This window comes from Corylus avellana, chromosome ca8, assembly GCF_901000735.1.
Source record: "Corylus avellana chromosome ca8, CavTom2PMs-1.0".
NCBI classification, from domain to species: Eukaryota; Viridiplantae; Streptophyta; class Magnoliopsida; order Fagales; family Betulaceae; genus Corylus; species Corylus avellana.
In genome coordinates this window covers 25,694,715-25,752,334 of record NC_081548.1, presented here as the reverse complement: position 1 = coordinate 25,752,334, position 57,620 = coordinate 25,694,715, and the positions used below count along the sequence as shown (strand labels likewise).

General features: G+C 37.7%; 5 protein-coding genes across 5 annotated transcripts; 3 read left to right on the top strand and 2 right to left on the bottom strand.

The window, feature by feature from the left end:
* Positions 1-4,610: 4,610 nt before the first annotated feature.
* LOC132190562 (peroxisomal nicotinamide adenine dinucleotide carrier-like) lies at positions 4,611-12,894 on the bottom strand (the record flags this gene model as incomplete). Its single annotated transcript, XM_059605594.1, is given in 6 exon segments — positions 4,611-4,763; positions 5,740-5,794; positions 6,065-6,195; positions 12,401-12,475; positions 12,569-12,694; positions 12,782-12,894. Coding segments are annotated over 6 exon segments (621 nt in total), but the record flags the coding sequence as incomplete, so codon positions are not given.
* A 2,235-nt stretch (positions 12,895-15,129) lies between these two features.
* Positions 15,130-26,991, top strand: LOC132189004 (chaperone protein dnaJ 10). The gene is made up of 10 exons (XM_059603469.1): positions 15,130-15,497; positions 16,607-16,666; positions 18,946-19,028; positions 19,170-19,329; positions 23,901-24,030; positions 24,450-24,608; positions 25,093-25,271; positions 25,366-25,446; positions 25,540-25,698; positions 26,613-26,991. Exons 1-10 carry the CDS (start codon positions 15,411-15,413, stop codon positions 26,715-26,717), a joined length of 1,203 nt encoding a protein of 400 aa, XP_059459452.1. The 5' UTR covers positions 15,130-15,410; the 3' UTR covers positions 26,718-26,991.
* Positions 26,992-28,319: 1,328 nt separating this feature from the next.
* Positions 28,320-31,775, top strand: LOC132189005 (UDP-rhamnose/UDP-galactose transporter 2-like). The gene is made up of 5 exons (XM_059603470.1): positions 28,320-28,982; positions 29,391-29,575; positions 29,902-30,102; positions 30,817-30,978; positions 31,098-31,775. Exons 1-5 carry the CDS (start codon positions 28,853-28,855, stop codon positions 31,455-31,457), a joined length of 1,038 nt encoding a protein of 345 aa, XP_059459453.1. The 5' UTR covers positions 28,320-28,852; the 3' UTR covers positions 31,458-31,775.
* A 6,606-nt stretch (positions 31,776-38,381) lies between these two features.
* On the top strand, positions 38,382-42,545 carry LOC132189949 (uncharacterized). Its single transcript, XM_059604806.1, has 3 exons — positions 38,382-39,509; positions 40,248-40,934; positions 41,501-42,545. Exons 1-3 carry the CDS (start codon positions 38,427-38,429, stop codon positions 42,083-42,085), a joined length of 2,355 nt encoding a protein of 784 aa, XP_059460789.1. The 5' UTR covers positions 38,382-38,426; the 3' UTR covers positions 42,086-42,545.
* Positions 42,546-46,770: 4,225 nt separating this feature from the next.
* Positions 46,771-53,161, bottom strand: LOC132190416 (probable cellulose synthase A catalytic subunit 5 [UDP-forming]). Its single transcript, XM_059605406.1, has 14 exons — positions 52,476-53,161; positions 52,096-52,291; positions 51,806-52,011; positions 51,551-51,659; positions 51,235-51,409; positions 50,661-50,927; positions 50,224-50,569; positions 50,003-50,140; positions 49,797-49,922; positions 49,482-49,694; positions 49,069-49,360; positions 48,480-48,676; positions 48,032-48,382; positions 46,771-47,925 (listed from the first exon to the last, which is right to left on the bottom strand). Exons 1-14 carry the CDS (start codon positions 52,554-52,556, stop codon positions 47,341-47,343), a joined length of 3,282 nt encoding a protein of 1,093 aa, XP_059461389.1. The 5' UTR covers positions 52,557-53,161; the 3' UTR covers positions 46,771-47,340.
* Positions 53,162-57,620: the final 4,459 nt, after the last annotated feature.

Below are 57,620 nucleotides of genomic sequence, written 5' to 3'. Positions count from 1 at the left end.
TTTTTAAATAATTAATTTTTTTAAAAAAAAAATGGAACCCACGGCTTGGCCGTTGGTCAGTCTGGCAGCAAATTTTTTCTTTTTAATTTTTTTTTAAAATTTTAAACAAGGGGATTTTGGGTATTTTGGCTTTCTTCGTTAGGATTTAGCAAAAAATCTTAACAGATGAGTGACATTGCAAATCTTTAAAAGTTGGATACACTAAATAAAAGTTTTTAAACTTTAAAAAGGTGATTGCAAAGGCGATGAAAGTTCAGAAGGCGTTAAGTGAAGTTTTCTCAAAAATGTGGTAGAGTTTGTCAGGTTGATGTGATAATAAAACTTTTGAGTTTCCAGCCAAAATAAGTGGCACAGAGAGAGAGACGAGAATGCAAGAGATAGATTCCTCTAAAACTAGAAAGACAAACTTAAACAAAATATCCAACCAGTGCTTCATTTTGATCGTTATATTTCTCAAATTATAAAAGAAAAAAATTATCACTTAGCATTTACACATCAGAATTCATTATTTAAAATGCTCTCCAGAACAATTTCATGTCAAAGATATGGTCAATAGCAAGCTGACAACATTGTGGTTTATGAGGCAACTCTCTTGATTTGACACATCTCAAGCCAAGCCAACCTAAGTTCCAAAATATGGATCCCCAAGAAGTTTTCAACATCAACATGCTCCTTCTACTCCACTTGATATTGAAATCTGCATGCTTCAATGTTATTTTTACTGGGCAATCCACTTACTTCAACTTTGTTCAGCCTGTGTTCACCATGCATGCAATTCAATTAATCTACGGGGTAATTACCTTTTCCATCCATAAACTATCACCCTTCGTCAATATGGCCCTATGAACTGACACTCTCACCACCCAACTACCTCGAACTACTATTTACTTACAAAAACCTCCTTTCCATTAGTCAATCTCGTTAAATCAAATGGTCTGCCCATCACGTGCGCATGACATGCGTTTTTATTTGCACCTCCTAGTCAAGGGTTAAGAAGGAAAAAGCTAGAGTGTTTGGTTCCACATGTCATAAAGAGAAAGGATTTTGTGTTGGGCACCATGTGTGCGGTTCAACGTTTCCATAATCACGAAGCTCACCATAACTGGTTTTGTCCTTGCGATGCTGCAAGTCCTGAAGTGGAAGAGGCAACAAAAACAATTCTGAATAATTAGTCACATACAGATGTCCCAGTTCTTTCAACTTATTCCATATAGTTGTATTTGTGTCTATCTGACACTATCATCTCACGAACAGATCACGAAGGATGACAGCTTAAATTCAATTACCTTATCGTCTCCTCAGATCAGGAAGGATAACAACACAAGTTTAAAATCAAATTGTATAGCTAAAAATTAAAGTACTAAGATAATGCACACCTAATTATTTGTTGCAGAACCCTTCTCCTTCTACTTCTTCCCACCACACCTGAGACCCACATAATATTACTGCAGATGTCTATTATCGCAAAACCCATAATTCATCATCAAAGCCCCATACGACTTTCTGGGTCTTGAGAAAGCTTTGGAATCTCCATAACCCAAAACCCAGAACTTGCTGGGATCAACCGAGACAGATGGCTTGCTAGAGTGGGCATCGATCACAAAGACGGCTGGATAAGCACAGAACCCGCCGAAAAGCTACATCTGAGACCTCCATCGACTTTGTGCATTTGCTTGATTCTGACGTTGAAACTTCTTCAACCCACCAAAAGGTCAGAGAGAGAGTGAGGTGATAGATTAGAATAATTCAACAAACGACATGTGATGCATACATAATGGGTTGACTGTTTGATTTAACGAGTTTGACTAATGGGAGAGGTTTTTCGGTAAGTAAATAGTAGTTCAAGGTAGTCGCGTGGTGAGAGCGTCAATTCATTGGGAAAAAAGGCAATTACCCCTTATTCTAATCTACGTGTCAACATCAGTATCAGCTCGTGATTAACGATATCTTGATTTTCTTGCCGACTATGATAAGTTGTAATTGCTATAGTCACCCATACATATCTCACTTGAGAGAGACTATTAACTTGAATTTTTGGAAATTTTGGCCCTGGCCCAGGCCCACATTGATGTTCAATTAAATCCAAATGGAAGTTTTTTTTTTTTTTTTTTTTTTTTGATAAGTATTGAAAAGGTGTAAGGCGCCCCTAAGTACACATGCCGTATACACAGGGAGATCTCACAAACCCAAAACCCAAGCAACAACAAAAACACCCACAACCCAACCAACAACAAAAACACCCACAACCCAACCAACCCATCCCATCAAATCCCACAACCCCAAACCCACAAGAGAACAAAGCCCAAAATCCTCAAAAGCTAATAAGTGTGGGCCTTGCCTTCCCCACTCCTAGGTGATGCTCTCTTCGCATCATAGTTAATAGAACATTCCAAATTCATAAGCTCCCTACTTCCCGTACCCTCCGCGGAGTATCCTCTATTGCATCACAAAGCCAATCTAACATAGTGGCCGAGAAAAAATCACCCAAAGGGTACGTAAACTCTCCATCCTCCTCACCCCAAAAATCTCCATCCTCCCAATCACCACAATCTCCAAAGACGAACCAAATTCATATTTTAGGGTATGAGAATGAGACGAACTGATAGCATCGAGAGCTACTAGACGAGGACAGCCCCGGACCGCAGAAGAGCTCAGGTTGAGAAAACCCTTTCAAAGGAAGCCTAGATTAGCACTTGACGTCGGAACTTGACAACCTTCGACTTGGTGACTGTAATCTTACCAAACAACTCTGACACCATGACGACAGAAGGCAACATTAGAGGCGCAACGAACACCGACAGAGCCTCGGCAACCAGACTCTCCTCCATCTTCGAGAACTAGCTATCCTTGGTTTTACAGTTATGGCACTTCACCGGCATAGGCAAACATGGTTTAAGTGACAACAAGGAATCGACTACAATGCTCTCAGATTGCACCACCGTTGAAGGCTGGTCCACAGGCAAAGCACAGCCTGGGACAATAGCTGCTTCGACTGCTAACACGGGATCCAAAACAACCGGCGAGCACAACTTAGGCGGCTACACGGCAACACCCTCAAACATTGGGTTGTTCCCATCACCTAAGCCAGATTTGAAACAAACCCACCAGGAGAACCAGTCTTCCCCGAGGATGACAACGCCTGAGCCGCCATCAAGCTAGGCTGCATCCTCCGCTGAGTTGAAGAACTTGGGTGTCCACGACTCAATGAGGAGTCCAGACCTTCCTTCAGAGTCCTATTACATACGAGCTTCTTGCAAGCCTTAATGGTCTAGGGTAGAATAACAAAGCCGAAAGACTTATATTCAAATCCCGGCCCATGACCGCCCCAACCTGAAAGAGGCTTTGGAAGCTCCTCTTTGGGGCCTAGCCTTCTACCTTATAAGACCTCCCAACAAAAAAAGATTGCGGGATGGCACAAAACCCGAATAACAACTTAAATCCTTCAAGCCTTCTAGAACCATCCGCCATGCCTTATCCACCTCCTTCTTTGCCTTTTAAGAGGATCCCTCTCTGTCCACCCACTCCATAAACCGCCGCCTCTACATACTGGTCATCTTTATTACGATCTCTCCAAATGATTAAAACCTTTGCCCCCTCCCTAAAAGATTTAATGAACTCTTTATCAGCCGGTAACCCCACCAGAACCTCCATGGTTGACGCCAACAAAGACCAAAAGTACAAAAGATTTAGCCACCACAAAGAATCTCATTTCCATCTCTAAGTGCACCTGAAGGAACCTATATGTGTCACAAGCGCGACTCAATCACGTGCCACTAGAGGAGGAAGACGAAACGAAAACCAATGAAGAACCACCCAAAGGGAACTATACGCTCCAGTGAAGCTTAGAGAGAACCACCCCCGCAATAACACCAATCAGAAAAGACGAAAGGATACATTGTCAGCCAAGAGCCAACCAAGAGCCACCCAGAACGACGACAGGGTCTACATCTCGAGCCACTGTAACCTGACGCGCTGGATGGAGACAAAACGGAGCTGAAACCTAAGAGGACGCGCTAGCACAAGCCTACATTGGGGGAGAGAGAGGAGCAAAAGGAATAGGAGATGAGTGTTACAGCATGCGCCTCTATAGGAGTTTTGTAGTCTCCAAATGGAAGAGTTTTTTTTTTGATAAGTACTCCAAATGGAAGAGTTAACAGCATCTACAAAGTCATCTGAGTATAAATCTAAGATTTGTTTGACCATATCCTTATCCATCATTGATCTATTTAAGTGAACAAAGTTAGGATGCATAGATATCAGGCTGAGAGCTTGGAAGTGATTGTAGAACTTGCAAGAAAGAAAGATTGTGAGAGGAACTCCATTCCTAGTGGTGGTATTTAGCAAATAATACTTGAAGAAGCAAATACTCCTCCAGTTTCCTATATGACCATAACAAAATCTGCCTACTTAATACTGAAACTTTAGCCAATCCAAAATAAATTACTTCGGCACTAGCAAAGATAATATTAATTTCATTTGGCATATTTGAGTGCGTTCTTAAGGGTCAAATCACAATGAAACTCATGGAAAAAAAAAACAATAAATTCAAAAAGATAAGTCCACTTGCAACCAAAACCATAAAAAGAAGAAAATGTGAAGGAAGAACCAACCGCATGCAAAGTTCCATGAGGACGAGGTTTTTCTGAATCAAGTTCAGCCAATTTCTCTTGCAAAGTTGAATCTATCAAACTTCTTTCAGAAGCTTCCCTCAACAAAGCCTCCCTCCTTTCCTCCATAATCTTTCTTTCAGCTTGAGTGTGTGTCTAAATCCAATATTAAAGTAGGCAAAACAAGAGAAAGAGAGAGAGAGAGAAAGAGAGAATCATGCAGCAGTCTTTATCGCATTTCAAAGCATATATAAAGTGCTAATAATGAAAAGGAAACCATAATTTTTAATTAAAGCATTTGAAGGCCACCATGAATTGTAGAGAAGCACTCAATTTCAGCAAAATGCTCTATATATCCATCAATACATAATATGCATATACATACATATGTATGTCCACATAAATGTAGATCCATCAATACATATGTATGTCCACATATATGTAGATACAGACATTCATGTATCCATATTGTGTTCGTGTGTGTGTCTTTGTGTCTTGTGTGTTTAAGCAGTTACAAAGCAGGCCAACAATGAATTACACTAGACATTTAGAACCCCTTCACATGCAGGCCTGCTTAATAACCGTGAATCAAAGAAAGCAAAACAAAAGAAATCAGAAAATGTAGATTTCCATAATTCAAACAGAAGACCTATGGGTTGAACCAGGCTATGTGACACACAAAAGGACACCTGAATATATATTGAATCTCTGGTAGACACAACATATGTAGCAGGCTTGAATAGAGATATTGGATTTTGCATCAAAAAAGGTACTAATTAAATACCTTAATAACCCAATCACTGAAGTGAGAGAAAACATCAATAACCATTTGTTGAAATCATCAAGCAAAAGCTTTGAAGATGCAGACACATTTTGTTTCTTCCAGAAGTAAAGTTGAAACAAAGCAATGATAGATAAATGCAAATAGTTGTGAGCAGCATGACCATGGTTAAGCTATTAAATTGCTTGTCTAAATATTTGATTACTAAATGAGCCATGTAGTGAAATAGAGTTAAATTTTTGAATAACTAAATGCAACTCCCTATGATAAGGATTTAACTAAAAGCATTCAAAACAGAAATTGAAGTCATTAGAACCACTAGTATTTGTGCATTTGAAAAGGCAAATGCACCTGCATACGAGTCACAAGAACCCAAACAGGATTTGTGAACAACACGTTCAAGGAGCTGCAAGATGAGAGATTTCTAAAAGTTATTATTCAAAGTAAAACTGAGTCATAATAAATAAGAAAGCAAGACTACCTCTACCTCTTCACACCAAATCCTAACTTAAACTATCACTCATGTGGTAGCCAAACAGGCACTGATTAACCCCAAGTCATGTCTCAACAAAGTTCTCACATGAACCTCCAAACTCATTCAATACATAATTACTTTGAAAAGAAAGTAATGTTAAAGGCTATTTATGTGTTGATGGCATAAGAATGGATTCGTTACCCAGCAATAGCTGCTACAACAAGCCAAGAGAACATGCCAACAGTACCATCCCCACGCCCTTTGTCTCTAAGGGCAGCTGCAAAGGCCTCCGCCCTGTTTTTGAAAACCTGATAAAAATAGTAATAAATTCCCTGGCAGCACAAGAAGGAATTAGTTAGATCAAGGCAGAAGAATCAAGTATCAGAGACAAACTGATAAGTTAACAGACAGAGATGCCATTTAGAAGTGCTGATAAAGGTATGAGTAGGTCAACCACAATGCTTCTTTTGCATGGTCTGTGCCATGGTTAAAAATGAGGAAATATGAAGGAAGAACAGTGATTTTTATGTTTGCAGGTTAACACCATTCATATGGATGTAGAGATAGATGCAAGACACAAGTTTGTAATAACTTACCAACAACCAGACAAGAAACATGATTATACTAGCACAGTGGTAAAAGAGTTAGGATAAACTGTGAAAAAATTCAGCCATGCATACTAGAATATTCAAATGGGTTAAATACTAAAAACTCGCCTAGGGTTTCAAGTCTTTACTTTTTTCTCCCTAGGTTTTCATTTCTATCACAAGAGGTATCTGTGGTTTTCATAAAAACAGAAATGGTACCTCCGTTAAAATTTTGTCTAAAACTTAACGGAACGTCGCGCTAACACCAATCACATTGCGCCACGTGTCCTACAAAAATATTAAAAATTATTTTTAAAAAATTAAAAATTAAAAATTTTGTTTACAGCCACCCCCTTGGCCATTTGGGGGGTGGCTGGCCACCCCCTTTGGCCATTGAGGTGGCCGGGCCACCCCCATTTGGCCAGTTTGGAGGCCACCGAGGGCTTTGTTAGCTCCGAATGGACCAGCGCCGATGCGGCCGAGATCGAGTACCTCCGAACCATTGGAGCACCAGAATTGTGATCCTCCAACATCGTTTTCCTCGGCTCGAGCCCGCTCACCTCCCAGTTCCACCGGTTCCTCTACTCCCCCATTGATACCCACCCCCTAAGCTCTCTCTCTATTTCTCTCTCTCAGATTTCCTCTAAGTTTGAACCAAAGAGCTCCCAAAAGCCCCTTGCAAAGGCCAAAACCAATTGGTGTGAATTAGATCTCATTGTTAAGTCTTTAACTTTTAATTCTCTGAAAAAGGGGAAAAACAAATCCAGAGAATGTCAAACCTGACACAGAGGGATGGATGCAAGATACTCTGATACACAGAGGGATGGTTTTAATTCTCTCGTTCTCTTTCAGAGTATCAATGCAAGATACTATGATACCAAAATGGCGTTGGCCCATTCGGAGCTGACAAAGCCCTCGGCGGCCCCCAAACTGGCCACCCCCAAATGTAGCCACCCCCAAAATTTTTATTTCTTTTTTCTTTTTTCTTTTTTTTTTTGAAAAAAATAATTTTTTAATGTTTTAATTCTTTTTTAAAAAATAAAATAAAATAAAAAATTATTATAGGACACGTGGCTCAATGTGATTGGTGCTGACGTGGCGTTCTGTTAAGTTTTGGACGAAATTTTAACAAAGGTACCATTTTCGTCTTTATGAAAATCACAAGTACCTCCTGTGACAAATGAAAACCTAGGGGGCAAAAAATAAAGACTTCAAACCCTAGGGGGGTTTTTAGTATTTAACCCTATTCAAATTAGGGTGGCAATCCCCTAACCATCTTAGTTCCTTATTATATCTATATCATGTATGGGGCACATGGGAAGATTATAACTACTTTTAACAGCTTTCATGGCTTGAATTAATTCTATATTGTTTTTTCTTTGCTTGCGGGAGTTGCTCAAAGGAGCACGCATACTTAGGCACATCTTATTATGGGAGGGGCAAAGATGACTAAAGCTCCGTTTGTTTTAGCGTTAAATGGTTTCTAGAAAATGTTTTCCATATTTTCGGATGTTTGGCGCGATGAAAAATAATAGTCAACGAAAAATATTTTCGGTTTGACCGAAAAAATCTCATTAATTTACGGAAAATGGTTTCTCTTTTTGAAAATAGTAAACCATTTTCCGAGTTTAAGCATCTCATTCTCAAATCGAAATACTCGGTCAAGACGTTGTCGAGACCCCACCAAGACCCGACCGAGACACTTTCGAGACCCGGTCAGCTAGGACCCTGCCGAGACCCAACCAAGCCACTAGCATGACCCAACCGAGACCCGCCGAAACCTGACTAGGACAACATCGAGACCCGATTACGACACCGCCGAGACTTGGTCGGCACCCAATTGAGACACTGCTGGTACCCGGTTGGGAGCCCACCGGGACCAGGTTAGGACACTGCCAGGACTTGATCAAAACTTGTCGGGATGGTCGGGACCTGTCGGCAGGGGCGGAACTAGATAACATGAGGTTTTCCACACCCAACCCTCTCTAGGATGTGGGGATCAAACCGTCTTCCATTTCACAAGATGGAGCTTACGCTCTCCATCAAAACCATCCCAAAGAAAGTCCCTATGGATGCACTCCAATCTTCTAGCTATATCGGCTAGCAAGTGGAAAAGAGAGACTGATTCTAGCTTTCGAAGGCTGATCTTCAACCCCAAAATAGCCTCAAAACACAGGAGGATGTGATCCAGATTAAGAATTTGGTCTCGATCTGCATCACACATAATAAGAATGCCATCTGCAAAAAGAAGGTGAGAGATCTCCAAAGAGGCTGTATTATGGAGATTAACTAGAATCCAAATAAATATCCCCCACTCGTAGATCTAGATAGCATCCTACTAAAAGCCACCATGACAATCACAAATAGGAGAGGTGAGAGTGGATACCCTTGGCGAATACCTCTAGAGCTTAGCATTGAACAAAACAGAGAAGCGAACAGTGGAAATATAGGCGAATATCCAATTCCTCCATTCTGAACCAAAGCCAAGATGCCCTAGAAGATAGGAAAGGAACTCCTAGTTGACATGATCAGAGGCTTTTTCCAAATCAAGTTTGCAGAACACACCAGGAATTCCAGATTTCATCGGTTTGATAGCCTTTCTTCTAGCTCTTGTTGTTGTAGCTACTACTCCAACTTTTGGTTATGTAGCTCATACTGATTGTGCGCTTGTAGCTAGCATAAAACCCAAGGGCCTGGCCTAGTGGTTGAGGCTTGTGATCTTAGGGAGTATCACCCCATACATCCCAAGTTCAAGACTTGCTAGGTGCAAACTCCCCCCTTGGGGCCACACCCCCTAGTGTAAAAGCCAGGGATTTACCCTGATCCATGTAAGAAAACTTTCGAGAGTGCGGTACACGGCTCCGAGGTTTACTTTGCAGGGGTAGGTCCAAAGGGCCCTGCCTTGTAGAGGTTCCCTATCATCAAAAAAAAAAAAAAAAAAAAAAGCTAGCATAGTCTCAAGTTCTTGCTCTACTGTCCAGACATTTGTTGGCTATAAAAACTAAATCTAGAATTTGTCTCCCCCTATAAAAGCATTCTGATTATTAGAAATGAGCAAACCCAACACCTACCTCATTCCAATAGCCAGAACCTTGGCCACAATCTTATAAATACTCCCCGCCATGCTAATTGATCTGAAATCTCTTACTTCCAACTGCCCAATCTTTTCAAGGATTAGGGCAATGAAAGTAGCATTTAGGCTCTTCTTGAACAAACCACGATCATGAAAATTATCAAAAGCGTACATAAGATCATCCTTCACTATCTCTCAACAAGATTGGAAAAAGACAATAGTTAGTCCATCCAGCCCCGGTTCTTTGTCACCATCCATACTATGCAACACTTGAAGACTTCCTCCTCTTGAAACGGCACTTCCAGCCAATCCACTTCTCTCGCCTTTAACAAGGGAAACTTCAAACTATCTAATTTGGGCCTCCAAGGGGTTGTTTCTTCTATAAAGAGATTCTTGTAATACTGAGTGGTAGTATCATTAATCACCTCTTGATCAAAGGTATCTGAGCCATCAATGCTAGGACTAGAGATTAAGCTATTCCTCCTGTGGGAGTTGGCAAGGCGGTGGAAAAAAACCCATATTTTGATCCCCTTCTTTCAACCAAGTCACCCTTGGTTTCTGCCTCCAGATAACTTCTTGCATAAGTGTTGAAGATATATAACATTACAGCATATATGATTTGATTTCCTTTCCATACATGTTCTCATTTATTGTAATTCCATATTAGTGTGTGTTGCTTTTGTATATAAACAAGTGTAGATGTATCATTGAGGTATTAAGAAATAATAAGAATCCTTCCTTCTTATATTTCATCATGGTATTAGAGCCAAAGATCCCGAGTTCGAACCTTATCTCCATCATTCACTTCCAATTTCAATTAAATATTGTACGTGTTGGGTAAGTGAGTTTGAACCCACACATGTTGGGGGTTTAGAATATTAATTAAATTATTAAAATCAATAATTTCCTATCAGCTTAAGCTTTTGGGATAAGTGATGATTTAACATAGTACTAGAGCCTAGGGTTTAATCTTTTCCTGATATTGTTTCGTGTTTTTTCCCACATCCCTTTTTTTTCTTCCGGTCAATCTACTATTTTTGCTGACGGGCATTCGGAGCGATGGTGTCGAGACCACCATCATCAATGGTGTCATGTCACCGTCACCATCATGGTTGGTTTTGTCATCGACGGGTTTGATGTAGTCAGCAGAACCGCGATCGTGGCTGCTGGTTTTTGAGGTGTTTCCCCATTTTAGAAGAATAAATCAGGGTGGTCAGTTGAGGTCTTCAGTCATATATGTGGTAGTTGGAGACTTCTCCGGTGGCAGGAGTTGCGAGTAGTGGTGGTTTCGTAGTCTTAGTGACCGTTGTAGTGGAATTGTAGTCTCCCATGAAAGCTATGATACTCTCTGCTACTACCTCCATGAGCCCAACCACCTAAATGAAAGAAGATGAGAAACCAGCAATGGAATCTCGTAAGGATGGAAGAGAAGAAGAAAATCTATAGAAAGAAGCTCAATTAATTAGAACAATGTCTTTCTTTTTTAACACATTTTTACCATTCTGATATTGAGAAATATTCTCTCAGCAACCCTTTTGCAGTAATTATAATACTCCTGAGGTTTATACTATCAACCATACTTTGATGTGTGATACTAAGAAGACCCTTCTTTTTTTCTTTTTCTTTTTTGATATGTCCGCACAAGGGGGAGTAGAACTAGTGATCTCCGCTTCAGGAGGCATGGTCCCTAGGTATAATGCATAGATTTTTTTCTTCTTCTTCTTCTTTTCTCTTTGCTTTCCTGAAAGTTTATCACCCTTCAAAACCTATGGTTGTTAAGATAAAAACCCTAAATCAGATATCCATTAAATCAACTGTAAACCATCCTAGAATTCACATCTACTGCTCTGGGGCACCGTTCACAGCACCCAAAGCAGAAATTCAAAACTGAAGTTTTCCTCATCGTTTCACCTCCAAACCCTACCTATACCTTGCCCATTAAAAACCCTAATTTCCCTAACTTTTGCCTACTTTAAGACCACAAAACCAAAACCCTAATAGCCTCTGCTGCCAAATAAACCCCAGCTAGCCGAAAGATCCTTCATTGTTGCTGTCCTATGCCATGATACTTACAGCTTCTAGACAAATGATAATTATATTGTAGGTTTCTAGGGCTATAGCTTAGCAAGACTAGTTATTTGTAGTAATAACCCCCTGAGTTTCCAAATTATAACAATGAATAACCTTACTATTACCCATTCAACCCATGAAAAGCTATGCAACTTGTAATGACAGAAATGTATCCAGTAACTACTTTCTCTTGGAAGGTTAGACTAACTGGGCTGCATCACATCTTTATCCATACTTTCACCTCAAATCATAGCATTGGTTTCTCTCTGGGCTGTCCTAAATCAACTCAAAGATCAAGTCCAGCACCATTTTGACCAGCAGTACTGATTTCTATTTGGAGTTACAAATCTAAAAACCACTAACGTTACGTAAATAGCTCCCAGACTACCTTAAAGTCATCATGATTCGGGTCATATAATCACATGCCTGCCAGCTAGCAGCAACATTCTTAACAATATCCCAGATATGCGACTACTTGCCTCTCCCGCCCTTCTCTATTCCTAAAGATATGTCACCAATTATAACATTCTTCTGGAGAAGCATTTAGTTATCGCAATAGTACCAGCTGGAGATTTAAACCTGGCATGAAGGATGGAGACATTTTTCTATGATGGTATCGATTTGCCATTTAAACTAACTACAGAGGCGCACACGTAATTCTGGCAATATATCGTCTGCCCAACTAAACTTAAATTTTGAATTTGTCGTTTAGGCATTCATTTCTGGTATTCAGCAATACAGGAGTAGGAGGCAATCAAAAAGATAAGATACAGTAATTGATTCTAGAAGAAAAGAAAATGGGCCAACCTGTGAAGCAGCAGTTCCAAGCAGAGACGGCTTAAGGCCACTATAAAGTCCTCCCCAACCTTCGGTTCTTATGACCTGATATCATCCAAACAAACAAAAAAGGAAGAAAACGGTGAATTTTCATCCCTTTTCTCTCTGGAAGAAAAGAAAAGAAAATATAAAAGAAACCTGGAGAATTTGAAGAAGAGTGCCAGTGGCAGGAGCAGCTGCATGGCTTTTGGAAGTGAGCGAACTCCCATCGGAATTACGTGACCCTTTCTTGGACACTCTCTCGGTTTGTTGACGCGTATTCACCTGCAAACAGTATATCCAACAGACGAATTGGAAAGGAAAAGGCTATACTGCATAATATGTGAGAGCTGTGGGAGTGGGATTATGAACCGTTTGCAGGGGATAAGTGATGATCTGAGCAATGATACCACCTCCCGCTCCCGCCAGCCCGTTCGCAACGGCGTTCGACATGATATGTCTACTTCCTTCTAACCCGACCAGTATTCTTGTCCTTTAACATTCCAATATTTATGTTTTATAGGGCTTCGAAATATATATATATATGTTTTTTAAAATATAAACAATTTAAGATAAATTTCCAAGTCATTGCACCATTTTAAATAAAAAAATATTTCCACGAATACAAAATAATTGTAGATTGATTTTATGCAGTGTGGGAACATGACGTGCGTAAAAAGGGTGAAGCAAAAGAGCACGCAGTGTGCTCATGCAAAATTTTTTTTCTTTTTGCATTAAAATATTAAAAAAAAAATTTATGCACGGCGTGCTCAGCCCGCCGTGTACTCTGAATCACAACTCACATAAAAAAGACGACAAAAAAATAAATGCGACTACGAAACAATATTTTTAGCATATTTTGGTAGCATGGAGTATGGACCCAATTTTATAAAAAAATTTAAAAATAATTGTTACTTCAAGAAATTTTTTATATTTTTTTCAATAATATATATAAGAAAAATGCTAAAGGCACAACTATTTTATCCAAGAGTCTATTTGAGATTGCATTTGAGGGCCTAAAAGTACTTTTAACGCTCAAAAGGCCCGTTTGACGCAAAAAATACTCGTTTTGTAAAAAAATTAAAATCGCTTTTAAGAGTCCAAAAAACTTTAAAATAGCTGAAAATTCTAAAAATGACTCCAAATGACACATATTCAAATGTCTAGGTGTTTCACAAAAATTATGTGGAATAAGATCTAACATAATAGTTAATATTCAACCAAATACATATATGTAATGAACATTTAATAACACAGATATTTGGTTATGAAGAGGAAACCATTTAGAAAACTCTCTAAATGTAAAACCTCTCCGGGGCAGCCAAACCCAGGAAATCAATCCACTATAAGAAGAATAAGGAATACAAGAAGAATTACAAAACCTTTTGACTCTTCCTTGTACACGACAAACGACCCACTTGACTTCTACCGCAGTAGCCATTTCCAGAACATCTGGCACAATTATTCTATATGATTTCCTTTTACCGGAACTCCGATAGACTTCTCAATCGTAGATTTATCAAAGGGAATAACTAAAACTCTAAGAGATTCAATTTAACGCTCACCACATATGATCTCTCTTAGCACAGCCTCCAACGAACTCTCTGGGGGTGAAAAATTCGTGCCTCTCTCTTCTATAATGATGTATATATATCAGTACATCAAACCATAAACCTGGGCCCACTAAAAACATGTTTTTGAGCATAATAGGTACGGGGTGTCCGGACAGGTTAATGGGCTGTCCGGACACGGCCTTGCGGAGCAAAAATAAGATTTATAGAATTGATGTCCGGACATGGGGAATTGCGGTCCGGACCCGACCTGTCCAGTCTTGATCAACAGTTCCGATCGATGGGCGTTTGTGGTCCAATTGAGCTGAAATTTTGCAGGGACGTTCATAACACATGAATCTACATTATGAACGGTGGAGATTGGTTTCTGAGCATTTTATATTAGTGTTTGAGCCCGTGAAAAGTAGCTTCTGTATTTTTGAACTGAATTAAGCCAACACAAGAACTAACAATAGCAAAAAAAATACTTTTGGCAAAAATTTAAAAATGAAACTTTTGCTCAAAAGCTCTTTTTGACTTAAAAGCTATATTTCTCAAATGCAATTCCAAATATGCTTCAACTTTGAGCCAACTTTTGCCTTATTTTTTTAATTTAAAAAATAACAAAATAACAAAAAAAAAAAAGTTTTTAAAGCAATAATTTTTATTTTGGTTATTCTTTTTTTGGTATTTTTTTTTAAAATAAAAACTGTATTTTGCTTCAGAAATTTTTTCTTTATGTTTTAATTTTAAAAAATAACAAAATTGAAAATTGAAAACGTTTCTAAAGTAATAATTTTTTTTTTTTAAAAATACCGAATAAAAGAATGATCTAAATAAAAATTATTACTTCAGAAACGTTTTTAATTTTTAATTTTGTTATTTTTTTAAATTAAAAAAATAAGAAAAAGTTAGCCCAAAACTAACCCCAAATTGGAGGTGTATCATTCCTCTGTAACGACTCAACCAATGAAAAGACAAAACGTGGCAATTGTAGTTATTGCCAACTAATCCGAAGTCAAGAATATAAAGTTGCGCGTAACGCCGTCCATGACGGCCCACGCGTCTTTTTCGGAGCAGGAGAAGCTTTCTAGCTCCTTTCTTTTTTATTATCCGTATTCGAAGAAGACATTATTTAGCGTATTCAAATGTTATTGTTTGATTATAAGGTTTACAAAATATCAATTCCCTATATGAAAAAAATTTTCCACGAATACAAAATAATTATATATTGATTTTACGCAGTGTAGAAACATTACGGGAGTAATAAAGACGACAAAAAAAAAAAAAAATGCTATTCCATTTCTATCGCTCTCCATATAATTTATTCTCTGGCTACGCTTTCTTCTGGTCTGTGAATCTCATTGCCTTCCGCACCGTAAGTCGACTTGGGAATTTGACTTGAATTTTTAACTACATACAACTGATCGGATCGGAAGAGGAAATCTGAAATGGTAAAGGAGACGGAATACTATGACGTGCTTGGAGTCAGCCCTACGGCTACCGAGGCCGAAATCAAGAAAGCTTATTACATAAAGGTGAATGAAATCTTCTTTAGCGTTTGGCATTTCGTTTTATTATATGCACTAGATTTCCAGGTTGATTACATGTCTTTGAGGGATTCTAATCTAAAATTTGTGTTGATCTCTTCCGTTTAATACTATAAGGTCGATGCTTAAAGAGGGATCCCTCGGATTATAATGCCTTATTCGTTTGGTGTTCGAGGGGAAAACGTTCCCAATTGTAACATTTAACTACCGATGGACCTATTACACTTCCCTCACACCCAAGAGTTGACTTCGCCGCTACCGCCATCCCTTTTTTTTTTTTTTTTTTTTTTTTTTTTCCTTTCTTAATTTTCTTTTCCGGCTTTTTCGATTGCTTACTCCCACAATAGAAGCAGGTCAACTATCCGATAAGCTGCTAACGCTTATAAATTAAGTCCAATGACTCTTCACTTCTTTGAGGAACATTAAAATTTAATTTAATAGCCTATGACTTTTGTAGTTTACCCCTGTTCGCTGCCTTTCAATTTTATCCATCTTATTTATTGGCCTGAAGTTGATCCCTTCTACTTCAAAACGTCCATCCTTATGATTCCTTTGTTTTATTTGATCTTATTTACATCTCTTTTATTCAATGGTAAAGGAACTTCCATCTATTTTCTCAAAACTGTGAATGTATAGAGTTGCCAAAAAAATGTTGCTGTTTAAAGCTTACTTTGTCCAGAAGATTCTGTCATCATAAGCTTTCATATTCGCTTTTTCACACTTATGGCTTTTGTAGTTTGCCTTTGTTCGCTACCTTTCCATTTTATCCATTTTATTTATTGGCCTGAAGTTGTGCCCTGCTACTTCAAAACATCCATCCCTATTATTCCTTTGTTTTATTTCATCATATTTACATCTATTGTATTTCAATGGTAAAGGAACTTTCATCTATTTTGCCTAAACTGTGAATGTATAGAGTTGCCAAAAACTTCTTGTTGTTTATAGCTTATTTTGTCCGGAAGATCCTGTCATCATAAGCTTTCATATTCACCTTTCACTTCTAGACTATTCGATAACTGGGACATTGTAGAACACTAGCTAGAAATGGATGAATTCTGTACCATTTTATGGATCATTTATTTCTTTCTTGCTTGCAGGCACGGCAGGTTCATCCAGATAAAAACCCTAATGATCCTCTTGCAGCACATAATTTTCAGGCAAGAATTTCTTTCTTGGTTATTGAATACTGTATTCTACTGGAAATGCTTAAAGCAAGTTGTGTTACTCACGGCCCTGGAAAGCTTTTGTCCCAACAGACTAATGTCGCAGGAATTATATTCTAAAATTCTACAATCTGTTCCGAACCAAACATGCATCTTTTGATTCATTTGGCTCTCGTGTTCAATTTTTTCATTTACTTATAGGAAATTTCAAATATTATATTATTATTTTAACAATACATAAATAAGCTTATTTCTTCTTATTTTTATTGGCTAACCATTGGCTTAGATAGAAAGAAATGGGTGGGGGGAATTGATCTTGAAATTCTCATTTCTTTGGGTCCATATCATTTGACAACACGAATGTTCTAAGAGAGAAAATTTGTAACTATTCATTTAGAAGTCAATTTGCTATTGATATTAAAGAATTAACATTAGTGGAAAGACTACCATGTTGTGCAAATGTATGGTTTTGCCCAAGGTCATAGTTCCATCAACCAAATTAAGTTTATTGGCACCATCTTTATCTCTTTTCATTTAACAAATACAGTGACGTTTGAACATATTTTAGTATGTAAATAACTTGGTGGCACTGACCTAACTCTATTTATTCCAAGCTCTGCAGAATAAGCCGGGCCACTTTCTTTCTTTTTTGGTCCACTAGCTCCAATCTCCTCCTTTAAATGGAGATCATAATACTTGTTATATAATTTTACCCCACTAATTAGCATGTTTAGCCATCAAACAATCATAAGTCCAACCCTCATTGAACTATAAGTTAGATAACTATTGAAATCAAGAGCATAAACTAATATGAAGCAATTTTGGCATAAAGTATCGCACTGAAATAAAACATGAATGGTCCTGATTTCTTCCCCTACTTATGCAGATGGTAGTTAAGGACCTAAGTTTATGAGTCTTTTATTATCATCGTCATTATTTTATTGTCGTTGTTGTTTCAAGGAAAGAAAAGAAAGAAAGAAAAAAAAAAAAAAAAGTTTCCTAAACTGATTATGCCGGTCCCATGGCTTGTGTACCCCCTTACTCCTGTGTCTCTAAAGTAAGAAGTGGCAAGTTAGGCATATCTTCTGTATGATCCTTTTAGCTTTTTATGATCATTCTGACGCATGTAAACTTAAAATAAAACATAAATAATCAACAATGCTTAATTTTTAGTATAAAACATTTGGACTTTTTTCCGTATCATGTTAACTTCTCATATTTCTGAAATTATTTCTAAGATTATGCTTGGCATCAATAAGATGATTATCAATATTTCATACCTGAGTGATTAATAAGAAAATTGTAATAAACTATCCTCTGCGTTGTAAAATTTAAAGAATTAAATAAAAAATTGATCCAAGTAGGCTTACGCCTCACAAGCTAAAGCACATATTTGACTGCATTGGCTTGTGAATTGTATGGATAACAAATTTCCTTGGCTTATATGATGTATGCCAAACAAGACTGCATCATATTGCTTAGACATTAATGCTTCCAAGGATTTCAAATTACCTTCAGTTCAGCATTAGTACAGTCTTATAGAATTGTAGGAATTTTCTGTGTGGGGTTTTACTATAGTAGCAGGGGATTAGGATCCTCTACAATTTCTTTAAAATTGTAGATTCTCAAATTACGCAATTTTGGTTGGTTTTACGCATCGAAACGCTTGAAAATGTCATCTATTAAAAATGTGATATATTTCAGTTGAGAATTGAGTATATTTTCATCACGTTCTTGCTCTAAATCCAGAAGCAGGAAGCATAAGAAAATTTTGCATTTAGACCTTTTTTTTATGCTTATGTAAAGTTTAGGATGCTGCTACATGTGTGCTACAAGTAAAGGTATCCTTAACCACTAAAATTAACTTCAAATTTGTTTGCTGCTTGGAAATTGTCATTCAACTTCTTGGCATATGGGACCTTCAACACAAGATTTCCTTTTGGTTCCATGATCACATGTATTAAGAAAAAGTTCAGTGGATGCTTTGTTGGGTCCTGGGAATTTTGTTTAATCCAGTTGAAATTTTCTCATTCTATGTATGACTACAATAGTTACACCAATATTGTTATTTTCTACAATTTCTACAAATGTTGCTCTCAAAAGAGTAACAACTTTAAGTGCTCAATTGCATGGACAGAATTGTGGAAGTAACCAAGGGTACCAGTTTGGTTGTCGTAAGAGCATTAGGAAGTGGTATTTTTACAATTTGGGTGTGTGTTTGTTTATGATTTTGAACCATTAGTAACTTTTACAAATCATTCATTTCGCTTCAGGTTTTGGGTGAAGCTTACCAAGTATTGGGCGATCCAGCCCAACGGCAAGCATATGACAATTATGGGAAATCAGGAATCTCAACGTTAGTTTCTTGTTCTTAATTTATGAATACATGAATTTCGAGTTTGATAGGGTGTTTGACTCCTCATACTATATGTATGTATATTGTTGTCAAAATTTATTTTCTTTTTCTGATATATTGCATGCTTCCTTCCTATTGCAGTGAGGCAATTATCGATCCTGCAGCTATCTTTGCGATGCTTTTTGGCATTGAGCTTTTTGAGGAATACATAGGCCAGCTTGCGATGGCATCAATGGCTTCACTAGACATTTTCACGGAAGGGGAAGAGTTTGATGCTAAAAAGTTGCAAGAAAAAATGAGGGTATGAGTTCAACATGCCTCACCAATTGTATCTTTTTGTTATTAATTTATATTATCTTGTATCTTTTTTGTGCCTGTTACTAGGGTCTTGTTACTCCTTTAGGTGCATGAAGTTGGGTTTCTAATAGCTATGGAAGTAAAAATACTTTAACAAAAGAAGGGAAAGAGAGTTTGGACACTAGTAAAAGTGATATGATTTTTTCTTTTTCTCCTCTTTATCTTCATCACTTTTAAAACTGATGGTTCTTGGACAGAAATCTAGGCTCATGATCAACCTTAATAGTTATACACCATGAAGGTGATCTTGTTATGGCACTGAGATGGATGCTTTGGCACACCTACCTCAATTTATAGACCAATATCATCGTACCATGTAAGCATCTTATTATGAAAAACTGCTGAAATAAGCATCTTAACTATAAAGAATCACCAAAATCACCAGGCCAAAATTTAGATGTATTTTGACGTTCACCCTATGATACCATTTGACATTCTGACATTTTAGCGTTGTAAAAATCTGGGACCCACCTTTTGATTGGTAAGAGGGGATGTCACCATGGCTTTATAAAGGAACTCAAGCATAACTATAAATAATGACAAACTGAATGGTCAGGGTTCTTGAAAAGCAACTAAGGATGGGTACTGAACAAATGATGGACTCAAAATCTTTTAAAGAGAAACCAAGGATGAGTGCTGAATAAAGGTGAAACATTTAAACAGAGATCCATCATATGCGAATATGTTTATAATGATATGATAAGTTTTCTTGCATGTCTAAATGGAGATTGTGATTTACTTGTTGAGAAGTCTCGGTTTTCAGGGTATTCTTGTTAGGCACCAATGATCACTTTTTTGTGCCCTAGACTCTTGTGATATAATCATTGACATACATACGATCAATATTATTGGCCACTAGGAAGAGCATAGCATGTTTGCAACATGCCAATTGATGCTTTTAGCCAAAAGATATATCAAAGTAATAGCATGTCCTCACAATAGATATATCAAGCTCTTCAAGTCACTCAAGATGAAGTTCTTGAAGGATAAATGTTGCTTAAGATGAGGACGCATGTAGCTAGGGGCTATCATAACACACGCATGCCATGCAGCCGGGCAGATGGGAATTATCATGTAGCTAGGTGTTATCGCGTTACCTCTTGAGCTGTACCCCATTTGTTTAAGATGTAGTTATCATTTTATTACGTTATGGTTTATCTACTCTACGGTAATGTTTATTTAAAAACTAGGGGAAACTTCGCTTACCCTCCTCGAATTGTCATAGGTTTTGCAATGTTGGCCCAAATTATCAAAAGTTGCAATGTGGGTGTTCGATGTTTCAACCCCTTTCAATTGCCCCCTAACGTTTGGGTTTTTCGTTAATTCAAACAACTAACAAGTGAAATGTCTCTTATATCCATGTAAAATTTATAAAGCTACAAATATACCATTGACTAAAAAATTAAAATAAATAAATATATATATATATATATATATATATATATATATATATATATAATGTTAAAAAAAATAATAAAAAAAATAAAAATAAAAACAGAAAAATGAAAAAGAAAAGGATGAGCCATGGCGTGGCCGTGGGTCAGTCCAGATCCGCATTGTCCTTGCGAGCTTGGGTCTTCTCAATGCTAATGACGAAGAAAGAACCACTTCTCCTGAAGAACTCATTTCCATAAGGGTCTTTGATTTGAAGCCCAAGAGTACTGCAAAGAACTTTGCTTCTCTCTGCCTACCTTGGGGAATGCCAACTAAACGTCTATTGGAGAACTATGCTAACAATGGTAACTCCCAGGGGGAGGAGAAAAAGATAAATGATAAGGTTTATGGTAAAGATGGTGGTGGTGATGAGAATCCAAGAGATGATTATGCTAACAATTTCCATGTTCATCACAGAAGACACACGGTGTGGCCATGGGTTAGTGACGACCTATGATGTCGCCATGGGTCACAGTGAGTCTGGTAGGACCCACAGCCAGGACATGGATTAGTGCATTTTTTTTTCTTTGTTTTTTATTTTATAAATGGGGGTATTTTGGTAAGTTTTGTTTCTTTTGTTAGAATTTGAGAAAAAAATCATAACAGATGGGGGATACTGAAAGTAGTTGAAATATCAAACACCCACATTGTAACTTCTGATAATTTGGGGCCAATGCTGCAAAACTCAACAAACAGTTCGAGAGATGTAAGTGAAGTTTATGCTAAAAACTATTATTGATGAATAAAGGCATGCCAAGTATTTGAATTCCGAAGACTTGTTTGAAGGAGGCTCAGGTTCCCGCTAAGAACCTACACTAAATTTATCCTATTATGCGCTTGAAAATTGAGAACGTAACATTTGGTATCAGAGTCAGGCATGTCGGACTTCTGAATTGATAATTGGAGCTAAAGGTGATGTGTTTGGAGCTACAACTCTCCTTTCAAGGGCAAATCATGGAGCGAATGGAAGAAAAAATAACCAAAGAAATGGCTAGTGCACCCAACAAAATGTTGGTTGAAGAAAACCATGGGATCCAATCTTATGAGTAGCTAAAGACACCCACCGACTCTGGCCTCAACCTAGTCAAACCGCATGTCCACTCCGCCATATATTATTTTCCAACTGTGAAATGCCAACAACAGATGGTCACCACCACAGTAACATACTCACCATTGATGGTGAACAAGTGGCGAACATAGAGGCAACAAATGAGAACCAGATGTTGTGGACCAACTGCAGTGCGTCGCCACTACCGACAGAGCCGAAATGGACGGCGGCGCCACTGTATGAGGCCAACCCACCACCTTGCTTGGCCATAAATACATAAACCAATCGCACCATCATGCTAATGGCACATAACCAACATGTGTGGCCATGTACGCTCAAAACAATCTGCATCGTCATCACATTGCACTGCCAATCGTGAAGCAACTCAGTGTTCGAATGGGAGAAAAAAATTCAAGAAGAAATACGGGGATGTTCATTGCCGTGCGTAACCAAAACAGGGGCACAACGAGGCTTATTATCAGAGAAGACCCACAAGCTGCAATTTGTTCGGCATTAGTCCCTTTCACTTGTAGAAGAGGAAGAGAAGCCGCCTGAGAGTCGGCCGCAACAGAAACGTTTTAAGCGCCTGAAGAGGAGTCGATAGAGGTACAGCAGAAGAAGGAGAAAGAGCAATCTCAGGCTCATGATCTGCAACAAAATGTATCTTCTAGCGAAGCACCTTGTGCTTCCATGGTCGGTCCTAAAGTCACAAGTCGTTGTCAGAAAAGAGAAAGCCTAAGGAAGAAGGCCAAGATGGCGATGGTGAAACAGTGGTGCTCAAAGGTCCAATAGTGGGTACCCGAGGAGGCATGGAGAGGAGAGGGGTGGCCGGGTTAATGGTTATCGAGGGATTACATAAGGGCTAATGGCGGTTTTAGGGGTTAGAAAGTTGGAAATAATGGTAATGAAGAGAGTAATGGGAATGGGGGTTAGAAAGTTGGGAATAATGGTAATGAAGAGAGTAATGGGAATGGGGGAGGTGATTTGGAGGTGATTAATGAATCTGAGGGATGGCAGATTGTACGTAGTTGGAAAAGAAGCAATGGCCAAAGATGTGTATTCAATGAGAATGACAACAGGACTAGCTTGGCCAAAGAGACTCAAGTTGTAGTGCTTGTGGCCAATCAAGTATCTGCGAAGGAAGTTCAGAGTAATGGTGATGGCAGTGACTCTGAAAATAAGCCCACTGATGAGGAGCCCAGAGAGGAGAAGAAGAATTCTAATGAAGAAAAAAGGGCAGACGATGTTGTTATAGAAACTGTTCATACACAGCTACCTATTGAGTTGGATGTCAGAGAACAAGTTCAGCCCCAAGCAGTTTTAGATCATCGTCGCAGGAACAAAGGCATTGAAGTGCTCATACATTGGCAAGGAGACAGCCCTGCAAACACTACGTTGGAGAAGTTGGATGAGATGCAGCTTCAAGTTCCCCACTTTGCCCTTGAGGACAAAGGGCAACTTCGGCAGGGGAGGAATGTTACAACATAAAAGTGAGGCCAATGCAGAAGACCATAAGCTTACTTGGCCCATGCAGAAGACCACAAACTTACTTTGCTCAAGATGAAGTTGCCAAAGATAAGGACACATGTAGCTAGGTGTTATCATAACACTTGCATGCTTTTGAGCATGGCAGATGGGAATTATCATGTAGCTAGGTGTTATCGCGCTACCTGTTGAGCTCTATACCATTTGTTTAAGATGTAGTTATCATTTTATTACGTTATGGTTTATTCTTCTACTATAATTTTTTTTTTTTTTTTTTTTTTTTTTTATGAGTTATCATTGATGAATAAAGGCATGCTAAGTATTTGAATTCCAAACACTCGTTTGAAGGAGGCCTAGGTTCCGTCTAAGAACCTATTCTAAATTTATCCCATTACTTGCTTGAAAAATTGAGCATGTAACATTAAGTTACCTACTAATCCACACAATAAAAATGTGTATTTGAATGTTGTTTTCTTTCTCATTCTGCCTTAGACATGCAAATCCTTGTTTTCTTATGGATTCGTTTTCCAAATTCCTGGTTCCCACAGGTTGTTCAGAAGGAAAGAGAAGAAAAGCTTGCAGAAATATTGAAAGGTCGACTTAACCAATATGTGCAAGGAAACAAAGAGGAGTTTGTCAGACATGCTGAAGCTGAAGTAGCAAGGCTATCCAATGCAGGTAGTCTTTGCCTTTATTCTTTTGGTTGGTGCTTTGTTTTTGAAACTGCTGGCTTTTTATTTCTGATATCCTTAGCGTTATACTATTTGACAACTTGTAATTCAACTAGGTATATTGGGAAATTTTAGTCAGTAGGTGAAGTCAAATGCTCCTTTCTTGATGATTATATCTATTAATATAAATATTAGATTGTTGGCTGGTTGGTTATGTTTGAAAGGAAGTTTTTTGCAAGTTTTTAATATCAGTAAGCTATTCACGCCAGGACATAAAGTGTATGGAGAAGACCAATTTTAGGATATTTGATTGTGCAATTTGAGTCTTTTGGCCTACATCCTTGTTTAACGTACTGCATTTTTATATCTTTATTGATGCATTGCAAAGGTATTTTTCTTATTCATTTTATTTTCTTTTTTCTACAGCTTATGGTGTTGATATGTTGAATACAATTGGCTATATATATGCAAGGCAGGCCGCTAAAGAGCTAGGGAAAAAGGCAATATATTTGGGTGTGCCATTTATTGCTGAATGGTTTAGAAACAAAGGGCATTTTATTAAATCCCAAGTAACAGCAGCAACAGGTTAGTATATATTTCGGGCTTTGGCCAACAGCCATGTCTAGTTGTGGTGTGATTGTGTTTTGAATTCTACCCTTTTAGAAAATTGATCCATCAAATCTATTAAACTATGATTATAGTACTTTTTCTTATTCCTTATTCTTGCCATAAAAAGAGACTAGATTTTTCAGATCATATCATGGTAAAGGCTGAACCATTGGAGTTGCTTTGTGTTTATTTATGATTGTTATTTTGTGTATGATATCTCATTGCCCTTGAAACCCTAGATCTGGGCTTGCAACGCATTGGTAACTCTTTTAGTCCCATGTAGTCAAACCATTCATTGGTGCCTGGACCATTAATCAGGACAGGGTAGTTGGTGCAGTGGTAGTATTTATTTAGGCTGTGTGCCTGTGCTCTCCCAAGGTTGTGTGTAGGGTTGACTACCAACCTTGGGAAATATTTGTATATGGTGATGAATTGGTTTTTTTCTTGCTGGTGACTCCAGGCGCGATTGCTTTGATCCAGCTGCAGGAGGATATGAAAAAGCAACTCAGTGCAGAAGGAAACTATACTGAGGTAGAGCTCGAAGGATACCTGCAGTCACACAAAAAATTGATGGTCGATTCCCTGTGGAAGCTTAACGTAGCTGATATTGAGGCCACTCTATCCAGAGTTTGTCAGATGGTTGTTTTTCTTCTCTTGTTATTTTTGATAGTTGGCTGACACTGAAGTAGATACTGGGTTAATGTTTCATGTAATCTATACATTGTTTACTTAGGTTCTTCAAGACAACAGTGCCAAGAAAGAGGATGTCCGTGCTCGAGCAAAGGGGTTGAAAACTCTTGGTAAAATCTTCCAGGTATTTTTTTGGTGGCTTTTTCCACAATAGCCTGTGGTTTAATATCAACATTCTCACATTAGATGGCTAACAGAAACTTTGGTATAAATATAGAGAGTTAAATCATCCAATGGAAATGAGAGTGAAATTGTGGTAGATAACGCTGTGCATAAACTGAATGGAAGTGAATCAAGCTATGATGCTTGCCCTCCTAGTACGTCACCAAAATCTTCAAACCCTGAGGAGCCATCCTATTCCACATCTGCATTACAGGTACCTTTCTATCCCACTAATAAGTTCATTAATTTTTTGGATTAATGCAACATACCACAGGTTTAATCTCAAGTGGGCCTAATTTGTACTAATAAGAAAAAATTGTCTAGGGTTTTTCTCGTTGAATTTCACGAAATAACTTTCAACTTTCTAGTATCAGTGGTATCAGTGGATGTTTTGACACACAAGAAAGCAATGAATGAAAAGTTGTCATCGAAGTATAACTCATTCTTATGCAAAATAGATGAGAGGATAGAAGTTCAGGAAAACTTTAAAAGATTGCAAGATCTGGCCTAGCTCCTATCACGTGGGCAGGATCCTTCGTGCATAAACTTCAGATATTTTATAATGTAGTTCTTTTTTTTTTTCATAATGAGACTATTAAGTGGGAAAACAAAAAATAAAATAAAAAAAGGAACTTAGACAGTTCATAACCATTTTATCATAGAAAACTCTAGGGTTCGTTTGGTAATATTTCTTTGAGGGTTATTTTTGTTTTTTGGTTATGATGTGATATAAAGGTGAAAGTAGCTTCGAGTGTTTTGTGAATGTTTTATGTGTTGAGTTATTTGTTAATATTTTTGTTTTTTTACTAAAAAAACATAGGCAGTCTTAAAAAGCATTAGCAAACAAGCAGTAGAGTCTATGCTCTCATGGAGTGTGACAAGCTATAGAGAGCTCTTTGTCATGGAATCCTAATGATTGTCAAAGCCAAACAAATTGAAAATCAGGGAGAACTTTGGAAGATCATTACTGAATACACTAAGATAGATATAGCAACATTGACGCAGATATTGCCAATTGAAATATGCCTAGGATGAAAACTCTTTATTCATCTTCTTTTCTCATATCAGTATCACTTAATTCTCTTTTTCTTGTGATTTTCCCCCCACTGAAACAATTGGACGTGTCAGAGCCCCTATGTGGAGGCCCCCAACTTTGGCAGCCCCCACTGTAACTTCCCAATGCCGGCACCGCCACCTGGTGCACCAAGACATCCATCAACAGGCAGGGATTGAGGATGGAAAAGTTTGATATCTTGTGTGAAATGCTTGTCGTGTATAATATCCTATCATATGTATCAATGTTGTGGTTGTATGAATAGATGATTGTGCTGGAAAGCATATGCCAACTCTGGCTGAGCGGGCATGCTGTAATCTATGGAAGACAAATAATTGTATACATAGAGGAGGACATGGTTGTAGAAGGTAGTGTTTTTCATTATCACCAGCAAGCTGCGATTGGCTGCCACTTGACGTGAATGATGTTTTTCAATGGACTGTCATTCTTGTATTTTTTGGTTCTCAGGTTCAAATTAGTTTCGAGGATTTTGCTTTATACTTTGGCCATTTTGGGACACTCACCGATAATTTAGACACAGAAGTAAAAAACTATTATTTCCTCTGATAAATTAATATGCGGTGCTCGAAGTTGTGTCGTTTTGTCTGGAATCAAAGCCTAATAGAACGAGTCGTCTTGTCTGAACATGCAACTCTTTCATGCGTTATAGTATCTGAGTTTTTGACTAAAAGTCTACAAAGAACTATAACCAAGGAACTAATCTGATGTGGTTACCCTTTTCATTTGGTTGATCTGGTCAATGATGAACTCTCCTTCGGCTCTACTATCGGCTTTTCCTTTTGTTATATTCATCTTTTGCCCACCCTGGAAAAAGAAAATCATTAGCTAGCTTCTGTCGTTGATCGCAACCCCATATTGATTCCCTGCCTCAGGAATAAGTGACGGTTTCAGCAAGCGACGTATGAATGAGATGGCGTTAGTTTGTCGTATTTATATCCTGACAAAAAGTAAATATAAATTGATACATGTCATATTAAATCCAACATAAATATTGACAAATAAAATTGCAAAATAGAAGAATGGACAGCAATAATAAATGGAAACTCTACAGGAATCAAGCCTTTTAGGATAAAAAGTTATATATAGCATTACTCTATATAAAATTAGAAAGTCGAAATGTTTAAAAAACATTTAGGTCATATGAAAAAGACAAGAGAGTTTTATCATACCTATTATTAGTATATAACTGGCTAGTATACTAATTATTTATAAGGAAACAAGCTAAAGTTAAATTGATAAGTATGTTTTTGATGGCACTCAAATAACTCAATACATTCACCTTTATGTCCAAAATTCAAGTTTAATGGTGTTAAATCACAATTTGTCCTAAAAGAGTATTTTAATATATTTTTTTTTTTTTTCACATGTAGGCTCATAAGTGAGACTCAATATGTAAAATTTTAATTTATATAAGGTGAATGGACGGAATTAGGGTTTAAATTTTGATACCGTATTAAATCACCACTTATTTTAAAAATTAAAATTGATAAGAATATGTTAATTTAATCATTAAAAAGAAAGGATTGGAGTTTTAGACATTATTTTTCTTTTTAGTTGACCGATAATCAAAGCCTGACTTGGTGGGACGCCATTGTATTCAAAATTAATTTACATATGCAGCTTCTTTTCAAGAATTATAAACAATAAAAATAGAAAATTTGTGCATAGATGAAGGAAGGTTACACGTTTATTTTTTTATAGACAGAAGATATTGACGGATGGCGAGTGATACGACGCGAGGGGCATTCGAATTGGCATTGGCGAGAGAGAGATAGGGAAGGGAGCGCTGCCTGGCTAGTGCCTATTCCTGGGTTGGCTCATGGGTGTGAAGGCGTGAAAGTGAAAGTGAAACTGTGAAATAGCCCACGATTTCCACCACGAACCCCCTACCTCCCTTCCTCCCTTCTTTCTTCCTTCTTTCCTTTCGTTTCGTGGTACAGTATCTTCTTTTTTAGTTTAATTGATATTTATACAGAAGAAGATACCTTCTTTTTTGTTTTTTTTTTTTTATTATTTGTTTTTCTAGAATTTAAATTTAAAAAGTTAGATTATAAAGATAGAGGAAGAGGCAAATTTGGTATCATATCCTATCATATAATTCTCCCCCTCCTTCTCCTCCTCCCCCTCCTCCTCCCTCATTTTGGTGGTCTGTCTTGAGATCTGCTACCTATATAGCGGATCTTCCATTATTTGCTTTTCTCTCTCTCTCTCTCTCTCTCTCTCTCTGTGAATATATATAAAGTCGTAATTTGGGAGAAAGAGAAAGAGAAGAAAGAAGGGAAAGAAGGGAGAGATGGAGAGCGAGAAGAAGGTAGCTGCAGTGTCGGATGTGGGAGCTTGGGCCATGAACGTCATCAGTTCTGTCGGAATTATCATGGCCAACAAGCAGCTTATGTCCGCAAACGGTTATGCTTTCAGCTTCGGTTAGTCTTTCTCTCTATCCGTATTCTCGTTCTTTGCTCTTTTTCTTTTACTTCTAGATGTTTTAGATCTCAGATCTCCAACCCCTTACCTTACCCCCAGCGTTCTTCTTGATTTGCCCCTCTGTGTACATTTCTCTCCCTAGTTTCCGAAGAGAGGCAGAGGCTTGCGCTAGATCTCCTGTTTGTTTGTTAATTTCTTGTTTGTGATGGGCTTTTAATTGGATTTTGTTTTTAGTTCTTAAAACCATGATGGCTTCTTAGAAGGCCAGGTTCTTTTGTTTAACCCAGAAGAACGGGGCATGACGGCCCTTCCCACAAATGCTTTAGCATGAGTACCTTCTGAATTTTCACATCTCGCAATTCAAATTGCTTTCGGTTTGATATTGACCACGCGTTATGCTTTTTCAGCAACAACTTTAACTGGGTTCCACTTCGCCGTAACCGCACTGGTTGGGCTGGTCTCAAATGCTACTGGTTATTCTGCATCAAAGCATGTTCCTATGTGGGAGCTTTTCTGGTTCTCAATTGTTGCCAATATGTCTATTACAGGGATGAACTTAAGCCTTATGCTCAACTCTGTCGGATTCTACCAAGTATGAAATTCTAACTCATTTTCTTCAAGATTTTCATTTTCTAACAGAGTAACAGATGCCGTGGCTTTTTGCGTGCATCAGCTCTTTTTTCTTGTATGAGTAATTTTAATTATTTTTGGACTAACCCAAAAGAAAGTTTGTCATTTTTTATTTTCTTTTGAAGTCATGTTTCTTTATGTTTATTTGAAGTGCATTGAATGTATGAATATTAAATGCCTTTGGGGTACTAACTCTACCACATATTTTTATGTTTTTCTTGCCCTTACCCCTGTCCTGCCCATTTTTCGTCTTTTGCCCTCCAATATTTTATTGTGCCTGTAACGCAGATTTCAAAACTTAGCATGATTCCGGTGGTGTGCGTGATGGAGTGGATACTTCACAGCAAGCAGTACTCAAAGGAAGTCAAGATGTCTGTTGTGGTTGTCGTCATTGGTGTTGGTGTTTGCACTGTCACTGATGTGAAAGTTAATGCCAAAGGTTTCATATGTGCCTGTGTAGCGGTTGTGTCAACATCTTTGCAGCAAATTGTGAGTATATCTGTAATTTATCTCTCATTTTGCATTAGCTCTTTAGAATTTTATCCAATGCTGATTATTAAGTTAATAGCACTGAGGTAGAATGAGGTCTAGATCATATAAAACCTCTAGATCAAATGACAACCAAGAGTGTGTGTTTGTGGGTTCAAAACCCATTTGGTTTATGTTTTTATACTAAAATATCAACTAGGATAGGGTGTATATTGAATATGATCTTCTTCTTCATGTGTAATATGTATAAACCAATAGTTTGCTTTGGGAACTGGGTTTCTTTCCATTTTTGTTCGGGGCCAGTTTTTATTGGCTAATAGTTTTAGAGGAGGTTTCTACAATTAAAGATGGACAAGAGCATAGACACAGTTCTGGGACTTACTGCTTTAAAGTTTCAACCATGACATGTATATTTAGTGTGTAGTGACAATTCATTTTTTCATTTGGACAGAAATGTTTTTATAAATTCTAACGAAACAATTAGATCTAGAGTTGTTTGACCATGCCAAACCCAATGATTCTTTAAACAAACAATCAACAAGTAATTTGAGTCTGAAACCTTACCTTATTATATGTGGGACATGAGTGATGATAATGTTTTTCTTTTGGGCAATGATAGTAATCGAGAGGCACATCTATTGCTCAATACAAATATTCATACTCCAGAAAAGTAATTCTAATTGTGTTCTCTGATTTTGTTTCTTTGTGGAGCAGACAATAGGTTCCCTGCAGAAGAAGTACTCAATTGGATCTTTTGAATTGCTGAGTAAGACAGCCCCTATCCAAGCGCTCTCTCTCCTTCTTCTTGGCCCATTTGTTGATTATTACCTTAATGGAAAATTTATAACAAACTACAAGATGTCTTCGGGTGCCATTGTAAGAACTCATCCTTTTTCCAGCTACAGCTGTCCGATTTTTCCTGTATGCCTTCATGGATATGTTTACACAGCAAAGATTTTTCAGTGTATCTAATGGCATGCTGTGAATATGTGCAGTTATTTATTCTTCTTTCCTGCTCCCTAGCAGTATTCTGTAACGTGAGCCAGTACCTGTGCATTGGGCGCTTCTCAGCTGTTTCCTTCCAGGTTTTAGGTCACATGAAAACAGTGTGTGTCCTCACACTGGGGTGGCTACTGTTTGATTCAGAGCTGACATTTAAGAACATTATGGGGATGGTTCTTGCAGTCGTTGGCATGGTAATCTATAGTTGGGCTGTGGAGGTTGAAAAGCAGTCAAACACCAAGACACTTCACCACTTGAAAAACAGCCTGACAGAAGAGGAAATCAGGCTTTTGAAGGATGGGGTGGAAAATATTCCTTTGAAGGATGTTGAACTTGGTGAGTCTAAAGAATAGGTTGGCCCATTTTTGGCCAGCAAAGAGTCGATGAAAGGCTTTGTTTGTGGCTAGGGATTACAGGTATTTTTATGCGTTTCAATTCATTTTAGTTTGTATTTTATTATTATTATTATTTTTTGTTTTTTGGATCTGCCGACAATCATACAAATCCATCTTAGGAATTGCGTTATGTGCCCGTTATTTAATTTTCATGGTATTCTAAATTATTTCTTTTATTACTTGTATGTGCTAAGGTCGGGATAAAATGATTGGACAACTGAAATGTAAACTATATGTTAATTGAAAGCTCTTAATCTATCTATTTATTCATTATTATGTTTCTCTTTCCTGCGTTGAGTTTTGTACCATGTATCGTGGTGTGTGGCGAAGATGGGTTTTAGACCATGCTAACTGCCTAGAAGATTGGAATGGCGACAAGGGTGAGAGAGCATTCCCAATGGTTTATGCAAATTTATATGCAATATGGATAGTTAAAATTCACTTTATCTAGTTTAGTTAACCACTTTTCAATACTTTCTATACAACCGATTATCTAAATTTCTACATGCAAAATGTGGGAAGAATTTTGGAAAAAGAGAGCGGGGGAGATATATTAAAATAGTCATATCCATGTGTGAAACATGTAGCGGATATTGTTTATACATGTCCAAAAAAATGTATTTTACTGAAAGGGGCGAATACATAAGCTATTGTAAATGCTCGGCTTGCCCAAAAGAATTATTTCTGACTCTAGCCGATTTCTACGAAAGGAACTGAACCGAGTGGCCGCAACCTACAAGAAAGGTTCCTCTAGTTTGGGGACCTTTGGTTTCCTCCTGTTTCTAAAGAAGCCAAATCACCATCATTACACCGATTATTTCTAACGCTGGTGTCACTTTCTCTCTCTTGCTCTTTCTTGGTTTTATCCACAGCCCAGACGGTAAATTGTCTTATTCCTACAAAGACCATGAAGATCCCAACTCAGACCTCCAGACCAGATTCATACTCCGGCAGTAACCCACAGGTAAATATTGTTGCATTGCAGCCTGCAAAACTTCCGGATTCAAAGGACTCACTTTGTCAAAGATTCAATACAAATTGTTGTCCACTTGGCCAAAGAAAGAATGCAACTCATAACACTCATTGCGGTTGCGCCCATAAAGAAAATAATTCATAGTCAAAATCAAAGGCCTAAATCTATACGAATTTTCTTGGTAAAAGACTGAAATTCGAAAAGAAAAATTTACAAAGCCTGATTGAGTAGTCGAGATCTATATCTATCTCTGGGATAAATGGTGACTTAATTCACCATATTCGGAATTTTGATCAACCACTAAAGTGTATGATGTTTGATCACTATTCTCATCAAAAATTTTGCGAGGGAAACATGGGTGTATCCCTAAAAAAGTGTGTGCCACAAGCGTACAATTCAGGGGAAGCACTCACTACATTTGTATTATAACTAAAAAGGCTAGTTAAAATAACAATTTGAATTCCTTAGACTCACTTCTATAAACAAGTTGTACCTAGTATGTAACTAATGTGGGACTTGGAACATATATGTCTTCATAACCTGTTTGAAAATTTGACTTTCACAATTCAAGTATTACAATCTCTCCCACTATCCTCGTTAGGATCTATGTCATGCAACAGACGTGGCATTACTAGGTTGGCATTAATACCATCTATCACGACTAAAAGAAAAAATAAGCACATCCATGTTGTTGCCTCGTAAGGATTAATTGAAGTTACAATTGGAGTTTCACAAATTCACTTAAATAAGCCACACATTTATGTTGTCTTCATAAAGTCACTTATATAACTTAGTTTCGTATAGTATACAAACAATGTAAGACTTGACATATACATGCTTTTATAATCTACGTACTGAATATGAAACTTAACTTTACACCCTAAAATATCTTAGTGAGAATTTGCAAATGTGGTCAAGTTGAGGTTCATGGTCTTTGTAGGAATAAAAGATTTTGTAATTTGGACCTGGCTTCTACGCGGTACTCCCAACAACTGCATATCTATAGTAGTTTAGTTCGAGGGCCCAGATTTAAGGGGGGTTTAACACAAAAAACTAATAGTGTACTCCCAAAAAAATCACCAATTTCATCCGTTAACCCCAATCCAAAATAGACCTCTCGATGTGTTTATGAGAAGTCTATTTCGGGTAGAAAAAATATCTGTGAACCCTAATCCAAAACAGAGAGTTGAAGAATAAGCAAAAACGAAAACTAAAAGAGAAATAAGCTTGGGAGAGAAAGAGAGAAAGCCAGAGATAAGCCCTCAGAGAGATTCATAAATCTCCATACTTGAAGATTCTCAACTAATATCAACTGAGTCTTCTTTAGTTATTCAAAATAAACCAAAGCACATTAGGGAGAGGTACATGGATCTCCTTGATGTGCCGCTATTACTTCTACCAAGCGAGTATTGCTGAGTGAGTTAGAAAAAGAGAGAGTCTCAAATCTCATATGGGAACCCCACCAACATAGGAGCTTCTGAGGAAGATCCAAGAGCTTAAAGCCGGTCAAGCCGACCTCAGGCAAGAGATGTCAAAGCTCAAGCTCTCCAACGATGCCAAATCTGAGAAACAACATGCCCACAACACTCGACCTTGGCCGCCTCTAGTTCGCGAAGAAGAGGTGGCACCACTGGATTAGACCTACCATGAATTTTACTAATAAATAGTATTTGCATATTTTGTAGTCTATGGGATACCATTAGCTTTTGTGTTAAGAAATTGACGGCTTTTTTTTTTTTTTTTTTTTTTTTTTTTTTTTTTTGGGAGTATACCGTTAGTTTTTGGGTTAAAAGCCTCTTAAAAAATTTGGGTCCTCCAACCAAACTAAAAGAGAAATGTTTAGTTTTCATTTTTAGGCCATCTTTTGTCTATCTTTTTATAAGAGACTCACATTTTAAAAAAATAAAATAAAATAAACAAAAGATATGTAGAAAAATTACACTAAGCACATCTCTTACTCAAATGAACTCGTATAGGCTATTTGAGCCTTTGGGGGCATGACAATATATATATATATATATATTAAATTAGTCTTTTAACTTAAGGTTTAATTTAAATTTGTATCATATCGATTCGTGCAATTCCTTACATCAAATTAAAAAAACTAATTTAATTTAAATTTAAATTTATATAATTCTAAGTTCTAACCATAACTATAAAATTATAAAAAAACTAAAAAAGCCTCTAATATAAAATTACATCAAATTAAAAACAAATAAATAAATAACAAAATTAAAACAAAAAAGAGGGCATGAGGGGCGGCCGCCCTCTCAAATATATTTTTAACAGTCTGTTTTTCCCTAAACTAGAAACAGCTAGGAAACAGTTTCAAATTCAAATTTAATGGATCCATTGGAATATAGGACTTTTTCATATTGGATTTGATATGTTTTTGTTATTGAAGTATTTACCATAATTATGTGATGTAATCAAATTTCTAGCACTTGATTACATATCTTAATTGTATTCGTTACACTTACACCAACACCATTTCTTCTATAGATATATATGTAACTCAGAGACGGAGGGAGGGGAGGACTGGGGTAGGCCATGGTTCCCCCCAAAATAAGGAAAAAAAATATAAGTAAAAAAAAAATATATTGTAATGTTTTAATTTTAGTCATCCTCCCAAAAAAAATTTGGCCCTATTTTTAGATTTTTTGGCCATATCCAATAAAAACTTTTGGCCATATTCTTAATTTTTTGGGCCATGCCCATTAAGTTTTTTTATTTTTGGTCCTTACTTTTAAATGTCCATTTCTTTGCCCTTACTTTCAAATGCTCACTTTTTTTGACCCTTACGGTAATCTTTAGTTCATAAAAAATAACAAAAATAAATTTTGTTAATAAAAAAATTCTAAAGAACCGAAAAAAAAATTTTGGTTGGCCACCTCCCATAAGATTTCCTAGCTCCGTTCCTGTATATGTTCATTTGTAGCACCAATTTATTAAGTCAATATAAAAGTAAAATATAGTCCTAAAATAGATGTAGGAGGCGGAACCACCCAAAATTATTGTGTCCTTTCACTATTGATTCCACTGTTTTCTTCTATATTTTATAGTTTATTTCAAATTTCTATTTCTCCCTGCATCATTTGCACCTTTAATTAGCAATATCTCAGGCATCTTCAGCGTGTCTTAAGAGTACTTAAGTTAACGAAAAAGTAATATCTCAGGCATCTTCATCGATCCCTCATGAGGGATCGATGAAATATATATCCATGCCTTTCGATTCTTCATTTATCCATAATGCGAAAAGAGAAGCGAGCTTGTGTTTGTTTGCTCATAATTATCTTCCAAGTATTACATTACATGTCAAAGACCATAGCAAGAATGGAGGATGTTCAAGAAAGAATGCCATGGAAGCTACCTACAGAGTAGGAAAAAAAGGGAAAAGAAGAAACGAGAATGACAATGCATATGCATGGTGATTAAAAGAATTAAAGAAAAGGAGAAGAAAGAGAAAGAGAAAGCGAATATTTAATTAGTTATATAATGTAATTAAATGTGTGTAATCGGCAGGCGATAAATGTGTGGCGTTGGCACTATAGAAGTTGGAAACGAGATCGGGAAGTTGCATGTAATGGGCGGAGGGATTACAGATTACTAGTCTTGAGAAGTTGTAAAAGGTATTGGAAGAGATCGATCTCGCAGGCTATCCTCAGGGCTCCATCATAGGAATACCCGAACTCTTCCTCGGAGAGCCGAAGCAGGTTCTCAAACAGAGGGTGGTTGAGGTAATTGGCTTCCATCTCAAACTTGCAAACAATGTCGTCTTTACCAACAATATTCACGCGCACGAGACCTTCTGGGACAGCATCTGAGTCTGATGGGAAGCTTTTTCCTCCGCAGCACAACAGCTTCTTCACAATGCAACTCCTCATGTTTCTAATTCCTTTCTTATATATGCTTCTTGATCTTCTTCTTCAGCTATTAAATTGTACGTCTATTCGAATGAGAATTTCGTATCCTCTAGCTTGCTAATTAATTTCTCTCTAAGTGTGATGTACCTCGAGTCGATCGTGCTTCGCTTCGATATGCCTCTTATATATCTTTGCCAGATATATATATATATATAGAGAGAGAGAGAGAGAGAGAGAGAGAGAGAGGAACAGGCAATTAAGCCACGGACGGTTGGCTGGCTGGCTTGGCCTTTCGGGGAAATGGGGACGGGAGGAAGCTGCTTATTAATTAATTAATTAATTAGAAACAAAGGAAACAACTAAGACTGGAAATGGCAGGGGAAGGAGCCGAGCTGATGGAGCGGCTGAACAGGCTGCGGCCTCAAGTGATGGAGCTAATCATTGTTCGCATAAGGAAGCAGATCCATGCATGATAAAAAAAAAAAAATCAATTAACAAGTATTTTCGGGGAAGAAATGGGAAGGCCCAATGTGTGAACTCTTAAGTTCAGAGTTAGTTAAGGAACACAAGGTACAAGTCAATTAAGTCAGCTATAGAAACCGCGTGTTAAGGGCGAACCCCAATTATTATCACCGCAACCATCTCATCTTCACGCCACAAGGCGGTGAGAGCACATTGAGGCCCCGCAATCACCATTAGTATACTAATTAACAATATATACTACTACTAGAGAGTAGAGAGCAGAGAGCGTATTAACTAATTAATAATTCCCCATTTCCCTGACCTCTCCCATATTGAATAGAAAATTAAAAAAAATAAAAATAATAAAATACTAGAGCGCGTATTAATGGATCTAATATACGGACGCGCGTATGCATTCATGTTTATATTTAGAACCTGTTTAGGATTGCATTTGAGAACTAGAGCTTTTAAGTAAAAAAAATGCTTTTGGAAAAAACTTCATTTTTAAGCTTTTGCTAAAAGTGCGTTTTTACCATTTTTAAGCTTTTTTGGACCCTTAAAAGCACTTTTAATTTTTTTACCAAACGAATACTTTTTTTTTCAAACAAACTTTCTGAGTGTTAAAAGCATTTTTAGGCTCCTCAAATGCAATCTCAAACAGATCCTTAATTCAATAGTTAGAAAAGCCATTATGATGACATCATCATCACCCATGTGATGCAGAGTCCTGGAACCATTAGAGTCAAAGAAAATCATTTTTTTTTTTTATTCTCAAATCATTTGTTTGATCCGTTAAAGCTGTCTTATTAATTTGTACATATTTTGTGGGAATACCATGACCATTACTCAATAATGAAACAGTCTGTTGATCTGCATCTATCACGCATGTGTATAACATGCACAGGAATTATTTAAATAGCAAATGTATATGACTGACTACTTAATTGGTCTGTTGGTCATACAAAATTGAACACACTGCAAAGTAAGTTTTTAGCGAAAAGTCAATTTTCCCCACAAGCAAGAGTTATCAAAAATATCCCAGGAGAAAAAAAAACACTTCTTCTTTCTTTTCTTTTTAAAGTAAAGAAAAAACACTTCTTCATTTCCTTGATTTTTGTGAACAAGGGTTCTCTTAATTTCACTTCATAAACCATTTATGGAGTAGACTATAGAGCCACTTCACTGATAAGTGAAATAGAGAGAAGTTATTTTATAGTCAATATTTTATTTTATTGTATTTAACATCTAAATAATGCCAAATAATTTTAAAAAAATTAAATATCATCATCACATGGTAACACATGCCTCACTAAATATGTGGAAAGGTGATATTGATTATAAAATAGCTCTTTTCCAAAACGAAGGTCAATAGCCCATTACAGGATTTGTAGTTGGGCCTAGAAATGCGGGGAGCAGAGAGCTTTGGGTATTGATTGTTTTAAGCTAGAAATTCAAAGGTGGCTGGGGGAAACAGCCTTCCACAATTCGGCCCTATTGTTCATAGTGGATTCCGTAGAAGAAGCGAGTGCTTTGCTTAGAGTTAAAAAAAAAAAAACAAAACAAAACAAAACAAAAAAAAAAAAAAAAAAAAAAAAAAAAAGGCGATCTCTAACCCGAAATTCCAGAAAAATGGAGGAAAAGGGAAGAGATGTGGAGATGGATTCGCTGTTCGAGGGAATGGTACTCTTTGACCCTTCCCAATTGGCTGCAGACCAACAACACAAAGAAGAAGAAAAAGCGGGAGGAGGAGGAGAGGAAGAAGATGAAGAAAAAGAAGAAGAAGAAGAAGCAGAAGAAGAAGAAGAAGATCATCACGGTCCTCCGATTCCAATTGATGCTCCAAGTGCAGCATCGACGTCATCTTCATATTCGTCATCTCAGCCCCTTGATGAGAACCTCTTCTCTGACCTCACCATCGTTACTCCACTTGAAACCCAATCCCGATCCCATCCATCCCCGACTTCCTCTTCTTCTACTGCTATCGATGCTTCAATTCCAACAACAGCGTCGACGACACAAGTAATCCCCCTTCTCTCCCGACAGATTTCCAGAAAGAAAAAGCGAGCTGGCTTGAGAATCGGATATGCTAGGGATGCCCCTCCGCTTCCACTCTACAACGCTGTTGATGATCATATTCATACTAGTAATGGATCCCATGCCCATGATGCTTTGGTCGCTGAGGATGGAAAAACGTCAAAACACGATGATCATATTCAGCAACGACAACAACAGCAACAACAACAACAGCAACAACAACAACAACAACAAGAGCAAGAAGAAGAAGAGGAGCAAGTTGTTGCCGTTGATGACCAAAAGTCTAGCCCTTCCTCAGAGTTAAGTTTCGAGCATGTTAATGCCCAAATCTCGGAGAAGCTCAACCACGCTCGAGAGTTGGTGGCCTCTGTATCTACAGCCAGAAAGGACTCCATTAGGAGGAGAAGAAAAGCCGCTGAGAATGTAAATCTTGCATCTATCAAGCACCGGGAACTGGAGAAGGATTTAGAAGAAGCCTGTGAGGCCGAAGATTTTGAGAGGGCAGAGCGGGTTAGCGAGAGCCTTGCCGCTGCCGAGAGAGAGAAACAAGCTTTTCTCATTGCCTTGAGAGATGCAGAAGCCGACTCTAATGATATTGATTCCGAGATGCACGAGGCTCTGCAGGCCCAGATAGCTGCTGAGGAACAATGCGTCTCACTGCTCGACCATTTCGCGAAGGTGAGTACCCATTGCTTCTTTCTTTTTTAAAGAATTTAAGAAAAGTTTGTGCATCATCTTCTCCTCCATTGTGAAATTGCTTGTGCGTAAGGAATACTATTTTCAGTCGTGTTGGCTGTCTTGGGTTGTGCTAGATGAGTAGCAGACTTGCTTGTTGAAAGGGATTATTTGGTAGTGTGTGGAAGATTTCTTGCCTTTTGTAGTGTTTTTGGAGGGAAATAAATGATAGAAATTTTGAGGACCGCTAGAGGATAGAGGTGTAACGTTAATTATTTTTTCTTCAATACCTCTACCTTTGGACAGTTGCATTTGTCTTTCTTAATCTTAATGTGTTTAGTTTTCATGATTTTTTTTTTCTCCTTCTAGGTACATGTTTATCTGGTATGCTTCATGTGTTGCGCTTTTCGCTTTTTAATAATATTTTAATTCATTAATAAAAATAAAAAATAAAATAAAATAAAAAAAAGGAAAAGAAATTAAGAATGTCATGTTTGTAAAGCATTCTACTGCTCTCCTAAAGTGAATGAATCGCAGGCTACAATTAAAATTATCAAGCAAGTAATCTATTTATATCATAAATGATTTTGGTTAAACCTTGTGTCAGCTCTCACCATTATTTTGTATTTGCTTATCTGTACCAATATCCATCTGTAACAATTGGCCTTTATTTATATGAGATGCTTCATAAATTATCAAATCCTAATTCGTTAAAACCTTAGTTTAGTATCTTCTTTGCAGGATGCTGCAAATAATGCAGATTTAGTCTTGAAGACAGCCCAAGTATCATCGTCCAAAGGGATGGACAACTGGCTTTCATCAACTGAAGCCTTGGAGGTCAGGAAGATGGAGTTAGAAATTGAATCATACATAATAAATGAAGCTCGACAAGTATTGAATGGTTCAATTGAGCATTCAATTGAAGATGACAGAAGGAAGAAAGAACTTCTATGTAGGAAAAAGGATGTATTAACCGATGAACTGGAAAAACTACTTGAACTAGTGAAACAAAAGGAAAAAGAGATTGCTGAAAATGACTCTAACATCCAAGCAGTTGACAAAAGGATTTCTGATGTGGTCTCTGGTTTTCAGGAGATGCAATCAAATGTTGATGCAAAGTATGATAACTTGCAATCATGTCTTTCTCAGATGGACTTGGAAAGTGAAGCTCTATCAGTGAAAAAGAAGGAAATTGATGAGTTTAGTACTCAGGAAGAAGAAAAGGGTGCACGGCTGAGGGAACTTGCCAGGGTTTCTGCAGAGGAAGCAAAAGCATACCAGGAAGCTGTTGGGCTGAGGAAAAGTCTAATGTCCTCCATTTTGAGGTCCAGTGAAAACAAACTGACGCTTGTAAAGACTGAGGAGAAGCTTTCTGAGGATGTCCAAATGCTCCAACAGGAAGTTTCCGCTGCAAGAGCTTCCCTACAGGTTAAATTTGCTGGCTAACTCTCTAATGAGTTTACTTTTAGGTTACTATAAAACCCTAGAAGATGTGGTTTCCTATTGAAATATCAATGGAAGACTTCTCACCATAAGAAACCTACAAGTTAATTAAGGTCTTCATAGATCTATGTGTTTTTTTAGACCAGCTAACATGTAAAACTCTGATCCCATACTCATTATTTTGGAATATGCTTTTTCTTGAATATGCAGAGTATTGAGAAACAACGTCTAATGGTCCTATGTTGTTGATCAGATCCCTAATAAACCCTAGAATTATTACATTTTTGTCATTGGTGTTTGTTTTTATTTGTGTTCATCCTTTCTTGCCTTCTTTGTTCTTTTTCTCCGTCTTGTTTCGGCTGGAGATTGTGCTTGTGCATTTGCAAGAGCATCAGAAGCCATAGATATTCGTTTTCACTTGGTTATTAGCTTGCTGATATATGAACATATGCTAATCCCCTTAACCCTTATTCTTTCGTTCTCTTTCACTCCCCATTTTCCCCTACTCAGCACGTCATTTGTTGAACAGATCTCTTTTGCTCTGTCTTTAGGAACTATCATCAAGAAAGTCAAACATCAAGCAAGATATAACATCCTTCAAGCAGCGGATTCTTTTCATAGACAAAAGAGTCCCAGAACTGGAAGCAGAAAAGAAAGTTGCTGCTGCTGCAAGAAATTTTAAGGAAGCTGCACGAATAGCTGCTGAGGCAAAGTCATCTAGTGTTGAAAAGGAAGGGATACAGATTGAGATGGAAAGAGCTATCTCGGGGCTTGAGAAGCTGGAGGAAGAGATTAAAGACACTGTTAACAGGTTGCAGGAGACAGAGAGCCTGATTTTATCCAAGGAAAAGGAGGTAGCAATGTCTAGATTCCAGAGGTTGCTTCTGATAGCTGGTGCTGCTACAGCAGAAAGAATTGCTGCTCTAGAGTTGGGTGACCTTGAAGAAGCTAACCTTCTACTTGCTGAGGCTGAAGCAGCAGATTCTGAAGCTAAAAAACTTCAACCAATATATAATTTCAAGGTGGAAGAGTTTGGAAATCTACCAAAGCACTTCATCTCCATGGAACTTGTATCTAATCTTGGCAGGAAGCAGTTAGCAGAACTGGCAGCAGATGTTTCTCCTTCACTACCATGACGATTGGAAGGAAGATAGTTGGATGTTTTGTTGATAATCAATTGAAGAGTTACGATAGTGATTGCCATCTTTTTTTTTCTTCTTTTTTTTTAATGTCGGGAAACCTCTCAAAGGCAGGGCCCTTCGGACCCACCTCTGCAGAGTAAACCCTGGTCCCGTGCATCACACCCTCGGAAGTTTTTCTACACGGAACTGGTTAAATTGCTGGCTTTTCACTAGGGGGTGTGGCCCTAAATAATTGTTTGCATCCATGAGGTGTTGAACTTTGAACCTTGAAGGGAATGATATCTCAAGACCAAGGCCTCCACCACTTGGGCCAACCCCTTGGAGTTTTGTCATTTTTTTTTTTTTTTTTTTCTGTCATATATGATTTATCCAACCCTCAGATGCCTTGAAACGTGATATCTTGTGGATCGCTACAATTTTGATGATTACAGGTTTGGGATCTAGATCCTCTATATCCTCTATGTATTGTCATCTTTTGCTTCTTCTGTTTTTTTTTTTATTTTTCCTGGGCTATTGTCCTCTTTATTTTTGAATGATCTTGAGTTCTTACAATGTGATTTGTTCTTCATACAAAGTCATTTCTAACATGAAACATCTAAATTTATTTGGTGAATGCCATTGGCTAACCAGACAAGTTTGTGAATCTTAATTTATTCAAGTCAACTTGTATTTCCTTCTTTCTTTAATCTTTTCTAACAGTTCTTTTGCACACGTCTCACCTAATCCCTGGTTGAATTACTAGCTTTAAGGTGCATAAACGTGTTATCAAATTTTATAGCAATACCAGAATTTTAGTATTCTTTTGATTCAGCCAGAATTTTAATTTTGCAAGTGATGGTTCCTCAGGTCGGCTTCATCAGATCTGCATGAAATAGGAATCTCCACCCAGTAGTCTTGGTTAAGATATTAACTTATAATTAACCACTTCGTCAGATCTGCATGAACTAGGAATCTCCACCTTGTAGTCTTGGTTAAGATATTAACAAATAATTAACCACTCCTACAAGGTTTATTCCAATGTATTACCTATCCAGGAAAAAAAAAAAAGGTTTATTCCAATGTATTGTAAGCTTTAGAACACAAGCACTGTCTTCTCTTTTTGAGATTCTTTCAAGCTGGCTAGATGGTGGTTTGTTTTTGTGTGCATGTCACCGCATTTATACGTAACTAGCTTGTTATTTTTTTTATAAAAAAATCTTTTAAGAGCAATGCTATACTTTCACACTTTTATTCCTACTTTGCTAATGTGACACTCTTTGTAACCCTTGAATCTTTTTTTATTTTTTTGAAATAAGGGTTGATCCAAAAGCTGATTGGTAGTTTCACATTAGCAAGGTGAAATAAAAGTATAGTATTTCTCTTATTGTAATTTTTTGTTTCCTCGTATTATAATGTTATTAGGTGGGAGGAGAGCTGGACGATGTTGATGGTATTGAATCTTTTGAGACCAAGAGCTACTAGGGTCTATAGTGGTCAACAGTGACGATGGTGTTAAATTGTTAATAGCAACTACAACTATAATGGTCAGGGTTGGACGTGAACAAAGAGGAAAATGGGTGTGGTAAGTGATGAGAGAGTACATAATTCAGTGTTCTTGAAGATAATAACTTCAGTGTGGTCCTGCAAAACAGAAGGCTTTTTTGCTCACCATTCAAACCTTGCCACGTCAACTTGGAACAAAATAAACCTATACTAACAAAACACAGGATTATATGAGAAAACAAAACTTCAAAATTAATTAAAAAAAAAAAAATTAGAAGGGGTGGCTGCCAACCTACAACTACCACAAGTGGGGTGGGGGTGGGTGGCCACGTGCCACCCCTGAGCCCGAGGTGGCTCGCACAGCCATCCCAAATCTGGTCAGGGGTGGTCACGCGGCTGATATTGTTTTCAAGCGAAGAAAGTCCACCACAATTACAGGAAAAACCGGTTCTTGGATGCTGATAATGATGAAAAAGACATTAGCCCGAGAAAAAGATGTGGGTTTTGGTTGTTTCTCTACTTCTCTTCTTCTTCTTCCACTTCTTCATCTTCTTCAAAGCCCAGTGCTCCCAAGGCTATGGACAAGAGCTTCAGAGAAAACACCCATATCAGAACTTTGACAGTAAATGGTACAGTGGGGAAGCAGAAGGAAAAGTGTCTGGGGTCCTCTTTGGGAAAGAAAACTTAAATTTAGGAAGAAGATGAAGATAGTCGCAATAGCCAAGGTGTCACCGCTTCAACCTCGTCTTTCAAGCGGAAGGTTTCAAGATCCAAATCTGTTGGGTGTGGAAGCAAGCCACCCCCAGCCCAGGGGTGGCTCGTGCGAGCCACCCTTCTAATTTGTTTTTTTGAAAAATTAATTTTTTAAGTTATTTTTTTCCTCAAACCTGGTATAACTCAGTGTAGTTGTGTTTATTTCCTAAACTTAAGTCTAGTAAGATTGGCATAGGTGTCACTTTTTGATTGGTAGCACAAAACCCCCCCTTCATGCCACGACCAAACAGAAAATGCTCTCGTTCTTGAATCTCAAAACAATAACAAAAGTTGTTGCATGAGCAAGCGAAAGCAGTCTTAGGCCGAGCAATGTAGGCCTACAACCGAAATGCACGCTAAAGAAAAGCCACTTCAAATAAGTTGAATTTGGGCCACATGAAGAACTTGCTATTATGAAGACCCAAATGGTTATATTTTTTTTGATAAGTAATAATCAAGTTTTATTAAAAACATAAGGCGCCCTTACGTACACTGGAAGTATACTGACTGAAACACCTCACTAGAAAAAAGGAGCCGAACACCCAATTTAACCCAGACAAGAACCCCAACAAACCCACCCAAAGCCCTTGGTTATATTTACAAGGGCAAAATTGTCTTTTCATATTTTTTGGACAATTTACCTTTCAAATAAAATTAACTGGATTCCTTCCAGTTCATTTGAATTGAAGAGGATCCAAATTCCCTGGTGGGAGCTGGTGTTGAGGAGGGAATAAAAATACAGTTTCTTTATTGTCAGCTTTGTGATAAAAGGGATTGAGTTTCGATACAATAGTTTTTATTTATATAAACTGTTGACTTAATTTGACAATTTAGATCGCGATAACACAAAAAAAAAAAAAAAAAAAAAATGAGGCTGAAGCATCACCCTTGACCACAATGGTGGTTCCCTCTCCCTTTCCTAAAAAGCTGCTATGCCAACCAAATCCGTTATTGGGGTGGCTGAATTAATCCCTATGGCTAAATGGGTTGGTTATCCACCCTAACCGCCACCCCTTTTTTTTTTGATCGAAGAGTTATCGCAGTCAAGCAAGTAAAATGCAACTCAAATTTTTGCAATAGCAAAAATGGTTTTACCCCTTACCCTTATTACAGTTGGTTGGGGTAGAGTCTAAAAAAAAAAATAAAAAAAAAAACTTCAAAATCCAGAGAAGAACCAAATTGAGAAACCCGTAGCTACATACAACTTACAAGAGAAGCTTTTTTACAGACCAAGTAGTTGTTGAGTGGTTGAAATGCCACCACGGGGTGAGTTGACCCAAAAAAAAAATAATAAGTAAAGGAAAGTGGGTCTTGAGACGAGGGAGATCCTAGTCTAAGAGAAAAAAGAAAGTTCAAGAGAGGGAAAAGAAACAGTGGAGAAGTGAGAAAAAGAGAGAAATCACAAGGAAGGAGCACGAAAGAAAGAAGCTGAGCGAGATAGAGAAAGTGTTGTAAGCACATAGAGAAGAAGAGGAAGAAAGAAGAAGGAGAAGAAGGAAGAAAAAGAGGAGGGTCAAGGCATAAGAAAACTGAAAAAACTACGAGGTGTAATTTTTTTCTAAGATTTTTGCAGGGGTAGGCGCCCCTGCTCGCCTCTACCTATATCCACCACCGACTAAGAGGGACTAACTACACATGCCATTTGAAAAGAGAACACGCACTGACTAAAATGGACTAACTACACATGCCATTTGAAAAGAGAACACATGCTCACCACAGGCCGAACCTAAGAACACCGCTTTCAAACGAGTGCATCTACACTTTGTTGCCCTTTTAATTGGGCTTGGTAAGTTGGTCATTTCAGAGCGTTAATGCTCTTCTCAATAAATTTGCTCTCCATTTAAGCTAAAAAAAATTATCTTTGACTATTTTAGCTACTTATTTTTTTCAAAAAACTTACATTCCACTTTTTATTTTAATTATTCACTTTCATTACTACGTTTAAATACTTTCTCAAAAAAAAAAAAATTTATTCTTTATTACAACTAGAGAATATTAGAGATTAAAAATGCTTTGTTTTTACATTAGTGAGTAAAAAGTGCTCACCAAATTTGGTGAGCATTATAACAACTCATCAATTGTTTTTCTAAATTGCTGAACTAAATGCAACTCCTTTTGCTCCCATTTTAACAACTCGACTAACCAAACTTTGGCTAGCCATATGAAAATGCTACCAAATCTAAAGCTGATGTGCCAAGTGATCAAAGAAAAGAACTAGTTATAATTGATTGAGCTCGGTCAGACATTGGGATCTGATCCAATCAAATTCGATTACCATTTCAATCTATATCTACTATGGCTGGACCGAATTCAGAGTAAGATAGATTCATATAAAAAATCAGTAAATAAACATATTACTTTCTAGAGAATGGTGGTAATGGTCATGAACCTATTTGTGGTGAAATCTATGCCAGAAAACAAAACAAAATAAAACGGTATTTCAATTGAACCCAAATGAAATTTTTTCAGTTTTTCTTATACCCTTTCGTACAATAAGATAGCTACATTTAGTGGCAAAAGCAACATAAAGGGCAAACAATTAGCCCCAGCACTTGGTATGTCCCAGAAGTTTGCCTCTGCAGTTACAAGCAGCAGGACACAAGCCACTTTTATTGCGAATCAAATAGAGAGAGAGAGAGAGAGAGAGACCCGTGACAATAAATATTACACAGCAGCGGCAGTGTGAATTACCTACCTCCTCTTCCCCGTATGTATCATGCAGAAAAAGAATGAAAGAGAGCTCTGTTGCAGCTGCTCCCAACAGTCTCTCACCTCCGACAAAAGCTTACAAACAGCAGCCAGCTAGCTCATGTTTGAGACCCTTTGGAATTTCCCTCCACCAAAGCGACGAAACGAGGAGTCGAAAAGAGGTATCCACGCCCATCACACGCAATTAATCTACAGTTGGCAGACCCCATCACACCAAACATATTTCTTGGTTGTATCATCAATCAAAAGATAAATATTCTATAATCTATCACCCGCATCTACTAGCCCAAGGAGTGAATGCGCTGCTAGTTACAGTCCAACCCACATTCTTCTAGAACCGGACCATTTGACTTGGCCAAGAATGGATCAATTCGAACCCACAAAAGGGAGAAGATGGAAGCAAGCAAAATTGACCAAACAATAATAATTGTGGGAGTCCTGTTCTGCCTGCCCAGCAGACCCTTTAGGAAAGGATAGAGGTGAACAATCACCCAGAAGGCGAAGAAGAGTTTACCAAACAGAGGCCCCCAGGACTCGTACCCATTATTTATTGCGTTGGACACTCCGGCGACCACACCAATGAGGTTTATTATTAGCAGTGTTGTTGGTGGGATGAGCAAAGTGGTCCACTTAAATGCGTATAGCTCTGAGAATTCTGCGTCATCCCCTGCTTTTGATGTCACAGTGAAGTTCGTATCGACACCAGCTAAAACCTTTAACAACCCCTGGAATACAGCAAATAAATGTGCTGAAACCCCTCCAATCACCCAAAACTGCTCATTTCTCCACCACTCATCGATTCCGACTCCACTCCATCTCATTTCCAGTATACTTGTCGCAAAGATACAAATGAAAAGAGACAGAAACCACAAGCTAGCAACATTGCTGAGCTGCAATATGAACAAAACTCTATTAAATCTACTACACGTATTTCTCAAGTAACATTATAATAAAAGCAAAATGTCCTGTCAACAATCAAACATATAAAACTCATACCTCAGGAGTGATGAATTTTCCAGTGAGCAAGCACACAGCAGGTAGAGTACAATAGGCAAGCAGAGGAATTGAAGTCCATGGATATATAGTAGCATTTATATAAGACAAGCGCTCTAACCACTTCAGGCCTCCTCCATATCCATACCAGAGAGGGCAGTGCCTGCTCAAAAATATTTCAACAGAACCAAGGGCCCACCTAAGGACTTGATGCAGACGATCAGAGAGATTAATGGGAGCAGATCCTTTAAATGCAGGCCTGTCAGGGATACAATATATTGATCGCCATCCATGGCAATGCATTTTAAAACCTGTCAGTATATCTTCAGTAACCGACCCATAGATCCAGCCAACCTGGGTTGCAACAAAATTTCGGTTGAGACAAATTCAAAGGCCAAAAGGATAATGTCAAGTGAAGATGTGAGGACATGACTCCAAACTTCGCAGTTACCTCTTTTCCCCATTCAGTTTTATCTTCGTAGCCACAGCTAATGACATGGATGGCTTCTTTAAGCAGGGATGCTGGGCTAGCACTTTTCAGTGTCCCTCCGTCCTCTAGCAGAGTAGACGCAACAAACACAGAAGATTGTCCAAACTTCTTTTCTAACTTCTGCTCAGACATCAGAGTATAATTTTCACCTTCGAATCCTGCATACAAGCTCTTCCAAGTTATATAACAAGATAATTAAGCCGGATGGACGTGGTAATTAATCTTTGAAGAACTTAGCTTAATTCACCTATTACTTAAAGAAAATGATACAGAACGTTTCAGTAAGCCTTCTGTAATCTTACCCTAACACATAAAGTAGGAGCTCTCACATGTCACTTTTCCAATACATCTATCCAACACCTTAGTTTCCCAAAAAAAAAAAAAATGAAAATCCAAAAAGTTTTCTTTGCTTTGCACCTTGGAATCAGGTGAAGCATTTTTATAGAGCTTAAGCTAACCACTTGGTACTGTTCTTTATTGGGGTTCAAACTACACTATGCAGTAGGCACTGGGTGACAAAGTGAGACCTCATTTTAATAAGCTAAATTACCTTCAATCCCCTCTTCAATACCCTCCAAAGAGCACACAGGCGCAGATGCTCCCACGTCTCCTTTCCTAGAATTTCTCTTCTTTATCTCAGATTTAGGTTTGTTAGTCTTCTTCTTCCTCTTTCCAGAACAACAGCAGCCACAATAGCACCACTTCGGCAAACAGTTACACGTCCTGGTTGGTGGTTTCTTTGCTTTAGGAGCAGCATAACCGTAGAATGCCTGCCTTCTGAAGACACATCCAGTCCCAACATATATAGGTCCTTGGATGCCATCCAAACCTTTCATGTTAATCTGGAATGGAAAGCTTGCGTTTTAATTTTTGCATAAGTAGATGAACAAAGAATATGATGCATGTTTACATGTTAAACTGCATAAGAAATGCATTTGTATGAATGTTTATAAACATGCTTACATCAAAGAACACGGTGTTGCGGTTGGCGTATCGGTCATGCTTGTCAATACCATCAAACCTCTGCGGGAACTGGACATAGCACACCCTCTTTCCAAGCAGTGGATCCATCATGAAACACATTGCCTCTCTAAGAGCCTTACTATTATTGATGTAGTGATCACAATCCAAGTTCAACAGATAAGCAGCATTTGTCAGCACAGCGGAGACTCTAACCTGTTTCACAAAAATAAATATAGATCATGTTCAAGACACATAAGGTTTTGCCCAGAAAGTACATGGAGTAGAAAAAAAAAAGGCTTCTTTCAAATTACTTACCAAAGCATTCATAGCTCCAGCCTTTTTGTGGTGATTAAACCCAGGTCGCTTCTCTCTAGAAACATACACCAGGCGTGGTAATTCATTTCCATCCGTGTCATGCCCTCCACTTTGGCCAAGAAAAACCTATCAAGGATTGCACAAATGTCAGTCACAATGGGCCAATAATGAGAAATGCACAAAACGAAAAACTAAAATTAATGTACCTGAATCATCCCAGGATGATCCCTGACATTATTCCCAGGCCATGGAGTCCCGTCCTGCATTGTCCACCCTTCTTCTGGGACCTTTTGGGCCTTGGCAACCAAAGCATTGATTCGAACTTTAAACTCTTCATACTCTCTCTGCAATATGAATTGAGTAAAAAAATTTAAACATATGTTCGTCAAGGAGTAATAGGATAACTCAACGCATTGCAACTTATTACCTTCATTGCTCTCCGCTCCTTCACAAATGATGGCAGCACCTTATCTTTGAGGTAATCCATCTTTTGCGCAAAATAAAATTCAGGGGCCCGTGGCTCAATGTTGAACTTCTTACAGAAAGGGACCCACTTCTTTGCAAACTCAGATGTTTCAGACAGTGCCTCAAATGTCAGCATAGCAGCACCATCATCAGAAACATAACATGAAACCTTGTCAACAGGGTAGTCCACTGCAAGGATGGAAAGAACAGTGTTTGCAGTCACCAGAGGAGGTTCTTTCAATGGATCAACAGTACTCACAAATATGTCAACTGGACAAAGTTGAGAAGGTTGGCCTTCCTTCTCATACCTGACAAACAGGAAAAGACGCAAGGTGTGTAAACGTGCAAAATCTCTACCATAATCATGGTTGCATGAGTCAAAAGTGGTCAGATCCTTACCTCAGGGACAACCTGTCGAGATAAGTTTCCCTGTCAATAGGGAGCCACTTCGGGAATTGATCAAGAATCCATGAAATTGCAAACCAGATCTCACATATTACAGATATAAGCCACAGTGCATATGCATCATGTACAGGATGCATGACTCGATAATGGAAGAAGAATCCGAGAACCACAAGTCGAATTATGATGATCATCCGGTAAGGGTTGATTCGGCTTGATGGAATAGGCAACTTTCTAGAAAGTGGTTGTCTTGCCTCATCCATGCTGATCCACAAGAAAAAAATAATTGATTTCCCACAATTAGCATTACTCAGGTCTTCGCTATTTAAAACTATCAATTTGATTCAATTATTTGAAATATAGTGCAAGTCTAAAGGGGATTAACGGTAATGCAGTCATTTTAACCATCAGAAGTCAACTTTGAAAACATGTGTCTTAAAAGTTAGTGCAAGGCTCAGAGCCTATTAGAGTTTTAGCAGAAAGCTTGGTCCAAGCGATCATATCAGAAAAATACGGGAGAATAATTCCATTAACTGGATCAGAAAAAAGAAAAGTTTTGGGGGGCACATACAATGGTAGATCTGGGCCATCCCCATCATAGTCCCAATCTTTGCCAGAATTCTCCTTCTTCATCATCTGCAGCTTGTCTTGTTTCTGCTTCCAGCTCTCCATTCTTTCCTTCCAAGCGACACTGCCGTAGCCATAAGCAGCCAAGTCTTTGGAAGGATCCATGGATCTGGGTTGCACTGCCAATTGGGAAGACGACTAATGGTGAATATTCAAGTTTTGAGTCGATGGAAACACGCAACAAGCCAAGAACTAGCAGCTGATGGGAGCATTTGAACAAAAGCGAAAGGCATGGGAGAGCAAAGCTAAATGGGAATTACCAGGAAGGGTGGGATCTGAGAGAGGAAGGGGGTGGATCCTTTTGCCTCCACCAGCACCCCCCATGAATGAAGGGACCAAAGCATGTTGTTCAGGAGGAATATCATCAACCTGCACCAACACAACTCTAGAAGCATTAAAAGCAAAGAACGCAGAGCATACAAGGAAATCAATTAACTGATGAGTGATCAATTGAAGAAAGGCAAAAGGGTGAGAAGCAATTAAGAGTTAATATGGGAATAGCGGGTGGGGCTTACCATTTGACCGTTAGTAAGGAGAGGAACTTGGGGTGTAGAATGAAGGACATGAGGGAGATCGGAGTCGGAGGCACGGCCATAGTGAAGTATTGCGTCGGCGGCAAGAGCATGGTGCATACCCTGTTTAGTCCTCGCATCGAAATTGAATTCGTTCTCCAGGTCATCGATGTCATCTTCCTCTTCGTCCCCCTGCACTCTAGCACACCCTGCAATGTATGCCGTCCATAAGTATGAATTACATAATTTTACACACACCAAAAAAAAAAAAAAAAAAGTCTCCGAGAGCGGACCCTTGAGACGCTTGAATCTGGTTTTGCACTGAGGACAGACTTGGTTTCCTTCTCTGCGCTCATACTCGTAGCAAGTTCTGCAGATGGGAAAGGCACACTCGTTGCAGGCCACGAACAGCTCTCCGTCCACGGTTAGTCCCACGTCGTCTCCGCATATCTGGCATATTTGTCCACTTAACTGCTGCAATGGCCTTGGCTGCACCACCACAAAATCTATCTAAGTATCTACCCATCTTTCTCTTGCAAAAAGTGTGTTACTATGTGTGTCGGTGGTTACATTTCATAGCTCATTAAACAGCATATACAGCCAAAGGAAATGGCATTTGTAGACAATAGTGAGAATCCAAAAGAAAACGAAAAAGAAAGAAAGAGGGGCTTACGGCAGATTCACCGTCGCGGCGGATGACCACGAGTTCATTCCGGTTGTGAGAGCCTGCCACTAACCCCGCACTAGCTTCCATTGTTACTCTCACAAATCTCGAACCGCTTATTTATTTCCAGGACCTAGATCTGTCGACTCCAGGATCTGCTCTTCCAACTTTATAGTTGAGACTTGAGCGGAACGAAATCCATCAGGAAGGGAGTAATAGATGGCATTTCCGCCACTAAAAAGAAAAGTGCAAAAAATAGGCAGAGACAGTAGTAGTGAAGCTCTACTCCCTCATCTGCAACCTTCTAATTGATGGGCTACAGTAGAAGCTTTCTTTTCCTTTCTGGCTTTCTCTCTGATTTCCTCGCTACAAAAGAGCCACCTTCTTTTTCTTTTTTTGTGGCCCTCTCTCTCTCTCTCTCTCTCTTATCATTCCTTGCTTCTCATCTCAATATCAACAACAGCACCTAAAAACAGCGCCTAAAATATCAATCAGGATATTTCTTCTCCTTCCTCAGCTCCTCCAATAATTCAATCTTCCTTGCTTATTTTATTCGGTTGAATTTCGGTACTCTTTCCTAAAACCAATCGACTTCAATTATTATCACACCAGCAAGTTTTACTTAAACAATATGATAAATAATCAATAAATGACACTCCCAGTCCCAGCTCATTAATTATTACGCAGCTGATTTTCTCTCTCTGTCTGCAACTTTCTTTATACCACTCGTTTCTGTTTTCATCTTTTAAATTTTTCTTATCAAAAACATCTCCGCCGACACAGCTAATACGTCAATTAACCAATCCTAAGACATTACCATTGCGTTTAACGGTTAAAACTAACAAGTTAGAAGTCTGTTACGTATTTACTGCCAAGCAAAAAGTTTTTTTAAAAAAACAGTATAATTACAGGCTGGTCAGTACAATCTTTGGGAATATCTTCTTTATCAGTCAAAATAGGATCTTCCGATTTAAACTAGGGCTTAATAAGATTTATCAACAAAAAGAAAAGAAAAATACTGAATGAATTAGATTTCTTAGCGAAAAAGCAGGACTGAATCAGATTTAAATGGACAAAGACGAAGACGATCCACATAATCAACTTTCACTATAAAAAAATAAAAATGAAGCAAGAGTCATAAAGTATGACCCCGTTTAAAATAATAAATATACCAAATTTAATTAATTCAAACTGAACGAGGAGCCATTAACACATTAGTAAGTAATTGCAGTATATAATTAATAAGACAAAAACAACGCTACACATGTGGATTTAGGCGGTCACGTCGCCAAACGGTCTGCTAGCTGTATTTCTCCGTCCCCACCCCACCACATGCCTCTCTGTCTCTCTCTCTCTCTCTCTACATCTGTTCTCTACTGTAGGTTTGGGTTTGGGCACTTGGGGACTGTTTTTGACTTTACTTTTTATTTTATTTACTATTTCCTCCCTTCTGTTCCGGTGAGAACGGCGATCTCCGATCTTAAAACCCGGTCATCTTTTAGTCAATTATTGCTTTTCATCGTAAACGTTTCTCATAAAATCTTATGTCAATTTTTTCTTTTGGCTAAATTACATTTTACTCCCAAATTTTCACTTCATTTGCATTTATACTTTGACTAATTGTAATTGACCCCTATAAATTATCATTTTGTTTTTAGTTGTATATGGATTAGATTTGGCTATTAATTTTAAGCTCCTGAGCAGCATGTGAGTTCAGGGACTGACCTATAAAGCTAATTTTAGAGGTTAGTTAGGCCTGGCAAAAAGGGTTGGTGGTCGGGTTCAAGTTGGTCTGCTTGACCCGTCACCCGTTTAGCCTCATTTCGAACACAACCCATTTAGAAAAAGTGGTCGAACCATAAAAATTGGGCATGGCACAGTAAATTATTGAATCAGTAACACGACCTATTTGACACGTTTAACTTACACGTCGTATCGGGTTAATATGATCTGTTTGAAGGAATAATATAAGCATAATAACCACCAACAATAGAATCAATATTTCTCATTTGGGGCCAAAAGTTAAATTTGATAAGGACAAATCTAATTTTAAACTTAAAATATATATATATATATATATATATATATATATATATATATATATATATATATATATATATATATAACTAAAAAAAAATTGGAAAAAAAAAAAAGAAGATGAAAATATTGATCAATATATATATATATATATATATATATGTCCGCACAAGAGCAGAGAAGGATTCGAACTAGTGACTTCTATTTTGTAAGGCGTGATTTCCGGTCGATTGAGTTACCTTTTCGAGACATCTATCCCATATTCTATAACCAAATAAGAGTAACAAAAAGTTTTTTTAAAAAGGGAAAATTATAGTTTACCCTCCCAAAGTTGACAGCGTTTTCAATTCGAACAACAAAGTTTTAATTTTTGCAATCCACCCCCAAAAGTTTCAAATTTTTGCAATTTGACAAATTGTATCCAAAACTTTCCATATTGCCCCTAATTTTTATTTTTTATAAAAAAAAAAAATTAAAAATTAAAATTAAAATTAAAATTTAAGGAATTAATACATATACTTCCTTTACTGATCTGGCCAGATTTCTTGGTACTCAAATTTGTTTTTTTTTTTTCATAAAAAAAAATATAAATAAAAATAAAAATCAGGGGCAGTATGAAAATTTTGGAATAATATTGGTCGAATTGAAAAAAAAAATTGAAACTTTGTGGGGGTGGATAGCAAAAATTGAAACTTTGATGTTCGAATTGAAAAACTTTATCAACTTTAGGGGAGTAAACTATAATTTTCCCTTAAAAAAAATAAAAAATAAAAAAACAAAAAAGAGGGTTTGAAAATTTAGATTGAAGGAGGACAAATTTGTCAAAGATCGCAAAATAAATATGAGCTAAGTTTTATTTAAAAATGAAAAATAGAAAATAGAAAATAGAAAATAGAAAAGAAGTCAATTCTTTTTTCTATTTTTCTATTACCAAGAGGTGAAATGGCGAGCAGGGCAAAGGCAGCCACGATGAGCAACTTCGTGGCAGTGATAGAGAGTGAAGGTTGTAGTGTGCAGCGATGAAGAGTGAAGGCTAACGGGATCCGGTTGGATCATATCTGGTCCAAACTTGGTTGCATCTATACCTTGGTTGGGTTCCGACACAGTCTCGGCGGGTCTTTGTGAGGTTCCAGTCAGGTCCCGATAGGTCTTGGTGGGTCCCGAGTGGGTCAAGGTCTCGGTTAAGTCTCGGCGTGGTACTAATTAGGTCTCGATCAATTCCCAATAAAGTCTCGACTAGGTCCCGAGTGGGTCAAGGTCTCGGTTAAGTCTCGGCGTGGTACTAATTAGGTCTCGATCAATTCCCAATAAAGTCTCGACTAGGTCCCGACGACACTCTAGCTAGGTATGTTGATTTTAGAATGAGATAATTAAACTTGAAAAATAGTTTATGGTTTTAAAAAATGTAAACCATTTTATGAAAATGAAAGAGATTTGTTCGGCTAAACCAAAAATATTTTCTCTTGACTATAATATTACGTCGCACCAAACACAAAAAAATACAAAAAATAATTTATGTAAATCATTTTACGTCGAAACAAACGAAGCCTAAGTATTTATAAAAAGCAAAAATTTAGAAAATATTTTAAAATCATAAAGAAGCAAAACAAGAAAATCAAAAAAATAAGAGTGGGTTGAATAGAAAAAAAAACACACACACAAAATACTCAGGGTGGTTGTGGGACTACCCTTGTTGGCCGTGTTGGGAGTGGATGCATGGGAACCTCCTCTCTTTTATTTGGTTGGCGTGAAGCTCTTTCTTTATTTTTTTAATTTTTATAAATGATAAATCAACTTTCATACATGAAAAAGTGAGCATATGCTTTCTGAAAAAAAATTATATGAAAGTTTTTGTTTTAAAAAAAAGTATTTGACGTTTTGTATTTTGTTGAGTTTTTTTGTTTTTTTTTTTTTAATTTTTTTAAAAAGTATTTGACGTTTTATAATTTGTTGTTTGAAAAATATTTGCTTTTATAACATCTTTTTATTTTAATATTTTTTTAAAATGGTATTTTTGTGTTTTTTTTAAGAAAAAACTTCTGAAAGGCATTAAAAGAAAGGAAAAAAAAAAAAAAAAGAAGTCGCAAGGGCATTGATGCACGGCAGTAGAATTTACTTCTTTTTGTTTTTTCAGGGCGACAGTGGAATTTACTCAACCTCGCTTTATTTGCTGTTTGGACCCCACAATCTGTCAATACTCATACTCAGTCCTGCAGCGTGTAAGATACAGTCGATGCCATTGACAAAGGTGGTTATCGTTTGCATTCCAGCTAGTTGTAAGTAGTCGGCAGAAAGAGGACAAAGGGACGGGTTGGTGGAATGTCCCTTGGAGTAGGCCCTTGGCTGGAAATTACTATTATATTTTTCTCCTTTTCTGTGCATGCGTAGCATCTTTTATTTTACTACTTCATTTGTCATTTTCTGAATATTTTTACGGAATATTACAATTTTTCAGTCGTTTTGACAACCCGGAAAATCAAAGGGCTGGCAATTTTGACACGACCCGCGAACCCGACACGAACACGACACAAAGTTAACAGGTATTGGGTTTGGGCTTATCGGGTTCGGGTCTTAATCGGGTCTACCTGATTAAGACACGATTAAATTCGTGTTTGGCGGGTCGACCCGTCGGGTCCGCGGGTCGACTCGCCAGACACGTTTAATAAATGGGTCTGGCGGGTCAGTCGGGTCTGGCGGGTCAATCGGGTCTGGCGGGTCTCGGGTCACCCGCCAGACCCATTTAATTTTTTATTATTTTTTTTATAAAAAAACCTATGTCTAAATTCTAACTAAGTTAACCCTAACACTTACTGACTCACTCACGGCTTCATTTCACTCTTCACTTCACGACTTCACAGTTTTCACTTCACTGACATATTCCTTGTTTTTCCGTTACTTTTTATATGTGGGTCTATATATTAAAACAATATCTTTTAAATCATTATTTATATATTAAAACATTCTCTTTTAAAATTTTTTATTCTTCTTGGATGGTTAGGATAAATTTGACTAGTTCTTTGGCCTAAGAGATCCCTTTATTAAATTATTTTTTCCAATTTTGATTAAGGTTTTTTTTTTTTTTTTTTGGTTTTAACGGCTATGTCGGGTTGGGTCGGA

What these genes read in the sequence shown, in the direction of transcription:
- LOC132189004 (XM_059603469.1), top strand. Translation starts at nt 15,411, where the DNA reads ATGGTAAAGGAGACGGAATACTATGACGTGCTTGGAGTCAGCCCTACG. An exon ending in TATCCAGAGTTTGTCAGATG is followed by an intron (nt 25,272 to 25,365) that starts GTTGTTTTTCTT and finishes TTGTTTACTTAG; the next exon opens with GTTCTTCAAGACAACAGTGC. An exon ending in ATTCCACATCTGCATTACAG is followed by an intron (nt 25,699 to 26,612) that starts GTACCTTTCTAT and finishes TGGACGTGTCAG; the next exon opens with AGCCCCTATGTGGAGGCCCC.
- LOC132189005 (XM_059603470.1), top strand. Translation starts at nt 28,853, where the DNA reads ATGGAGAGCGAGAAGAAGGTAGCTGCAGTGTCGGATGTGGGAGCTTGG. An exon ending in CGGTTATGCTTTCAGCTTCG is followed by an intron (nt 28,983 to 29,390) that starts GTTAGTCTTTCT and finishes ATGCTTTTTCAG; the next exon opens with CAACAACTTTAACTGGGTTC. An exon ending in ACTCTGTCGGATTCTACCAA is followed by an intron (nt 29,576 to 29,901) that starts GTATGAAATTCT and finishes CCTGTAACGCAG; the next exon opens with ATTTCAAAACTTAGCATGAT.
- LOC132189949 (XM_059604806.1), top strand. Translation starts at nt 38,427, where the DNA reads ATGGAGGAAAAGGGAAGAGATGTGGAGATGGATTCGCTGTTCGAGGGA. An exon ending in TGCTCGACCATTTCGCGAAG is followed by an intron (nt 39,510 to 40,247) that starts GTGAGTACCCAT and finishes TCTTCTTTGCAG; the next exon opens with GATGCTGCAAATAATGCAGA. An exon ending in CTGCAAGAGCTTCCCTACAG is followed by an intron (nt 40,935 to 41,500) that starts GTTAAATTTGCT and finishes CTCTGTCTTTAG; the next exon opens with GAACTATCATCAAGAAAGTC.
- LOC132190416 (XM_059605406.1), bottom strand. Translation starts at nt 52,556, where the DNA reads ATGGAAGCTAGTGCGGGGTTAGTGGCAGGCTCTCACAACCGGAATGAA. An exon ending in GCCGCGACGGTGAATCTGCC is followed by an intron (nt 52,292 to 52,475) that starts GTAAGCCCCTCT and finishes GTGGTGGTGCAG; the next exon opens with CCAAGGCCATTGCAGCAGTT. An exon ending in GCAACACCGTGTTCTTTGAT is followed by an intron (nt 49,361 to 49,481) that starts GTAAGCATGTTT and finishes TTTCCATTCCAG; the next exon opens with ATTAACATGAAAGGTTTGGA.